The following is a 72,089-nucleotide window of genomic DNA, read 5'->3' as shown; positions in this document are numbered from 1 at the left end:
TAAAAAGATAACCTTTTTCTTTAATGCTGTATTTTTGGACACCATTCTTAAGAAATGGTGGTCATCTATAAAGGTTGTAGAAATAAAATAAGCTTTTGGGAATAATAAACCCAAGTGTATTAAATTGAGACAATGATTCAGTCTGAATGAACATATTCAAGAGATGAACTATAAGCTACAGATTTTCATTTTACTTAATTCCTATAGCTATGTAATAAAAGTGTAGCAGCAAGTATAAATCTGTTATTATTAGGCATTGTTAATATATTTCATGATCTCAATACACAATAAATTCAGAAAAATATGTTATACTCTGTCATGAGTTTGAGGGACAGAATTAGTCTTATGCTTTAATTATTTTAAGCAATAACATTTCACTCCAATGGTCTTTAACGTCCTTTGTGGCAGGTTAAGTATGCTTTCTACATTATTTTTAAAGTTGGTCAAGTAATATGTTATAAGGATTATTTAATATAAATATTGAGTAAACATATTAATAGCATAGTCCATGAGTAGACTGGCCCATCCCTATTTAAACCCATCGGAAAGATACAAAGAGTAATTTCTTCTAAGCATTTGGAAATTTCCTATAACTCATTAAAGGATTCTTGTTTTATATCTAAATCCCTCAAACAGTAAGTTCTTGCATAATTTAAAAATAGAATGCCAACCTTGATGCAACTAGCTAGCACTCATTAGTAGTAGAAAATGGGATACGTAGTTACTTTTCATATGTATTTTTCAAATGTTTTTCACAAGATATTTGTTCAATTGAGCTACATTCACCTATATTAGCCCTTTTAGTAACAATACTCAAAATTTAAAAGCCTTCTTTACATTATGGCCTATATTAGTTTATTTAGAAACTTGCAACTGCCACTTGTTAACCATAGCATTTTAGGGGAATTTCCTCATACTTTTGAACTTCAATTTCCTTGTTTCTAAAATGGAGGTCATAAATTGTAACACATATGGTTTTATTTTTTTAATGATCATGCAAGGTAATAAAAATGGGATTTATCAACTCAAATCTTAATTTTAAAAGTGTGAATGTATTAGTGCTATATTACAAAGTGATATACTACAATGGAGCAGCAAATATATGAATATTTGCTCTCTCTTGAATTTATATATTCTTCATTCGAGGAAAGAAGGGAGATTATTATAATCAGTCTGTATTAGAGATAGCAGCAGAATGATTATTGTAAAATGTGTTTTCTAATATATTATTAGAATACATCACAGAAATTCAACTCATTCTAGTAAAACTAGTAACATCAGGAATGTAAGTCAATATCCCTTGTGTATAAAGAGTTAACAGTCAGTTGTCCAAGTGTGCTGAATTAAAATAGCAGCCTGTGTTTCTCAAATTCATATCTTTAAGTTCAATCTCAAAAGAAATTACTTGAAATAGAAAAATCTGCAGTTTTCTCATGGAGGTCACTAAACTCTTAGCCCTGGTTTAGCTCACCGTATACCCAAGAGAGATGTTTTCTGTGCATTTTATCATCTTTTTACTACAGATAAAAAGACCAAGTAAGCATATTCAAAACATGATTTTTCTTGAATGGATAGGGAGAGCGATCTCTGAGACCCTGGTATTCTGCTTCTTAGATCACTGAGAATAGTTATATATGGTCAAAAATTGAATTTCTCTAAGTGTAGTGGCCAAGGAAAAATGACTTCAGTGTGAATGAATCAGAGGTCAATCACTTCCAGCACTGGCATATTAAATCTCTCACTTTCTGCAGATAGTTTGGGATAACCAGGGGCCTTCCAGACTGCCTGCTAGTTTTTAAATAATATTTTCTAAACAGTAGTGCCCTTTATGGGATCAATAGGAGTGACATGAAAATAAAAAGACATTTTAGATAAGATCTTTTTCTTCCAAAATATAATTTTTATTTTTTATATATATACAAGATTCTTACAGCTAAAATTGCGAGAGTAAAAGTTTTCTATTACATCATTCTCTTCCCTGAACACCTACTGATACTAAAAAATGCACGAAGCTTATATCAGGATTCTCAAGACAAACAGAACCAACAAGATGGATAATTAATAGATAGATAGATAGATGGATGGATGGATGGAGATATAGATATTTTTAGGAATTTGCTCACATGACTGTCAGGGCTGTCAAATCCAAAATGTGTAAGGTGGGCTGATAGACTGAAAACTCAAGCAGGAAATTTTTGTTTTAAGACCTTCAACTGACTGGGTCAGGCCTATATACATTAACAAGGGCAATCTTCTAAAATCCTAAAGTCAACTGACTGTTGATGTAAATCACATCTACAAAACACAATCTGAGAAATATTTAAACTAGTACTTGATCAAATAACTGGGCACCACTGCCTACCCAAGTTGACTCACAAAATCACAAATCTCAAATAAAGATTTTCTATTTTCAAAGATGGGCATGAAAAAGCAGGACTTAAACCTACACCTCGTTCATGGGAAGTCAGCGCCCAATCACTGAGCCACATTGGCTTCCCTGAGTTGTTTTTTTCATTTGTTTTGCTTGTTTGTTTTTGTTTTTTCCAGAGGTACAAGGAACTGAGGGACCTCCCATGTGGGAGGTAGGACAACCACTTGAACCACATCTGCTCCCTGATCATGGCTTTTAATTAGTGAATTTAGATCACTGAAGGCCAGACTCTGATGGCTGCGCACTCTGGAGTTCTTCAAACTGTGCCTCTCCCCTGGAGTAAGCAGCCCTTGGAGATAAGGGGAACTGCTGCCATCATATTCACCTCCTAAAACATACCCCAAGTATATTGGACCCCACTTCCAGGTCATGCATGAGACTCTTCTCTAGGTTCCTCTTTTTGAGGGCAGTGCATGCCACTTGTGTATACATGTGGGGCAAAAAGACTTGAAAGTGGCCTCCATGATCCCTGCCTCCTGTCTTTCACATCCTTTTATAATCCTGTCTCCTTACGTGTGTAGAAATTGTGACTGCATCTTGCCAATAGATTATACAAAGACAATGGCTGTCACTTTTGTGATTACATTACGTTACATGGCAAAGGTGATGGTATGTCATTCCCACGATTATGTTAAGTTATATAAGACTTGGGCTTGCTAGTAGACTTCTGCTACAGTCTTGCTCTCCTTGTTGCCTTTGAAGAAGCAAGATGCCACGAATCCTACAGTCTCAAGGAAATGAATTCTGCCAACATCCTTTGGAAGCTTGGAAGTATATTCTTTCACAGTCAAGTCTCCTCCAGATGAGAAGATGCTAGACTGACACTGTATAAGGCAATAAGTAGGGACCTGGCTAACCATACCTGGACTCCTGACCCAAAAAACCTGTGAGATGATGAATGTGGGTGTTTGAAGCTACTAAATTTGTGGTATTTTTTGTGTAACATGGAAAGCTAATACAGCAACGTTAGGTCTGAGGGGTGTATTTAGGTCTGAGGCGAGGGTATTTAGGGAGACTGAATAGAGTTTGTGTATGTGACTAAGGGTGACCTCAAGCACTGTGCGAGGCACCTTATAGAATTTGAAGGAGCCAGAATGTTTGGCAGAAGAGAAAGGGGTTAGATGCAGGTTGGCACTCACTCCTCCTACATTACCTTGGTCTGATACACAACTCTAAGGAGTCCTACAACTAGAAATTTAAACATGTTCTTACCAGTAGTAGTGAAGGTAGGAAATAGGACATATTTCATTTAATGATTTGTTAGTATTATTTACATATAATTTATATGTTATTATATGCAGTAATAGTCATTTATATTTCTGTCCTTCAAAAAGGTGCTATTACCATGTGTCAACTAGTGATGCATTTGGAAAAAGACCTTGACCAAAAGGGAAATATTAAATACGAATGAGTTTTTTCTGGCTAAGAGATTTCAGAGTGAGTCATCCAGAGTTTATGCTTATGCATATCTCAGGAGGATCTCACTAACTGCTGCCATGAATGGTGCCTCAAGCAAGGGGCTCTTGAGGGCTCTAGAGACATCTGGACACTGTGGGCAGGGCAGACTACCACAGGGACTTGATATCCTGTCAGTGGGCCTTGCCTTCAAAAACGTGTAGGTCTGTCACCCCAATTTATTGGAGTTGGACTCATTTGTAGTTTTTCTACCCATGGTTCTTATGCCCCTTTTATTTAAACCTATAATTAGCATTATACCCATTAAGTGTGTGACTCAGAGACTTGAATCTTCTGGCTGGTCATATGCTGGTTGAGTCCTGAATCTCAACAGAGTTGCAACACCTACTCTCCAGGTCATTGGACTCATCCAGGACGACTAACAGAACGATGATGATGGACAAAACTCAGCCCAAAAAACAGAGAGTTTCTACAACTACAAGCAAGACAGCTCCATCCATCCACCCTATGGGAGCTAAGCCTCCTCTAAATCAGAAGCAGAGTGGGCATTAACACCCCCAAATCCTCAAGGTTGAAGAATGAACAAACATAAAGGGGCAATGCAACTGTGGACTAAAGTAGACATTATTATTCTAGTAATGGAAGAACTTGTAACACTGATATAAGACAGTGGTCACCAGAGGTTCTGAGGGGGGTGAGAGAGGGAAGAATAGATGTAACATGGGGCATTTTTGGGACCTTGGAATTGTTCTGCATGGTATTGCAATGATGGACACAGGACACTATACCTTTTGTCAAAATGTATAAAATTGTGCAGTATAAAGTATCAACCTTAATGTAAACTATAGACTGTGATTAGTAACAGTACTTCAATATGTGTTCATCAATCATAACAAAAGAGGGAAATGGACTTGGCCCAGTGGTTAGGGCGTCCATCTACCACATGGGAGGTCTGCGGTTCAAACCTCGGACCTCCTTGACCTGTGTGCAGCTGGCCCATGCGCAGTGCTGATGCGTGCAAGGAATGCAGTGCCACGCAGGGGTGTCCCCCGCGTAGGAGAGCCCCGCGCAAGGAGTGTGCCCCGTAAGGAGAGCTGCCCAGCGCGAAGGAAAGTGCAGTCTGCCCAGGAATGGCACCGCCCACACTTCCCGTGCTGCTGACGACAACAGAAGTGGACAAAGAAACAAGACGCAGCAAATAGACACAGAGAACAGACAACCGGGGAGGGGGGGGGGGGGAATTAAATAAATAAAATAAAATCTTAAAAAAAAAAAATCATAACAAAACTACCACACTAATGAAAGATGTTGTTAATGGGTCAAGTGTGGGAGGGGAGAGAATGGGGTAAATGGGAATTCCCTATACTTTTGATGTAACATTTACATAATCTAAAGCTTCTTTAAAAAAGAATAAAAATAAATAAAAAGTATTTTTCAAAATACAAAAAAAGTCTAGGTAACAATTCCTCCATTACTTAAATTTTCTTATCAACCTAGCAAACTTAGCTTCTTCCTCTATTATATTACTCAAGGAAAGAGAAATCACAACTCATGTGACCTCTCTACATTCCAGTATTGTTTATACATTCTCTCAAGAAAGAAGGGCTGGGTTTTCTATTATCTCCACCTGATGTTATGAGTGATTCAGGCTGACAGTAACAGTCTGTGACCATGACTAATAGGACTGATCTTTATAGGGTATGGAGACCACTGTTTTTCTATGACTCAAAAAAGTCAGCTGTAAAACATAGCTGAAAAATTACCTCATTGTTCTAGGTGGGACTTTCCATTCCCAGGGCTATGAAACTTAAAACTAAATTTTGGGGGTGGAAGTCCAGAAGCACACATGAAAGGGAAGAAAACAAACTTAGCAAATACCTCCAAAATGAAATACAAATAGATTAATATCAATAAAATGTGTTCCAAGCTTAATAGAAAATTTTAAAAGTAGAAGTTTGCTGAATTTAGTATTGTTAGTTGTACTCATCATAACTCACAATCTAGTTAGCTTCCCAACAAAACGCTATGATTTTGAAAGTGTTATATAGATAAATAATAGAAATGTCACAATGGATTATAATGAGAGTATATCGTATTTATTTCAAGTTTCAAAGAAGACTAGACATGTCTAATAGCTTGGTGAGGCAGAATTATAAGGAGCTTGTTTGAGAGGACCCTGTAGATATGATATAAATAAATGGATTGGAAAAGCCAGATACTAGTTCTTTTAGATAATAGTAAAGGTAGGGGTACATGGATAAGCACATTGTTTTAAAGTAGACAACAATGTGATTGTAAAGATTCTAAAAGTCTGACAAGCTCAAGTTCATTTCTCCTATTAGCCTCCAGGAATCACCACAAGAATAAATCATGATTTGTTCTGATTATGAGATAGCTTGATAATGCCTCATTTTTCTTTTAAGTTTCCCTACCTGCCAGGAAAATCATGTGGGCAATGCTAAATTGTAGTTCCTGGCACACAGTTATCTCCCTGTTTCCTCAATGCAAATTCTTATCTGTTTTTTTAATCTTCATTTTTATGCAGCTATTTTATGTGGTGTTTTTTATTTTTAACCATAACAAATATTTTTTGGCAGTAGGGGCTGCTTACATTTAAATAATCAAAACCAAATAAAATACTGGATTGGGAATCAATATTGAGGCAACACAAAAAAGAAACTCAGTTAAAATTTTAAGTGTTAAACTTTCTGGAATCTAATATGGCAATGTGTACCAATTCCCTTTAAAAAATGTATGTACTCCTTAGTAATTCCACATCAGTTACTAGGAAAAAAACAAAACTGTTCTGTAAGGCATTGTAGGTCTATCCTAAGAAAAAGTTAAGGCTTTTCTGGTCAGGATACAGAACAGGTGCATGTTGAACAAAGGGCTGATCTCATTAGAAGTTTGCTATACTTGGGAAGATCAAAACCTAAATTAGTCTCAAATAATTCTTAAAAGAAAATGAACTGGAGTCAAAAGCCCAGCAGTATGGGTGTAGGAAACTGTCCCTTGTCCTGTCATATGCCCAGATCTGGGATTCTTAGCTGGGGGTTATTTTGCTGCTTCCCTCTGAATATATTTTGATTGTCACAATTAGTGGTGGGTGGTGATGCACTGACACATAGTGGGAATCCTGCTAAACAGCCTACAATACACAGGACACCCTCTGCCCAACAAAGAATTGTCTATCCTAGAATGTCAAGATCTCTATTCTTCTCTTGAGATTGCCAGCTTTCTAGGGCAGTGCCAGACAAAAGCATATCCCTTCCTCTCTGCTCAGCATGAGAGTAAGGAGAAAGTGGCAGGGCAAGAGGGGAATGATTCTCTTGTTCTTCATGCTTTTAGCCATACTCTACTATGTCTATGCTAAGGAATATTTTCACAATCTGAGGCTGAGGTGTTGGAACAAAAGGAAAGGTTTTCTACATTTCATCCTGACAGATTCTTCCTCTGAGGCAAGAAGCTCACATCAAACTATATGTCTGAATAGAGGAAAGCAGTAGGGCAAAAGAACTGCAGAAGAATAAATAAATAGATTAATAAATATTATCAAAATATTATTTCACCCCCTCTATTTTACAGAGGTTTGAAGATGATTCAGTGAGAGAACACATGGAGCATCTGGTTTCCCCTGGCATATAATAGAGATTACACAAAATGTTAGAAAAATAAATGTTGGGCATTACTTTGCATGGTAGTTTGAGGTATTCATGAAAACATTGGATGAGATTTGGAAAACCAGAATCTAAGTGATTAAATCATTGTATTGTTACCAAATCAGAGTTTGGCTTTTAGCTTTATCTCCTTATTAAGATTTTTAAAATAAAGGATGGAAATTTTTTTCCCTCCCTTGTACCTTCCTAGAGATGCTAATGATACTAAAATATTTGTGGGCCTATACAGAAAAGAAGTAGATATACAGGCCTGGCTAATTTCCTTATTTGTTAAATTGTGCTTTAAATAATTTCACATTAGAAACATACATCATCTGTTCCCAAAGACCAAGTAAAAATAGAACTGAAACAGAACATGAACAGATGTTGAAATTCTAAAATATTGGCAGTATACTTTCACTAATCTTCAGATATCGCATTTTATTTTTATTTTATTTAACTTGCAATGAGAGGCAAATATTTAAGAACACTTTGGCATTTGCCTTTTCCCACAATACACATCTTACTACATGTAATGTACACAATTAATTTTTAAGTGCTCTGTGTTGGAAAACAGAAGTCATTGATGTGATAAATGGTAATAATTATAACAAAGAAAACCATGGTATAAAGTTTATTTGATTTTAATGTTTTCTCTTTCTAAGGTAGACATTTTTGTAATATAAAATATATTCTAGAAACTGATATGAACACAGATCATCACTAACACTAAAGATTATGGTACTTAAGAAAAGTCTCATTGTGACTTTCCTTAATTCAGTTACACAGACACAAAGGTTTTAAAAATGTACTAAACTGTTGGACCTAGTATAATTGGCTTCCCAGAAAACCATGGCTAGCTCAAACCATGTATTCAAGTTCTTCTCTCATATCCCAGCTGGGAGGGGTGGTGAAAGGGAGGATTTGCTTTTCAGAGGATTCTTGTAGAGGATTCTTTGGCAGGTTCAAATATTTAGAATACATTCTGGAATTTTGAAGATAAGAAAAAAAAACTAGTAAAACGTAAGGGCAAAATTGTCATTCAGTAACAGTTTTCTTGGATCATGGTATGAAAAGGATTTAAATGTGGGCATGCTCTTGATTATTTGAAACAAGGGCATTGCAGGAAACTAACTCTTGAGAGGCAAGGTAGGAATAAGGTTCATTTGCCTATTTATTTTTTTTTTATTTATTACATAGTGCAGGAACATAATATAAGCCTAAATCTGCCCAGTTTTCATTAACTTTTGGAGCAATATTTCCTCCTACTTTCTAAAATGGATCATTTCAAGAGCCTTATTAAATCTTTTTAACTAGTTCTTAAATGTTGGTGTTTGTCAGAGATGTCCTAGGTTCTCATCTCTTTAAACAATACATTTTATCTAGAAGATCTTAATAACCATAGTGATTTTTATTAGCATGCAAATTTTCACAAGTCCCAGATTTAGATCTCAAGTTAAGATCTTAAGATTCTTTAGAATTTGTGAATCTAACTACCAAGTTTCTAATATTTGTGCTGACAATTCATCAAGCTACCACCACATGGTGGTGGTGCTGTGTGTTGGTTTGCATAGATGGTAGGTAAAGTATATTATTCCCTATCCATAAGGAAATGTCTCAGCAATTGAAACAGGATACCAGATACTTAAATTTAGAAATCTAAAATAAAATCATATGTGGTTTCTATAAGAGATAACAAAAGGAATCCTGATAGGAGAAAGACTGTAGAAATCAGCCACCTAGAAACTTACAATGCTTAGCTTTAATTAACTTAATGCCTTAAAATGTATATAATAACTGTTTCTCTCTACTGTCAGTGGACTTGTCACTGACTAAGTCATTGGTATTAGAACTCATCAAAAAACTGGAAATGTCAGGTTCTTCTAGCTCCCATACTTGCACTTTAATCTCCCTTTTAGACCTGTTGTTTTCATTTTTATAATCACAAAGAGAAAAGTTGCCTTTCTGTTATTGCTTCATGTCTTTTCTATATGGTACAAAATAACTCTAATATTATTACACTGGGTTTGCCTCATAGGGGTCTTGTTCTAAAATCTTACTTTCTTACTAAATGAATTAGTATTTGTAGTATTTAAGAGGACACATGGCATAATGGAAAAAAAGGATCTAAAATCAAAAGAACACTTTTTTTTTGTCTAAGAGTCAGAAAAACTTTGCCCCAATTCTCCATTAACACCAGGAAATCTGCTACTAGACTTAACTAATTTATTGTCGACCTTCTCAGAACCATGATACCATTAACGAAGAGTTAGCAGGTGATTAAAAATACTTTCATTTAGTTAATAAAATGATTAAACTTTGGAACATTTATTGTCATCACCATAACACAGCTTCTTCATCTATAAAAGTGAAAAAAAATATCTAACTCAAAAACCTAGTATGAAGATCAAAGGAGATGGTATATTTTTGTGTGTTTTTTAAACGTTCAAGTGCCTTGTCAAATTAGCTGATATTATTATGACTGTTATTAGTTTAAACTGCTGGATTCAAAAACAACAACAACAAAATGCTAGAGCTAAAAGTTTTGCAATTAACTATACTTTGTTTTCTGTCCTTCCAAAGCCTCCACCATGCATCTATCTACCCTGAATAGATCCAGCTATCCACATTTTTTATCATGTTGCCTCTACTCCTGAACATGGACAAAGAAAATCACACAACTCAGTTGATGGGAATCAATGTAAACTCCTTCTCTCTAACCATCCCTGATACATCAAGCAGTTTAGAATCAACCTCAGAATCTCAATTATTTAAAGCAAAGATGTTCTTCTTTCTCACACTACATGTTCATTGCAGGGGAGTGGGGTTACTCCTCCATGTCAAACTTGAGGCTCAGAAGTACAGAGCAGCCACTGTGTGGAACATTTATTTGTTGTTGTGACAACTAATGATACCATTGGCCATGAAATCTTCCTTCCAAAAGTGACACTCAACTTCTCTATAAAAAATTCATGTGCTAGATGAGTTACATGGGGGACAGGAAGTGGAAGTTGATCATGGGCTCAGAAAAGCAAAGCTGGAAATATGTGATGAATAATAATGACTACTATACCTGGGCCCTCGAGTATTCCCAGAAGTACTATTTATCCCCCTACTCTTTTCTCTTATGTTTTTATTTCCCATAAATGCCATTTCAAAACTTCTCTTCAAACTTCCACCCTACTACCCATTGGCTAGTCTCTAAAGATGCCATGTCCACCTTCTTCATGGAGAAATGATACTAGGTAGTAATCTCTTTGAGGGAAAGACAGATCCCATCTGTCTTGTTCACAGTTACATCCCTTTTGCCTAGAATGGTACTGGCATATAGTAACTGTGAAATAAACATTTATTAAAGGTTTTTCTGTTATTAAGCGTATCTCTCCCTTTTAACATTAGGTGTCTCTTTTTGACATCTGAGGTAGACTGAAAAATGGCTCCCCAAAGGACAGCCACATTCTAATCCCTAAAGAATACTACCTTTTATGGACCAAAAAAAAAAAGGAGAGAGAGGTGGGGGGGGGGGCAATTATCCAGGATTATTCACATTCACCCTTAATGCAGTCATATGTCCTTATAAGAGGGAGGTAAAGGGAGATTTGATACATATATAGTTGAAGGTGATGTGAAAATAAAGCAAGGAGACATTTGAAGATATTGGCTCTGAAGATTGGAGTGATTGGTTCACAGGCTAACCTAAATTCACAAGTAAAGCTAGGAGCCATGAGAAGTTAGAAGAGCTACGGAATATATCTCCCCAAGGGCCTCTAGAGGGAGTGTGGTCCTGCTGACCAATGATATTGTTCCAAAATTCTGGGCTACACAACTGTGAGAGAATAAATGTATATTGCTTTAAGTCACTACATGTGTGGAAATTTGTTAGAACAGCTGTCAGAAACTAATACACATCAGACTGAGTGATGGTTTATATTTTCCAGAAAGTATATATTAGGTAAAACATATTCTTTTATTGGAAAATGTACTATCTTAACATAGAATTTTAATATTTAGTTGTGATTTCTATCAACACACATTCATACATTTTGAGAAGTTACAACACTTGCAGAACTGTATTATTTCCTTGAAATGAGACAATTTATAAGCTTTATGGCAGAGTTTCAAAATATCAAAAATAAACTCTGTATTTAGTTCACCATCTTCCAAATTTAGATGGTTTAAAATATATGCATTATAATTGCGGTGGTTTGTGGAGGTAAAATTGTAGATGGTTAAATTTCAGTATTTGTGGTAGCTTTGAGGTTTACCAAAGTCATGTGTTTTTGGGTTTGCTCCCATCTCTCCATTCTTTTCTTCCCTTTTTACAAATTAATAATTTTCTCTACTTATTTGTTTTGCTTCTGCATCAGTTCCTAATTTACTTTTCTTCAAAATACCAAAAATTTAATATCACTAACTCACATATGTTGGCATTGCTACAATATAAAGCAGAAACCCAATCCTTTGCAAAATATAAGGAGTGAATATAATACTACAGAAGTCTTTTCGTTCTCTTTAGAACCCAGGTTATAAATGTAGAAAATGTCTTTTTCAGATATGAAAATAAATGAGATTTTCACATTAAAATTAAAGAGCACACAGTCTCCAGAAAGCTAAAATACCTGAGTATAATTTAGGTAGCTATATAAAATGAACTAAGAGATGAAATTAAAACTTCCTCTTACAGTTTTCCTATCAGTATGCTTGCTTAGACACTTGAACACTGATCTCAGAGCATATATATACCTAAAATGTCCTATTAGCAAACAGTGATATTTATCTTTTAAGCAAATTACTTTTTTAATAATTGCAGTGTATACCCAGTTATGCTTTGTTTGTTTCTTTAGAACAGTACTTTATTTTTTACAACATAAAATTCTACTACAACAGCTTTCTGGACATCTATCACGTTTTTGAACTAATGCAATACCCCTTTCTAATAATTGGGTACAGTTGAAAGCTTTATCATAAACCATGATACTTTTTTGGTTTATAAGAGTTAGAATGCAGCTTTTGGAATAGTTTTCTTCATATTCACAGAGACATTAATGCAATGAGAGGTTCCAGCTCTCTTGCCTCTTTCTGGTTAGTCCCCAGACTAGCTGCACAGAGGTAATTCTTTTGTTTCTATTTAGACTGTGAATCCCTTATGCCTTTCAAATACTAATCAGTGTTTATTTCACTTTTGGAACTTCTCTTTTCTTCCCCATCCTGCCCTCTTCAGTCTTCACTGACTATATAATGAGGCACAGCTGATGCCATTTGTTTATTCCTGTTGGGATATTTTTAACATCAGACTTTTTTATTTTTTTGTGTTACATTCAGCTTCACCCATTCTCATTCGAATCTAAGTCCTACTTCTCTTTGGCCCCTCAGGGAGTCTCATCGATGCACAAAACACCCTTTGAAGTAAAAGGGAGATTTCCTCTTCAGTGGTCTTCATTATTCAGGATGCCAAAAAAGAATAGGTTCCTCCCAAAAAGCTGAATATAGGGCTGTGTCTTCTCTGGGTTTGACAGGACCCCCATCTCGCCATTTCTTCTCAGAACCTAGAGTGATGCCAGGCCCCCGTGGGTGTTCCTTAAATGTTAAATGAATGGGTGAATGAAACCCAATATGAGACTAAAAGAACAAAAAACACAAACTAAAAGCTAAGCACAAGCACTCACATTTTCCTCTTGTATCAAAAGCAGGCTGTTTCTGATCAAATCAGGAGGCAGTTAGGAAAAGAAGCAGTTGCAGATGGAACCAGTAAATGATCCCAGAAGTGCAACTGACTTCAAACAAAAGGGAGCCGTCTTATTCTTACTGTTTCTGTATGTCACAAGAGAGTGAGCGCCGTGTTTTATTTGGTAATATATCTTATTTAATTCTCTGGAAATCTTTTACATGGTATAAATCAACAAAAAGTTGTATCTTGGAAAAGCTAGAATGAAGTCGGTGGCTGGTAAGTAAAATGCCAAAAGATGGCACAGCTCAAATTGGTAACCGGTACTTGGCAGGCCCCCACATTTTTGTGACCACAACATTGCAACACTTTTTGAATGTCCACGAAACAAGTATTACTAAGAAATAAATTCCAGATGTCATAAATATTTCAAAAACTATTGAGAAAGTGAAAGACTAAAAATATGAGATGATGTAGAAATAAAGTGAGAAATAAAAGAAGAAACAAAGATACAAATAATATATCCGAAGATATCACTTGAGGAATGGGCTCTTTAGTACTGCAAATTGAAAAGCGTTTGAAAAGGGGAAAGAGCCTCATTTACGACATTCGTCTGTATCACTCAGTGCATGCATGGCAAAACCTGGATAATGGAGACAACCAAATACTGGTCATTGTCATAGGAAAGAATGTAATAACCAAATTGGAAATGCTCAGCTTTTATTAATATAGCCTGTGCATGTATTGGCCTGTGTGTGTATTCAAGAATGACCTGGGCTGTGTGTGTAAGCCCACAAAACTTAACATTCCAGCATAAGCCATGTGTGCATGCAGACAATAAGAACTGCAGCCCTGTCTCTCATAACCACGCCACCCAGTTCAGCCTGCCTAGTTCCCAGAAAGTCCTAACCCTTCACTCCAAACGCTTCCTAATTCCCCCCCTCCCCCCCACTCTCTTTATAAAAGCAACCTACAAGACAAACTCAGGGCTCAGTTTTTTGGACAGAAGTCCACCGGGCCAGCCGGTCATTATAAATCTTCTGTCTCAGAGAATTCCAGCATCCTAGCCTGCAATACACAAACACCAACTTCTTTCTGCTGCCACTACTTTACCACAATAACATCAAAAGTAAAATAAAAAGATATTACCCAAGCATTTCTATCATTCCAAATAGGAACCCTGTAGCTGTCAATTAAAACAAATATTCCACACAAATGCAATGTATTAATAATAGGATGGTATATGGGAATACTATATTTTATGTATGATTGTACCGTAAATGCACAACTTCTCTAATGAAGAAAAAAAAATATTTCCCAAACCACAGGCAGCAAACCAATCTGAAAAGTGGTGGTGAAATCTGGAGGTGGTGGTTAACACATGAAAAAAGAAAAAGTATCATTCAGGTCCTAGAAATCATCTTCTTTCTGCCAGTCTTTGTCACAGTAACTGAATGATGCTATCTTGAGAGCCAAAAAGGCCTCAAAGAGCAGTTGATCTGATGGTTCATGATAGGCAATCACAGGCACTTCTCTCCCAGGGTGAATAATGTGATAGAGTGGGAGATGCATTAACAGAAAAGAACTGTGAAACTTCCAACTCTTTCCCAGTGCATTTGCATTCTTCACTTCTTAGAACTTCCAAGGATCAAGAGAAGTAGTGAGATACTTTCCTACCCCAGTAGCTGGTCATGGGAATGATAATACCCATAATTGATCTTTTTGGTTATAACAATTCTACTTTCTATTTCCAGATGAGAATTTCATTCAACTCAATCTCATTCAAACACTCTCACATGCACACATGCACACATACTCACATGCTCATATACGCTTGCCAAAATCTATATGCTAGGGGTGATCCCTATCTTTTGTGTGTAAATCCCTCCTTTTGCCGTTTTTTCAAAGTATACCCTAATCTGGTACCACTTTATCTTCATGCATTTAACAATGCTGCCCTTTAAATAGCTCCCTCTCTCACCTCTCCCACGAGACCCATATTCACTGAATATGCCAAACTGAAAAGCCATTCGTAGCTCAACTATCACTTCCTCCAGGGATCCTTCACTACTCCTCCCTCCTGTGTGCATCCTTAGGATTTAGCAACTTTTCTGTAACTCTCTCTATGGTGTTTATGACTTTTTAATTTAGACCAGAGATATTTACAAGAGTGTTATCTTCTCAATCAAAACCTTCTTGAAAGAGGAGCTATGAGTGATTCATCTCTATATGTAATTTCTCAAAAATATAAATGAATGAAGAAATGCTTACCATTATCTCCACTGAATGTTCATTCAGTTCTTGAGAGTAGGTACATTGCAGATAAAACTCACTTAGACTTGGCCTAGATTTCAATACTTAATAAATGATACAGATAAGACCACTGTTATAAATGTTTCATTAGTGGAAGAGCTGATCCTCTTCACATGGAAATACCTAAATCTTTTGCATGGTCTATGAGGTCCAGCAAGTTTAGAACCATGTTTCTCTCCCTCCTTGTCTTTTAACATTCTCCCAATTACTCCCTGAATTCTGCTTTTATTTTATCCCCAAATATGCCACAGAAACCTAGAGAATGATATTCCCTCTCCCTGAAAAACATCACCTCTCTTCCATTTCTTGTGTGTTTTGTTTTGTTTGTTTTTGCCTTTTTAACTCTTACTCATCCTTCAGTCTGATATCAATTGTTAACTACCTCAGGACAGCTTTCCCTGACCCCTCAGACTCAGTTCCTTTTATAATATACTTTTATAGAGTTGTCTTCTTTTCCTTTCTATTGCTTTTTACATTCAATAATTATGTAGTCATTAGCATGATTATTAGCTAAATATCTGATACCTCACTATAACACAGGCTCCCAGAGGGCAAGGACCATGGATAGATTTGTTGACTACTCAATCACTAGCTTTCCACAAAATACTCATCACACAATTAAAACTCAATAAATAATTGCTGAAAGAATGAATGAACAACTTTGTTTCATAATTGCTGACTATTTCTCAAAGAGTGAAACATTTCAAAGTCATGAGTTTTGGCTCTTCAGATCTATCTAGGGTCAAATTCAGGTTTTCCCACATACCAAATATGCTAACTTGTGGAATCACCAAGTTAATCTGCCTCGCAACTGGACCAACTGAAAAATGTGAATGATAATGTCTACCTCACAGGGTTGATATATACACATAGGTCCCGTATTTATTAAACATGGTAGGTGCTCAATAATGTCAATTTCCTTTTCCTTTGCCAGTGAATTCCTTTCTGTGTTCTTTGTGGATAGGGTCTATTTTACTCTGTATATTCAATTACAAGCATAGGAAAAGAAGACCTTTAAGTATACAGACTTCATAGTCAAAATACTTTGTATTTGTGTGCTTTCATTTATTCAACAGAGAAAGAAATGGACTGGACCATACAGGGCTCTGCAGGTGAAGATAATTGTTTTAATTTTATTTCTGAGGACAATGGGAAAATACTGAATAACTTTCTTAAGAGAGGTAAGGAAACTCTCTACCGCTAGGTAGAAAGAGCTGAAAACCAGTTATTTCAACAGTCTTCTAGCATGATATAGAAATAAACAGGTATCTTTCTTTGCATTGTTATCCTTCTAAAGAAAACTTATTTTCTTAGAAGTAGACTCTTCTATCTTTCACTTCTTGTGTAAATAGTGTAAGGTTTTGTTTGCTATTTATTCCTGGTATCTGGTTCTGTACAGCAGATAGGTATAATTTCATTTTTAGTTTAGTACTTTGATTGGAATGCTTGATAGATTTACACAAAATAATGTTAGAAAATGGAAGAAAACATTATAACTGCTCTTGTATAGAAAGGAGCTATTTGAATGTTTTCAGAATAAAGACCAAGGACGTAATGTAATTAGCAGTAGTTCAAGGAATACATTATTTTCCCTCAAATAGCTACTTTAAAACAACCTACTAAATTTCTCAGGTGTAAAAACATTCTTATTTAATATGCTTTTCTCATAAGAGGTTAACCCATATTAGAATGTATTCCAGTAGTCCTCTAAAGATAGAGAGGTAGCAATGTTTCTTTTAACAGTCATTTTACAAGGAACATAGAGTTTCCTTTGGGGTTTAAGATAAGGAAAATATTTCAAACAATTATAACTAACCCTTTTAATAATATATTACTTTTTTTATTACTTCCTGTACCTGACAGTCTTGTCCTGTTCCATTTCTTGTGATAAATTAGTCTCACCTTTTGATTGAAAGAAAGGTTGAGAATGAAGCTTCAAAATCCTTTATTCTTTATAGAAAAGGAAAGCTTTGATTCTTAAAGTTCTATGGGCTTTTTGACCCAAGTCTTCTTTCTTTGTGAGAGTTACACAAAATGTAGTAATATTCCAGACTCTTTTCTAAGAATAGAGGACATTTGTGTGTTGCATATAAGTTCTTCTAAAGCTTTTGAGTATTCAAGTAATCCCCCTTCCTATTAGAGAGAGGATAGACTAAATGTAACACAGTGTACTTTCAGAACATTGGAATTGTCCTGCATGACATTGCAATGATGGATACAGGCCATTATACATTTTGTCAAAACTTATAAAATTATGCATGCAAAGTGTAATCTATAATGTAAACTATAGTCCATGATTAGTAGCAATGCTTCAATATGTGTTCATCAATTGTAACAAATGGACATTGATGAAAGATGTGAATGGGGGAGAGTGTGGGAAGGGGAAGGGGTGGGGTTTATGGGAATCCCTTATATTTTTTATGTAACATTTATGTAATCTAAAGCTTCTTTAAAAGTAAAAAATTAACTAAAAAAAAAACAAGACTTAATTGAATTGACTTAAGCCACGACAATCATGTGTATTCCCCACCAATAACTATTTGAGAAATGAATAGATTGGTTGTTGAAGGTAAATGTGAACAAGGTATATATCTATTACATATTTTTAACCACCCCTGAAGTCATGAGAATGCAAAGTGTAACTTACTTCCCTGGCTCCCATTGGACTATGAACTGGAACTGATATTCAAGCACTTTACTCACTGAAATAAAAATTAAAAATGATTAATTTGTAAGGGAAGACTGAAGATATTAAATATATAAAATAGAGCTAAGCATCAAACAGGAGGTAAGATGTTTTACATGCTATATACAAGCATTTGAAGGTGGAAACAACAAAGAATTACTTATCACAGAACAGGATTTCAATAAAATTAAGAGACAAACATAATATTGACAGAATCTGGGCCATGAATAAAATTTCATAGAGCAAAGCTACATTTGAAAATAATATTGTAAAATTCCCTCCCCTAGCAAAGGGACAAGATATGGTAGAAAAATTATTTTTTGCAGGCAGAAGGTCCTGCAAGAACTAGACTCAGTAATTACTCATTAATAGTTGTCCATGATTTAACAACAAGCCATTCCTTTTCCTTATGGTCAGAGATTGTACTCAATATTGTTATTCACAATAGCTCACGAATTCTCTTGATAACACCCTGTGAGGTAGAATAAGATATTAAATAAAACAACGTCCCCTGTATTTTGCTCATGATTTTTCCATAAATGCAACAACTTCTCTAATTTAAAAAAATTTAAAAATGACCATGTATTATATATTTCTTTCAATGGGAAGGTACTTGGATACCAAGTTCCCATCACGGAGGAGGCTAATTCATACCAAAAAAAATGTTTGGTCCTTGCCCAACACTATAATTCTGTAAAAGTATAGTTAGACATGACTTTGGAACTCTTCCATGTTTGACTATCTAATGTACAAAGAAGCAATTCCATTTCACATAATGCTACAAAGTCAACATGTTTAGTAACGTTTTTCTTTTTTTAAACTTTATTTTTGACAGAAGTTGTACCTTAATTATAAAAAAAATTCCTCCTAGTGATAACAAATGATTGATAAAATTTGAACAATCTCATTGTTTTCAGTAATACATGGGTTTATATAATAGTGCATCTTATCATTCATCTTAGAGACTTCAAGTCCACAAAGTCACTCTCTACAATGTAATATTGGCCACAAATCTAGTAATCTTGTGAAAAAAAAAATACCCGAGTGTTCAGGCATGACATACTTTAAGTCCCTTCTGGAGTTCTCTGCTTCTTCTTTCAGTGGCTGACAAATTATCTGCTATAAAATTCACTCATCTTTCCCTGTAAACAAAGATCAAAGAGACAGGTGAATAAAATTGAAGGATGAAGACATTGTGTATTTCCTGCTTACTCTTCAATAAATATGAGGAAAAAAATATTGCTTTAATGAGGTTTTCACAAGCCCAACATAAATACCCATGTTCCTTAAAGACCAATAGGACAAAATTAAATGTGATATGAATCCTGTGCAAAAATTAATGTAAAATGAAAAATGGAAGCAATTCTAATGGTAAGAAAAAACTTTCCTCAATTCAATGCAATAGCCAAATTCCCAACAGAAATTTTTCTGCAGCCCTTTAATTGTTTCATTGTAGTCAAAGAAGAATACAAGTAGAAGGCCCTGGAAAAATTTTGAATGCATTATGCTACAAAAACTTTTTTTTCAAAGTTGAAGCAAGTGTTTCTTTTAAACATAATACATATATCTGTCTCATTTATCCATTTCACTTTATATATGCAGACATGCCTTCCAAAAACTTTTGCAACAGAGAAAAATCTCAGTTCCATTATTAGCGTTTTATATTAAGTTGTAAATGGCTAGAGGTTTACAACAGTTTTCTTAAACAAAAATGAAAATCTAAAATATGTTTTTATTTTTACTTCTTGCTGCCTTAGGAAATAAATATGATGTCCATTCCATTGAGAATTTAGTGGGTTTGCTAAGAGGGCCACCTAAAAATAAAGCCAAGATTCTATTGTAATGGTTTTGGAGCCTTTGTAAATGTCAGGCCAGACAAAATTATGTGATTATTTTTTTCTGGATAACTATAGTTTATTACAGGAGCAGTCTCAAGTCCAATTTGATATCTACACTGAAATGTAAAGTCACATTGGTAGTTCATTAATCATATTTATGAAGCAGCCATTGTTTATGACAGTAAATACTATTAAATTCATCCTTTAGGCTTAGTGGAAAACTCTTTTGAAGAACTCTGAGATAATCCTTTCTAAAGTTTTTCAGCATTTCAATCGATGATAATTCCTTTTCCAAGAGTTCTTACAAGTTCACATGAATCTAAGGATATGTCACAGTTTCAGGTGAAAAGGTGTTTCTGCCTATTTTGGGGTCAACTTGTTCCTCGGGACTTCACAGTTTTGTTGAAAAAACAGGCTATACGCTATGCCCTTCCATTGAGCATATGCTCCCTTTCAGCTCCTAGAGTTCAACCACATGACCTGTAGACTGCAGCATGCAGAAAACCTTTTCTTTATGTCTTATTTGACTTGTCTTTTCTATTATTATATTCAGAAGTGAGCCCACAGAATTTCTGAGCCACAGTTGTTATTTGATGCATTTGGACAATTTTTAAAAATCTTTTGTTTTTCTGGCTAAATATATGGGTCCACTTCAGTCTGCTCTGCTTATAAAGATCCTCTTATAAAAGACCACAGAGAGTCCAATAGAACGCAATGGCTCATAATTCTCATAAGGTAGGGGCTTATACACTGCTTCTGTTCAAGAAATTCTCCCAGCTCACATAAGTCTGCTGGATCAAACACTACTCACTCTTTCTCTCCCCTTCACCCACATGCCATACTTCAGAGTGGTACACTGTATGTTTTCTCAAGTCTGTGGATACCTGTAAATACTTCTCACTTAAGCACTGAGAGTTTGAATTGAGATGATTTCCTCATGGATTTTTATGAGTTGTTCTTTTATTCACGAAGTTGCAAATACTAATTTTAGAGAATCTGTTTCTATGTGAAGGGCCCCTCACTAGAAACATCTTGGCCTTGGGTCTTAGACTTTGCACTATAGAAATTATTTTAAGCAAGCCAAATGGAGCAAAATTAAAGATCAAAAGTAGCCTTAAGCAGGAAAAGAAGTGCAGGAGACTGAATGTGCCACAAATAGATTAAAGAAGAAGGAGCAGAATGAGTTCTAGACTTGATAGGCATATGTCCAAGAAATTTAAATCTTGTGCTGTCCATGTGCCAGTTAGGCCTTGAATCTGAGCAGAATTATCAAAGCTACTCTCCAGTTCATTGGACTCACCCAGGACAACTAACAAAGAGATGATGATGGACAATACCCATCCCAAGGAACAAAGAGAGTCTGCAACTGCAAACAAGATAGTCCCATCCATCAGCCCCATCAGATTTAAGCTCCCTCTCAATCAGAGCCAGAGTGGGCATCACCATCCCAGAATCCTCAGGACTGGGGAATGGATAGTGAGCTAGAGTAGACTTGCTGTTATTCTACTATAGATTTATTGTTATTCTAGCAATGAAAGAACTTTTTTGATTGATGTGGAGTCAGTGGCCACTGGAGGTTCTGAGGAAAGGGAGAGGAAAAAATAGGTGTAATACGGGGGCATTTTTGGGACATTGGAATTGTCCTGAATGACATTGCAATAATGGATACAAGCTATTACATACTTTTTCATAACTTACAAAATTGTGCGGGATAGATTGTAAACTGTAATATAAACTATAATCCACACCGAGTGGCAATGCTCCAGTATGTGTTCAGCAATTGTAACAAATGTGCCATACTAATGAAGGATGTTGTTAATGCGGACAAGTGTGGGAGGGGTAGGGAGTGTGGCATATGGGAATCCCTTATATTTTTATGTAACATTTATGTAATCTAAAGTATTAAAAAGTAAAAAGCAATCATCATGAATATTTTTTTTTTAAAAAAGAGTAGGTGGACTATGGGTACAAAAAGAAAAGAACAGACTCACTCCAAGTGGGGAGGGAGATGCTGTTGCAGTTCAAATATATGGAAATCTCAGGTATTGTTTTAAATTCAAAAGTAAACACTTTATGCCACAAAGGGAAGATGGTGATTTTTGTCACCTAGCAAATTAGCAAGGAATGATCCACTGAGAGGTTGGTTATGATTAAAATAAAACATGCAGGTCACTGCCTAATTCAATGTTTCAATGCATTTCCAGGAAGGGGAGCCAGATTTGAAGTATATGAAAAACAAAGTTTAAAGTTGGGACAACATGGGTAAAATATCTCATTTTAAGGACTTTCATTGTGAGAATTTCAAAGCAGTATAACAATAGTCAGAGGTGGGTATGGGTAGGAAAATTTTTTAAGATATTAAAGCATAGCAGTAGGAATCTAATGAAAATGTGAAGAAATGCTAGCCTGATATCTTTGAGTTTCTTTATGAAATAAAAAGAACTGTAGCTGTTTGAAGAAAAAATGGACACCTCTTCCAAAGTTGGCCTATCAGATTGTCACTTCAACACTAGAAGAGGGATATTGAAATGCCTATATATGAATTACTCAGAAGACTTATTATACTTCTTACACTAACGTTATAACGCTTACAGTTTTCTTCCAAAGATTGCTTCTTGTTTAAGAGAATTTGAGTGGAAATCTGTGTAAAATTCCCAGATCATGAAGAACACACTAAAACAAAGTTAAAATTTCTTGAGTTTCTCAAAATCTGTAATATTCTATTTAGCACTGTGAATCTGCAATGAAGACAAAAACCGAGTGTTTCTTTATATGGTTAGCATAAAATAGTTTTTACAGAGTATATTAGGAAACAAGTGATCATATTAAAACAATCTTCAATATTATCTAGCTTTTCTTTTTGTCTCAGATAACTTGGGTGTTTGACGTCATATTTTCTATCTGTGTTTGCTTCATTCTGATTATTTAGCAAGTCTACCTCTGCACTTATCTCTATACTGCCCACCTATTTCACCCAAATACCATCTAAGAGACCTGTATTTTTTCATTAACTTTACCCCTGACCATCCCCTCTGAAACTCTAGGAGACATCTCTGAAATCATTCAGAGATTTGCTTTTTGAAATGAGAATTTCTTTGTGTATCCCATAAGTCCTCTCATTATGTTGTGGAAAGTCTCTCCTTAAATTACTTATACCATATTGAGTGAAATAAGGCAGACACAAAAGGACAAGTATTGTATGATCTTAGAATATGCAAATTCATAGAATCAGAAACTAGAATACAGATTACTAGGGACCATGATGGGGAAGGGAATGGGGAGTTAATGCTTAATTGTTACAGACTTTCTGTTTGAGGTTGTTTTCGTTTCCCATCTGCTAAAACAAATACCATACAATGGATTGTTTCAAGATTTTGAGGTTAAGAGAAGTCCAAAAGAGGCATTAGCAAGCTGATACTTTCTCCCTGAAGACTCTCAATTTCTGGGGCTGGTTGCCAGTGATCCTTGGCCCTTTTTTTTTTTTTTTTTTTTGTCACATATCCATTGACTTCTAGCTTCTAACTAATCCTGTGGCCTTTGTCTCTGTGGCCTTTTTATAAGACTTCCAGTAATTAAGATTAAGATCCAATCCTGGGGAAGCAGATGTGGCTCAAGCAATCGGGCTCCTGTCTACCATATGGGAGGTCCAGGGTTTGATTCCTAGGGCCTCCTGGTGAAGGCAAGCTGGCCCTCACAGTGAGCTGGCATGAGCAGAGAGGTGGCCCATGCTGAGTGCTGGCCTGCATGGTGAGCTGGCCCTCCCTGGAGTGTTGGCCCACCCAGGAGTGCTGGGCCACACGGCAAGCTCGCCTAAGTGGAGAGCTGGAGCAGAAAGATGATGCAACAAAAAAAGACACAGAGGAAAGACAATAGGAGATGCAGCAGACCAGGGAGTTTAGGTGGCACTAGAGATTGGGCACCTCTCTCCCACTCCAGAAGTTCCCAGGATTGGTTCCCCATGCCATCTAAAAGAGACGACAAGTAGACACTGAAAAATGCACAACAAATGGACACAGAAAGCAGACAATGGGGGTGGGGTGGGGATAAATAAATCTTAAAAAAAAAAAGACCTAATCCTGGCTCAGTTGGGCCACAGCTTGACTGAAGTAACCTCATCAAAAGGTCCTGTTTAAAACGTGTTCACACCTACAGGAATGGATTGAAATTAAGAACATGTTTTTCTGAGGTACATAACTTCAGGCCACCACAGGAGTGATGGATATGTTTTGGTAATGAATGGTGATGATAATAATGCAACATTGTGAATGTAGCTAATACCACTGAATTGTAGGTTTGAAAGTGGTAAAAATGCGGAAATTTAGGTTGTATATATGTTATCAGAATAAAAATTTTTAAAAACCATAGAACTGTATAACATAAACAGTTAACCCTAATGTAAACTATGGACCAAAATTAACAGTTTAATTAAAAAAACATGATTCATCAATTTTAGCCAAATTATCACAATAATGCAAAGTGTTAATAATGGTAAAAATTGTATGCAGGGGGAATTATATGGGAACTCTGCACTTTCTGCATGATTGTTCTGTAAACAGCCACTTCTCTAATAAAATATATATACCAATTTTTGAAAATCTAAATAATAACAATATTTTATATTTCCTTTTGATATATAACAGAAGAAATGATAACAGAAAATACAGTCTTAAACTTCTATATAAATATTACCTTTCTCAACCTTCTAGAAGCAGAGTCTATACATACCTTATTATAAAATACCAAAATGCTCTATTTTTATAGCTTCCAAAAATTTGAAATATTCATAAATGTAGTGCATGCCAAACACTGATTTCTTTAAACCATGAGGTGATGTTTGCCTTTGTACTGCATAGTGACATGTTTCCATTTTAATGATGATTGAATTTAGCATAGGAATTTGATTCACTTTCAAAGCCACACATTGAAATTCCACCTGCTTATCCACATCTCTTACTAAAGATTAAACTCTAATGCTCATATTGAGTGAAAAACAATTAAGAATTTCCTAATGTACTTTTTGGTACTTATATTTATATCAAACATGTGTTGCAATGACACATGTTTTGCATTTCAAACCAGAAACTCTGGCATATATATACTTCCATGAATTTATAGCCTTAATCAAGGCAGAAACCATTTTCTTTTAACACAGCAATTAAAGCACAGAAACAATTGAGGATTTTGCTAAATAGCCCTCTTATACTTTATCACAATTTACCTTGTGCTTTTGAATGTTAAGCTGGCAATCTATTTATTTTAGGAATAATAGGAAATATTTCTACTTGCTTTATAGAATTATAATTAGGTGTACTAGGGTGAATGAATAAATAAATTATATATTTTATAATTATGTATATGTGTGTACACACACATACACACACACACGTTTCTCCCAAAGATATTAACATATGCATTTAAGATTCTTTCCCTTTCATAAAATGGCAAGCTACATTTTTTGAAAAAGTTATTGACAAATATTGACACTTGAATTTTCATTCATGTAATGCTTATATGGAGACTTTGAAGTTAATATTTGCTCTCCTCTTATCTAAAACAGACTGTTTTTACAATAACTATTTCAGGCCTCCCACATTTATATCCAATTCAGTAAGAAAAGAGTTTGCTTTGATTTATGTGAAACAATTTTGAAAGTATTTTAAAAGTTTCAAAATTAAAGTGATTTCTTAATTTTAAAATTATGCTTTATGGGGAAAATAAAGGATTAGAATCAAAAGATAAGACTGACTTTGATCTTCAAAGTCAACCTGCATGCTTGCTGTATGAGGCAGCGGGAAAATATGAGCATCTTCTCAGATCTTCACAGTACGTAATTATAGCCCTTCATATTCTTGCAGGCTGCTGTTTATAAGAGAAATCAGATTTTTTGATAAATTGGTTGATAAGAATTAAAAAGGATGGCACACATGTTGCGGTTTCAACTAGTTTAATAACTAGATATTGGAAAATATGGTAAAATCTAAAGATTAAAATTGAAAAAGTAAACATTGATTTATTATTATAATTACTTATTATAATTATTTAAGACCTTTATTAACAGGTGATTGCAGTTTGCTGTCTTTTTTGAAAAAACTCAAATTGCAAACTCTTTATTACAAAGTAAAATAATGAGGTTCTTAAAAATCTCAACTTGACCACACATAAAACAATTTAAAAACCTTTAAAGATGTATTGAGAAAAAGTAGGCTTTTGAAAAAAAAACAAGTTTGTCATTACCAAAAAAAGACATCTTTAGGTAAAAATAATAAAAATCCCATGCTGCAGAGATAATGCTGATAGTTCTAGTTATCTGGTCAACTGGCAAAGTGCAAGCACTTAAGGTCTTCAGCTCTAATCTTTCCTTCATTTCTTACTGCTGGAATTTCATATTCATTTCTTCGTAGATGACTAAACCAGATGATGACGGAGATGGTAGGTCAGCATTTAACTCAGCCCCACCCTGCTCAGGCTTGGGGAGCCGATGAATTCCAAGCTGGTGAATCAACTGCTTTTGTCTCCTCACCATCTTGTTTAGAATTTTCTGGGCATCTGCTTAGGAAGTGAAGTTACTATGGTACTGACTTGAGGTGGCTGCTAACCTTAGGTCTCATCTCCTTGATTCTCCTTATAATCTTCACTGCCATCTTCTCCAGGTTGTCTTTGGCGAATCGTATTCTATAGACTGGATACATATTGTATCTCACTGGTTTACCTTGCTCCCCAGTACCCTGGAGGTCTGCACTCTCCATCACTCTTGCACAGAGGGTTGGAATACTGTGGCCAAAGCTCACAGGGTCTCCACCTATAGTAAGGTGGGAATTGTCTTCTGCAGTAGGGTGGGTATTGTTGGACCTGACCTCTGAGAGCACTCTGTGAACCCTCGTTCTTTACCCCATTCTCACTATTCTGGTAACAGCAGGGTGGACCCCTGCAATGTGGATAACACCTATAATGGTTATGGTCTGCTGCATATTTGCTGTCTTGCAATGGAACTCCACCATGGCCGGTGACGTTTGCTGTCTCGGTCCCCTCTTCTCCTTCAACAACATCAAACCACGGTCTCTCCATCTCCTATACTGTAAAGGTACTTCCTAGGGTTATTCTTTTTTTATGGCACTCTGGTGGACAAACAAATTTTCCTTGGTGTTACTACTTTTGATGAAACCATATCCGTTTCTTACATTAAAGGTTCCCCAAACCTTCCTTGCCATGACCGTATTGTCCCTGCCAGCAGATGCCGCTGATGTGAAGCCAGCATGGTGCCAGGTTCGGTGCCTGCGGTGCTGAGTGCAGGGGTGGCTGGCAGCTGCAGGGTCTCTGCCTCACTGCTCACGGCTATGGTGAGGGTGACCGGGGCCTGCTGCAGCAGCTGCGGTGTCTCCCGGAGTGTGAGGGTCACTAGTCCAGCATCAGCAGTGAGGCTGCTCAGGGCTCTCTGGGGTCTGCTTTCCCAACGCAGATTTTTTTTTTTTTAAGATTTATTTATTTACTTTATTTCTTTCTTTATCTCCCCCTTCCTTAGAGGGTTCTCTCATCTGTCTGTTCATTGTTTGTTCACCTTCTCCAGGAGGCACCAGAAACTGAACCCAGGGCTTCCCACGTGGGAGGTGAGTGACCAAAGGCCTGAGCCACATCTGCTTCATGTGGTCTGCAGCATCGGCTGGCTTGTGGCATCTACTCATGTAGGCATCCCTTGTTCCAGTAGATGTGGGCATCTAGCTTTGTGTGGTAGGTGCAGTTATCTGCTCAGCTTCTTTAGGAGGCACCAGGACGCTAACCGGGACCTCCCATGTGGTAGGTGTGGTAGGTGGCTCAGCTGGTTGAGCCACATCTGCTTCCCTGGATTATTTTTAACAAGTGTGTCTCTGCTGCTTATATGACCTACCCTTATACACAGACATGTACAGTACAGTCACAATATTTCTGACCCATTTTGTTTTTCAAATATGAGACTCACCCATCTCCCAGTAGGTCTGTTCATCTGACCTAATTCCTCATTCGCAAGGTAGTCAGGAGTTGCTTAATTGCAAGAGCTAGAAACCCAATGCAAGCAATTTGAGAAAAAAAAAAAAAAAAAAAGAAAAAGGAATTTTTTGTTGACTCACTTAGGATCAGAAGTGAAGATGTTAGAAAGATGTTCAGAACCACTGACTTGATATCAGAAGTCCCCCCCTCTCCCATACATTCATATACCTTTGTTTCTCTATACACAGCTTCATTTTCTTTTGCTGCTGGTGGACGCTTTCTACATAGGGTAGGTAGTAGCTTCTGTATGATTATTTGTTCATCTTAACTTACATCAATTTACCCCCGACCCTCTGAGCAATACCTGATTAGAATTTCAATTGGCCCACCTTTGGTTCATACGCATGTGCCCATTTCTGGACCACTTACCGTAGCCTTGAGTGCATGGTCCTCTGAACTGTAGAGTGAGCCACCCTGAGTTTGGTGTCTGCCTCTGAAACCAGAGCATGATCTTGCCTGAAAAAGGATGAGAAGTGGAGGCGGATAGAGACAAAGGACATAGATTCATGCCATCATGTCTTCTTTTATGAGGCTATATTTTGTCAATGTGTGTAACAGCCGCATGATCAATTCAGGAAAAAAAATGTTGCTATTGAATAAGAGCTATGACTAATACTGCCACTGCTATCACCACCACCACAAAAACAGAAAAGAGCTATTTCTTATTTGAAGGCCATTGTGCAAGGTGTTTTTTCACATTTTTTTATGTAATCCTCTCCCTTACCTTAAAAAGTAGATATGATTTCTGTTTACATATGAGAAAACTGAAATTGCCTATGAGTAGCTTAGATAATCTAAACAAAAAATATAAAATATATTGAATTTTGAGGTATATGTAGACCAATCAGAAGACCTCAAACATAAGGGTAGGAGACAGTGATTGGATAATAGCACAGATTTTAGGCTTCTGTGGAAATTTATAAATATTAGCAACACTGATAGACTGTAAGACAACACCAAAAAATCAGTAATGATTAAAATGCAGTCATTACAACACAACAGTGTTGCCACTGGCAGCAGCTGTAACTCAGTGGTTGAGTGCCTGCTTCCCATATACAACTTCCTGGGTTCAATCCCCAGTACCTCTTAAAAAAAAAGGTTGCCACTCTTCTGTTTCAGTTAAGATTAGGTTCAATCGAATGTGATAGAACTTGAAATATTAGTGATTTAATAAGACATAAGCTTACATTTTTCTCACAAAAATGAATATGGGGGTGAATGGCACATTCGTTGCTGGCATCGCAACATTACAATCATCAGCGATTCATTTGCAGCATTTTGCTTCATGTTCCAAAAGACTCTTCAGGAAGCAGTTCTAATGGTCACATTCCAACCATCAGAAAGGCAGACAAACATAAAGGGCCTAAGAGGGCTGTGCCTCCCTCTCTTTAAAGACACTTCCCAGATGTTGCCTATAGCACTCTGAGCCAGGACTTTGTCACACGGCCACACCAAGCTAGAAGGCAGGCTTGTAAATGTCATCTTTATTCCACCCAGCCAAGTGTGCAGCTAAAAGCCTGAAATTCTCTTATAAAGGAAAGGAAAATGAATATTGAAGCATGCAACTACAAGTATCTGCCAAGAACTTTCTTGCATTTCCTTCTGCACTATATACACGATAATGTTGTTGGAGCATAACTACTATTGCCCTGGCCATGTTCCTTCATATAGTCAGGCAGGCAAAATTTTCACCTATTATACTAAATATAAATTTTTTCTTTGCTCTTTAACCAGAATTACACTACACATATTGTTTCTGATTTTCAACATATGATGCCCTCTTACTACTTTGTGAAACCTGCTCATTTACACATTCTGTCTCTCAAACCTTACTGTAACAATGCTCAGTTACAATAAAACTAAATTTACAGTGTAATGATTATGTTTAAAAAATGGTTATATGAATATTTATTGTCCTAAATATAGTCTCCCAGAAATTGATGCTCCCTTATTAAGAGGTGATGTCTATTTTCCCTTGAAAGTGGAAGGGGTCTGTGAATGTCTATGATGAGTGGAATGCAGTGAAAGAGATGGTGTTTGTCTACTGAAATTAGGTCACAAATGGCAAAAGAGCTTCCACCTGATACCTCTCTTTTGGGATGCTTGATATTGGAGTCCAGCCACCATGCTTTAAGCAAGTCAAGCAGCCCCGTGGAAATTCATTTATAAGTTTTCTGTCCTATAAATAGTCTCAGCCCTTTGAATCTTCCCATATGACTGTACATCTACCATTAGACCTGTGAATGAGTGAGGGAGCTTTCTGATAATTACCAAAGTTAGCCACTGAACTCTCCCTGTTGACACTTAATGGAGACGAGCAAAGCTGCCCCCACTAAGCTCTGCCCAAATGCACAGAAGTGAGTAAAGTAGAAGTTATCATTGTTTTAACATGAGATAATTGAAAATCACATACTGATAAAAATTTGGCAACACACCTGTAAAGGTACCTCAATTGAGAACCAATATAATAAAGGTATAAAGGTTTATATTATCCAATCATCTCATTTTCAAGAAGAAAAACCCAAGGAGAGTTCATTCAAGTAAGTTACTTAAGGCCACGCAATCATTTAGCATAGTGTAACCAAGAGTTACTTCCAGGTATTCCTATGCATAGTTATTTTCATTGCCAGACAACGTGTGAAATATTTTTTATGAGGTACTGGGGATTGAACCCAGGACCTCATACATAGGAAACAGGAGCTCCCCTGAAATATGATTTTAAATGATTCCATATCTTATTTATACTGATAGACATGAAGCATAGCTCAGTGATGATCAACCCTGACTGTGTGGTAAAATCAATTATGGATTCTCTGGAATCATAGAATCTTCTGCACTCTTGCAGGCCTTGAATGAGAATCTCTGCTAGGGCTTCTGTATGTGTGCACACATATACCAATTCTATAGGTAATTCTAATGTGCAGACACTGTTGAAGCTTATTGGTATGGATTATGTCCCCTAGAGGGATGTTCCTTCCCAAAAGAAAAATACAGGTAAGAAAAATTCCATACATTCAATTCCATATCTACCCCTCCAAAGTTCTCAGGTATTGCTTTTATTTACATAAAACAAATATTCAACAATAAATAAATTAATAAAAGAGGAGAGTTACTCTATTGCATAATCCCTTTCCTAAGAATGTTCTGGTATTAGTCCTTAACTGGTTAAATTCAGTGCATCGCACTACCAGGCACTCTGTTTGGGAATGGGATTTCAAAAATGAAAAGACCTGTCATTTTTATGAAGAAGATTTCCACAAAGTTGACAATTCTACTTTCATGTGATAATGTTCTAATAATGGTTCAGAAGAAGCAATAAAAAAAAGGCCTTTTCCAACCAAGAAGCAGTTATAAAAATTCATTGAGGAGATAACACCTGAGATGAGTCTTAAAAAAATCAATCAATAAAAGTCATTCAGAGAAAGAAAGTTGGGCATGTTATCAAGAGACGATAATATAGAGCAGAGGACAGCAAGCTACAGGTCATAGGCCAAACCTGCCCATTGCTTATTTGTGAAAATAAACTTTTAATTGAGCAAAATCATGCCCAATTATTCATGACAGATTTGATTAGTAGTGGCTGAGACTGTATGGCCCACAGGAGGAAAATAATTATTATTATCTGACCTTTAATGAAAAGTTTTCCACTCCCTGGTATAGAAAATAAAAGACTATCAGCAGCACCAACAAACACTCAAGGAATTTCAACAAGTTCAGTTAAACAAAATCTAAAATTAAGTCACAGAAAAGAAGGGTGTGGTGGCTACAGTCATAGGTAGGACATATGATGGACTTTGTTAATTTAAGTTTATCTTTTGTGTAATAGAGAACAAACTATGAATTTTAAGGGGCAGAGTGACGTGTTCAGATTTTAGCAAGTTTGCTCTGGCTACATTGTGGAAACACTTAAGAGATGCATGATAGGATGGTGGAGAACTGCTAAGAGGTTAGCTATCTTGAGGATCTGAAGTAGGACAGAGAGAAAAGGGGCGAGTAGGAAGGGATCAAGGAAAGAAAACTCTTTCGTAAGTAAAATTGCTGAATCTCATCTGTTGTTTGAAAATTTTTCTGCAAAGTCCTTGATACTCTTCCCTTCAAAACCTGGAGCCTAATTACCCTCCCCTTGACTAAAGGCTGGACCTGGTGACTGCCTTGTTATGAATTGAATGTGATGGATGTGATGCTGTGTGGCTTCCAGTACTGGGTTATAAAGAGCGTAACTTTTACCTCATTCTCTTTCTTTTGAGTCTTTTGCTCTGGACAAAGTCATCCACCATGTTATAAGAATACTCAAGCAGCCTTCACAAACAGCAATAAAAGTGAGTCACCTTGAAAGCAGATCCCCCTGAGGCAGGTTAATATAGTGAAAAGGGGAAGGCAGCTGGGCCAGCAGACAACATGGCTGACCGACAATGTGGCCAACAGATGACATGGTCCTGAGAGCCCCCCCCACCCCCCAGAAATCCCCTGAGAAGAAGGCTGCCAGAAAGACTTTGCTAGATCCTGGCCATGAGAATCTCATTTGAAACAGGGGGGAAAGCCCTGGATATTCTCAAAAGGCCTCATCATTGGATGCCTGAGAAACGAAAGGTGGGGCAACCAATCTTAAACAGCTAACAGACTTTAAATAGCCCTGGCCTAGGGTCCTGCAGTTGCAATTCATCCAGCAGTAGGCCCTCAGTTCATGCCTTGGACCATGTTCTTTTCTCATTTCCTTATTTCTTAATCAACTCTTTACTCCCTTGCTTACCTTATGGCATGTCCTTAAATTCTCTTATGTGACATAAGCCAAGAACCTAAAAGCCCAGAAACCAGAGCAATCTGATAACATTAAAGCTAAGCATTCAGATGGTTGCATTCTTGGTCAACACCTTGACTGTTACTTCAGAAGAGAAACTACTTCCAAATTTCTGAATTAAAGAAACCGTAAGAAACCCCAGATGGCTCCTTCATTTGTTTGTTCATTGTTTGCACTTGATGTCTGCTTGTTGGTTTTTGCTCGTTGTCTGTTCATTTTTTCTTTAGGAGGCACTGGGAACTGAACCTGGAAGGTTCAGTGGGAAGCAGGTGCTCAATTGCTTGAGCCACGTCCACTCCCTGCTCATTTGTTTTTGCTCATTGTCTTGCTTGTTGTTTTTGCCCATTGTTTGCGTACTGTTTTTGCTCATTGTCTGCTTGATGTCTGCTGGTCGTTTGTCTTCTTTAGTAGGCACTGGGAATCAAATCCAGGACCTCCCATGTGGAAGGTGGGTGCTCAACTGCTTGAGCCACATCTGCTCCCTCGCCATGCTGATTTTGAGAGGTCTTCGGGAGAGCCAAATGAACATGTCTAGCAGCAGTTAGATATTATATTCTAACATTAGGGGAGATGCTAGAGATTAAACCAATATCCCTTGAGATATATATACCTAATATATTCATTTTAGTGAATATACCTCCATCACAGCAAGCTGTTTAATTCTTCCTTTTGCTTCATGGTCACTGGTGTGTAACTTCTCCTGGTTCAGCAAATACCTATTACAAAAATGTAACATTTCTACATGAAGAGAATTTACAAAGATTAGACTTTTGGCTCTTTGGCTTACATTCAAATACCCTGATCAAGAAACGAGACACTTAACCAACAACTAAAGTACCTGGAAACTAGAAAAGGCTTCTACTGAAAGCTAAATTATAGACATTATCAGTGAGTCATAGGAATTCAAACCCCAGGGTTTGAATATTTTCCTTAGATACTGTAAGGAATATTAATATTTTCCTTAGATACTCTGAACATATTCAAATGCAATGACCTGGAGCTGGACATTGCTTGGATACATGCAATAGATAAGGCCAGTGAGGTTGTAGTATCCAAATGTATGCATACCAAAGATAGGAAATGACTCTCTGCTGTTGCATTCCTAGGCTCTGCTTCTAGATTCTAGCAAAAATATACCCCTAGCACCATAGTTTGAAAGTCAACAGAATTGCTCTCTGCAAGGTTGAAGCACTAAAATAAAATATATATAAATATTTATATATCAAGGAGTAACTACAGAAAATATATTCATCCCAGATAATAGAAGACTAAATAAGCAAGTAAAATATACGTGCCTCAAAAACCATCACAGGGAAGTAGAGGTCTTTAAGGATCAAGAGGTTTGAGTGAGACTATACAGGGCCCTATCGCCCCACAGAATCTTTGAATAACCCACAAGAATTGGCAAAAACATCTTCCCTCAAAGTTCCAGGAAAGAGTTCCAGGACTATAGTTACAAGGTGAGTGTCAAAAAAACAAAAACAAAACTACTAAAAAAGTGGTAGGATACTGTGACACTCATGCACCCTCCTCTAACCCCTCCCTGCCATAGCATGGAGGTGGCCTATGCTCCTAGCACACAAATCTGGAGGGACAGAGTAACCCTGCTACATATACTGGGAGCATGTATGTCTGGCCCAATCTTTCTGGTGGTGGCCTGAGGGATTTGTTGCTCTAGAACTTGACTTCTTATAGAAGGCAGCTCACTGAGCTCTCCTACAGAATGTTTTGGGAGATCAGTGAGGTGGCTGCCTGAGGAAAGAGACTGATGGTTGTAGGACATACAGTGTTGTGCTTGGGACCGTGAGAAATCTGCTTCCTGGGACATTTTTATCATGTAAATGGAGGAATTCCTAGGGCTACCCGTGCATGCCCAAACAAGATTCCAGAGCACGAGGCATGAGATTAGCCCCCTTCACTTTGAATTCACTATATGGATAAAACCTGAAGGAAGACACTCATACAGGTCAGTCTGCAAAGACTGGGAAAGATATCTTCTTTTTTTCCCTTCTTCTGTTTTTTGCTTTGTTAGTTCTTGGCATTGAAGGAAATCTCTGCCATAAACCTAGATGGATACATGCTTAAGGAACATATACCTCAGAGTATAAGTTCCAGTGAGAATACATTAAAATATCAAAATGTCCAAGAAAAGATTTCAAAACATACATAGAAACAGGAAGAGATAGTACAGGCAAAGGAGAAAATTAAAGCATTAGGAGCCATCAATGAGACGGACCAGACCTGGGACATACCTGGGACAGACCACGCAAAGTCTTTTTATTAAAATGTCCTAAAAATGTTCAAAGAGGTAAAGGAAAACATGGCCAAAGATTATTGACTAGAGAGATGGAAATTATGAAAAGGAATTGTAAAAAGTTAACAACCACATTAACAGAAATTAAAAATTCCTTGGGGGGGATTGTGGTAGTTTGAAATTACTTTATGAAACCCAAAAAGAGAAAGATTGTTTGTGAACTAATCTATTCCTATGGGTGTGAAACCCTTTCAATTGATCTATATCAGTGAAACATGACTCAGGTTTGTCTCTGCCATCTTGCTGGGTCTGATAAAAATGGACACACAAGAAAAGATAGCTGCCATATTGATCCTACAATGTGAGAGATAAGATTCCAGTTATGCCCACAGTTGAGCAGCAAGAAGAAAGGCAGAAATGGGCAGAGAGAATATTCAAAGAAATAGTGGTTGGAAATTTCCCAAAGTTATGAAAGATATGAATATAAACATCTGGATGCTTTGCAAACTCCTAACAGAATAAACCCAAACAGACCCATACTGTGGCAAAGTATAATCAAATACCATTACAGATTTAAGAAAACATAGATGTCAAATAATACAAATAATAAATTAGGATTTACTATTTTAAGTGTTAAAAATATTGGACATTTGTATCTGTTGAAATGTTCAACAAATATTTAATAAGTTACTGATATTCACCAAGTCTCATGCTAAGTTCTAAGGACCTGGGGTTAATAATACAAGACACTTCCTTTTAGAAGCTGAAGGTCTCAATAGACTGAAATATCCCTTTTGTTTATATTAATGGCATTGAAATTTTCTAGTCCAAAAATCAAACATGCACACACACACACACAATTGCAAAGAGAATCCCAGTCACTCTGGCCATGTCAGACCTAATGAGTTGTTGGTGCCCCTTAGCACCCACATACTCTGCTCTCTCTAGTTACAAACAATAACCATATTCAGCATCACATGTCTTTTAACCTTAATTTCCATTCCCTCCCTGTAGCAGTACAATTCCTCCTTTTCTTTCAATTTGGTTTTCTCTTCTAAAAATCCAAGAAAATCATTAATGAATTCTTGAAAGGCCCTTTAATCCATGATAAAAGGGTAAGCTTACATGGTGGCTTTTGTGGGGAAGAGATGACAGGCAGGATTTCTCTTAGTAGACCCAAAATTGGTATACCCTTTCAATATTGAAAACAGTATGGAAATTAATTTCTCACCATAGTGGGGGATAAATTAAATACCCACATGTGGTCAGCTGGGGAAATATTAGTCTGACTTCAATTAGTTATGGTCAAAAAAAGAACATGGAGACCTTACCATTCAAAATTAGATGATGTCAATAGACAGAGCCTATTTTATGCTGCAAGCTGCCATTGTATTAGAACAAGATCATCCCAAGTGACTTTAATTTGCCTGTTAAAACAGCAGCAAGATGTTCCTGAAGTCCTTATGAAGCTCTGAGGTACTGAATCCCAAGCAGCTAAGTGGGGTTCTTTCAGAGTACTCCAAAGGTTGGAACTGACAGTTCCCTAATCTCTTCAGACAGAACTTCTATAAAAGTGAACTAGAGAAAGGAAACAATATCCACAGTTCACACTCACTCAGGCATTTCTGCCTTAAAACCTACCCTCCCTTCCCCAATACCTAACAACACACAATGAATACTACATAGAATTCTGGTTGTGTTGCAAAAATGGTTTAAAGTCCAAATCCATAGATAGCAAATAGCAAAGGCAATCATCTCTAATAGCCCTCCAACATTCTGAATTAGGAGCTCTTTCAGAAAGACCTACGGGAGAATGATTTTTTTAAGCATTTGTGTTCTGACAGAATTGTTTTTATGATTGTATACCCAATTTCCTCTAAAAGATTCTCTTGAGATACTTTTTGAAGACTAGAGGAAAATGAACAAAGGGTTCTTGTGGTTTTATTAGGAAAAATCATGCTATTTGAAGGATCTCAAAGGGAAGAGGGAGTTTTCACATTTGAAGGATAATAAAGACTTAAAAACAATATTCATGGATTGTACAAAGATTTTCATTTGTTTTATTCCCAAGAAAAGGCAAATGTTAAGCCTATGTAATCAAGATGTTCTTGGGATTATAAATAATAAGGTCTATTATAATTCCTATTTTGTCTCTTCTTTCCATATCTGCATTATAAATATGCCCCTTGCAAATATAACTATTTTAGAAAACAGAAGCCATGCCCATGGAGCTAGTTATTTTTAAAAGTACTTCATGTTCTCAAGAGGTGCTATGACTTGTTCTCATTCTGTGTGAAGGAAGAATAAGTGTAGAAAAAGTGTTTGCTCTCTGTCCTCAAATAAGTTGTTAAGTACTGTATGTTGAAACTCCTGTCAGGGACAAAGGGCTGAAGGAGATTTGTAAGGACATAGACCATAATTTAAGTAGGTGCCATTGCATAATACTATGAGACTTTAGTACCAGAGGAGAAATCACATAAGCAGTCATATTTATGTTATAAATCAATGAATACTGCTTTTATTAATTTTTTGTTGAGTCTTACCTTTGGTTTTGCACAGGAATTAACTGTGGAATGATTTTGATATAGAAAACAAAACTATACCCTCATTAGGTCAAAACTGTTTTCTAACTAGATATTTGGAACATTACTTATTTAAGTAGACTGTACTTATTACGTATTAGCCTCATTAGGAATGAAGTAGTCTTATTTATTATCCAAAGATAAACGTGATGTACTTTTGGCTTTTTGTCGATTTTAGATGAAATGAAAATTCTTGGCATGTGCCTAAAATGCTTTCTGTGACTCTCAATTATTCCTGCATACACAAACAAATAAACGGACTGTGCTGAAACAGAGCATATGAAAGGAGAGGTATAGTATGGGATTATCAGAGAGGATATGGGTTTGGTAGATTGATGCCCCACTTGAATATTTTAATTTTGTTTCAAGAAGTTTTAGACAGGATAAGAATTAATCAGCATGTTTAATAAAGTCATAAATGGAAAAGTCAACCATGGCAGGACCAGATAAGTGAAAGACTCAGAGCTGGCTTTTAAGGAGGTAAAGAGGAAAGAAATAGTAAGACTGGATGGGAGAATTAATATTAGCTACAGTGTACTAGCGGGAGTTAAAATGCTCCAATTACTTAACAGATATTTGTTGAGTAGCAACCATTTATGAAGGACTGTGCTAGGTCCTTATGCCTTAAAATTTTGGAATATAGGAGGAATGAAAAATGAAGTTATTGAGCACTTGAACTTACATATATTATTTAATTTAACAGCAACCTTATAAGATGAATATTGATATTCCTATTTTCCATTGGTGCAGAGAAATTAGGAAATCTGTCCTGGGCTATGCTGCTACCTAAAACAATAAATTTTGGACCTGTGATTTGAACAAGTTTTTGTCTAAAACTTTACACACTGCTTATGAGCAACAAGGCATGTCCACATATAATATGTAAAATAATAACCAACCTTTGCATACAAAAATTTTAATAGTACCAAGATTTTTTTTAACTACAGATAGATTTGGGAATCTAATTATTTAAAGATAAAATTTCTATTAAATATTGACTAGGTTTACTGTTTAATTTTTATTTCTTTTATGACAGAAATGAAGCACATTGTTAGAATAACAGATTTGTAAATTTGTAAATATTTTCATTTGTTGGATAAAGGAATTTAACATCTAATGTGGGTCTCCATCCTGTCAGAATTTCTAGGAAAATTCCGATGATTTCAGAGATTTCTAAGTTTTTTTTGTTATAAAACAGTCTTTCTCAAGATATTGAGGGAAATATTCTCAAGATATTTCCCTGGGATTGATGCAAAACTGTTAAATTTTGGCTAGGGGAGGGAGATGGTTTATGCAAATACTACTGAGGAATAGGTAGGGGAGGGATTCCTAATTCTAAATCTTCATATGCCTCCTTTTAATGAGTCTAATGCTGGTCCCTGCTTTAGATGTAATTCATCCCATCTGTTATTTGGTCATGTTCTAATGCATGAAGGCAATTGACTGAGACTGAGCCATGTCCTCATCTTATCCCTGGTGGGACTGTTGTATCTGGGGACATTGGAATACCTTCCCAGACCACTTCTTCACCGTGGAAACTCAGAGGGACTCTTTTTGACCCTCCCATGCCTAGAAAGGCATGACACCTTCCTATTATGTAGCTAATACACCATGACAACTATCGTAGTTGCTAGGCTGCTATGTCATATTCCACACAATGGGTGGTTTAGATAACATGCATTTATTGGCTCACGGTTTCAGGGACTAGAAGTTCATATTTGAGGGGGGAGCAAGGCAGTGCTTTCTCCACAAGTCTATAGAATTCTGATGCTGGCTTCCTGCAATCCTTGGAATTCTTGTCCTGTATCTCTTTCTCTCATCATACGGGGCTGTCCTTTCCTCTGTCTTCTATGACGACTGAGTACTCTTTACGACTCCAGTAATACAGATTTAGTGGGCCTAACCTAAAACTAGCATCCATCTTTCAAAGGTCCTATTCACCCCCACAGGAATGTGGGTTAAGATTAAGAACATGTTTTTGCTGGGGTATATAATTCAATCTATCGCAACGACATAAGGGACTTCCCTATGAAGTTTGTCATATCCTTAGCCTCCATCTAGGAAATGAGACGCAGATTTTCTTAACTTTCTTATGACCCAATTTAAAGAAGGTAACATTTCTTTCTGCCCTTCAGATTTGATCTGTTGGAGAGAGAAAGCAGGATGTCTGCATCTCACTCTGTGTAGAACATTACTGCTCCTACTTCTCTCCAATACAGGAAATATTTTATATCATAAAAAGAGGGATTGTCATATGCTGGTCCTTGCTACGCAGGTCATTTGAGTTGAAAAGATAAGTATTGTCATTTTTGTTCTCTTATTCATTCTGACAACTCCATCACACCACCCCTGGAGCAATGGTGGTTATAAAGATCCAAACAGGAAAACATTATAGAGTGATTTGTAGAGTATGCAGGAACAAAGAAGTACCTGGCATCAAATTCTTATGCTGACCACACTTTGTCTTCGGAAGTTCAATGCTTATACTCAATCAACAATACAAATATTAGTGGATTTTAAGCAAAATCCATTTTAAACTTGAGTTACAGTATATATATACTGTATATACTATACAGACATCTGAATGAAAAGAGAAATATTTGGCCTGGTATCCAGATGTTTCCAGATATTTAGCATTGTGTACAAAATTAAAATGACTGAATCTACTTTCATTTCAGTGACTGTTGAGAGCCATGTATTCCAATTATATAGAACAGGTTGTTTTTAATGTTTGAAACTAGTGTAGAAAGAAACCAACATGCTTGTAGGAATTAGAACAGTAGAGAAAAATAACTTGATTTTTGAGAAAAATTTTTTTTTAAGTATTGACTTTTATTTTCCTCTTCCAATATTCATACTACTTGATTGGATAGCTAGTTTGCTTTTTTAATTGAACAGTGATCTTTTACTTAATATAGTAAGCTTATAAATAAAAAAAGATGATGTGGGGCTTTTCCTATGAATCAGAACTATTTCTAGATGCTTAAGTTCTTGTGATTATTTCTGATATAAAATCAGAAAACTAATTTCCAAAAATACACAAAATTTTTAACCACTTGCATCATTTTTGTTGGATTGGATTATTTTAAATGGTGATGCTATACCTCCTTCAAACAGGTCATATTTCAGAAAAAGTCAATATTACTTCAATGATCTAATAATTTCCATTCTAAACTTTTGCAGAAATACTTGAGTAATAAATATTTTGAAAAATACACATTTTTTGTTTTATGATTGCAATCTTTATAGAAGACAGAGTATTTTACAGGCAAAAAGTAGTTTATGTCACAATCAGTTACTCAGCAGCTGCTTTACAATGGTTATTTATAAATTACTTAATGTGGTTGCCTTGTTTAATAACTGGTTATTTTCATTATTTACTAGATTAATATTGTAAACACAGTATTGATTTAATGGGTAATTTTTTTCATAAAATGTCTCTGACCATAAAATTGAGCAGTAAAAGAAGAAATATAAAAGCTACTAGCTTGGTTTTATCGTCCTTTTAGAAATATGTATAAACATATCTGTTTCTGAGTTATAGACACAGAGGACAATTTAAATATTAGATCTCTATATTGTCATATATGGTCTTCATTAAGGGCAATTTTCCTATTAAATATATTTTAATTCTGCATTATTTAGGAAAATATTTTATTTTAGCATATTCTCTGTGCATGCTTAATATAAAAATCAATTTCTATATTTAAAGAGTATACATATTGATTAACAACTTGTGAAATTATTTAGCCCAATATTCTCATTTAAATTAGTGAAACCTGAAACCCAAAGACACTGAAAAGCTTGACCAAAGCATCATACTATGTATTAACTAATTTAATGTTTTTTCCACATTATACACATCCTATTATTCCCCCCCACACACACACAGACATATCTGATGCAAAGTATTATTTAATTGCTGATTTAATGATTGAGTATCATCATCCTGCTTCCTTTATTTTGAATCAAATTTTACTCCAACACAATATATGTATATATTCAAATCACTATAAAAATACTCTAATGAACAGACCTGTATTTGTCTGGCCTAAGAGGGATTTCAGGTACTTATAATTTTGAATCAGCTCCAAAATGTCTCTTGTATAAATGCTTTTCTCTCCATTTCCTCCTCTACCATAGGCCTGACCTTCTTAAATTCTCTTCCAAATACTGCAGTGCTTACCTAACTGGTCTCCCTCTCTGATCGATACTACACAGTATCATTAGACTTACTGCCTTTCCCTGTTGTAAAACATTCACTTCCTATGGCTTAGAATAAACAACCAATTACTTAGCCCAGCATTTAAAGCTGCCCATTATCTGACCCCAGCATCTAGCGATACCTTTACATGCCCGAACTCTGGAGTCACATCCAGCTATCCGTTTACCATTCCTCACGTTTTCCTGATAGGCTCTTCGTATTGGTCTTGGCTCAAGTTTTCTCCTTCATCTGAAATGATCTAATAGACCTCATGATTCAGACTAAATCTCACTTCCTTACAATCCAATCACAGATGTCACTATTCAGAATTAATCTTCTTCACTCCTATACTGTCCTAAGAGTTGTTTAAATGTTAATCCTGGCATTTGTTACCAAGACTTCTACAAAATGTACTCATGTAAATTCCTGGAATAACAGAACATGGAAGCAGCAGAAAACTTAGTCTCTGTTAGTCTGCAGTGTCTTGAGCAAACAATGTGTGTAGATTGAATTGATTTGACTGAAAATTGGGGCGCTTTGTAAATAGAATACCTTACACTTGCTTGCCTACTTACAATATGATTTTTCTTTTCTTGACAATATGGAAAAAAATGATTAACATCATTGTTTTATAAAGCCCTCAGGAGCCAGTAAGGAATGTCAAATTCTTTGTCCCTAGAGAATGATTCAGGAAGTTCTGTACCCTCTGGATACCTTATGCCAGCAGCTTTATTTTAATCAATTGCCTGGGGAATAAGGCTGAAAGTGGCACTTTCTCCCACGTCCCTCTCCTTCTCCTACAGAATAAACATCAAGTGCTTTGTAGCAGCATTTTGTTTCTGAGGCTTACTATTACTTCCTGTTTGCGGGATGTTGCCAAAATGTTGTAGCATTGACTCCAAAGAATTAGACCTTTCCTCTGTGAAAAATAAGAAACCACTTCCTTAAAATTGGGCAAGAACAAGTTAGAATTTAGCTTTTCACTGCTCCATTTCCCTTTGGGGTTGATGATCTCATTTTCAGAGAGCAAAGGAGCCTGTACTTAAGGCCAGTGTTCTCTGGAGTGAGGGGCAATCGTGCCAACGTGGGGCCCATTTCTTCATATTTCTTTAATGTGTACGGAAACAAAGTAGCACTTCCTTCTATAGGCACCCTCAGAAAAGCAGGCTAGCTTTTATTGCTCCCTTCTCAATAGAAGCAGAAATTGTTTCACCACTATTTTGTTGGCTGGAAGTTCATAGGGCATTAGGTCACTGGAGGCCTCAAGGGAGGCAAAATATAGCAAGGGCAAAAAACTAATGCCAGCTGAGGGAACAGAGATGTGATTTCCTAGGGGACTTTGCAATTTTGTTCCACTTCTCCCCCTCCCTGCCCTCCTCAAAGTTATCATTTCTCTTGGATTCAATAATAGCTACTGTTCATTTCATTTTTCTTTTCCTGTACCTTCCCAAGCAGCCTTGGTTTTTCCAAGTTGATGTCTCTTTCTTCCTTGAAAGTTAATAGATGTATTGATTTCATCTAAGCTATCACAGTGCTACAACAATGGCATTTTTAAGTTAGGCTTTAAACAAAATTTCATTTCAGATTTCTCTTTTCAGAATTTTTCTCATGAACAAAAATCATTCCACATGGCATTTGGGAGCACATGAAGCATATGCACAGAGGAAAAGAGAGGAGCTTGCTCGCCCGCTAACTACAACTCCCCCTGGAGTCAGCTCATGCTCAGCTGCCAAAAGGAAATGTTTTTACAGAGGAGTTTTTATGTGGAGAGTTGAGGTCAGAACTGCCTCTCTGTTCCTACAAAAAAATAAAATAAAACGCTTTCTTTACAAATGATTACAATCCCAGAAATCTAGAAATCTATTCTTTATCTGCTTTTGTTGCCAACTCTCAGTGACCTTGAATGTGACTAATATCTGAGCCTCGGTTTCCTCATTTGTCATATTGACGTAACTATCTCTGACCACCTGCCTCATGGGATTAATGTAAGGATCAAATGAGATTATAAAAGGAAAACATGGAAATCTATAAAACTTTAAATACAATAATGAGATAATGTGATTGTACTCTGTAAACTGTAAGAGATAACATAAGAGCAATTCTGATTCTGATTATAATTATTCCCTAAGAGCACAAAGAACATTGGTTGACCTGCCAGGGCCAGAATAGCAATACTGTACATTTAGCTGCCACGTTTCTCTCTTTTCCATGTCACACTCGCCTCCAGCATGACCTTCCTAAAAGCGTTCTCCTCATGATGGCACAGCCCATTTCTTGTCTGCAGCCATAAATTCCAGCCTTTACGTCTTAAATGCAAAGGCTTAGGTCCAGTAAACATATGAACACTCCTGGCAATGCATCCAAAATACCTTCCCAGCATCTTTTCTCTGTGACCCAAACACTCTCATATTATTTTGAAATATACATACTAAAAAGTTAGTTATTTAAAGTTTGTGTGGCATAGAAGTAGAGAAGGGGGGTCACCCTCTCACACCTCCCTATTTAGATCTCCAGCTATTCTTTTGGAAAATTATAGTCTGAGAACATCTGTGAAAGTTTGAAGATCACCCTGCGCTTTATACCTAAAGAGGCTTCACATGGAAGGACAGCCCATATTTTCTTGGCTTATTTTGGTCAGAAGAAATATGGTTGGCTCCCTACCATATGGTAGTGACAATGCAAATAAACATGTTGAGGTAAACATGATCTTGTCTCTTTCCTAACCCCACATCAAAACTACCGTTTATACAAGATAAGTCCCAAGTGCATGCATCTGATTTGAATTGTTCTGGAGAGTGGATCCTTCCAGAATCCATCAACACTAGCATTACTATTTCCTCCAGTCAGAGAATTCCAAATGTGTGTCATACTATTTCAGATATATTTTTCATAATAAAATAGATATCTCTAGGGCATGGGATATTTACACTATCTCTATGACTAGTGCTCTGTACGTTTTCATTTAAATACCAAAAATCCCCACAAAACTATGACTTGATTGTGTTCTCACTTTTCACACTAAATAATGTTAAGTAAGCCTTTAACTTAACAAATGTGCTCAACAATCAAAACTAATAAATGTTAAAGGCAGAATTTAAAGTCCATACTCCTTCTGTTAAGTTCCTGATTTTTCTCTTAACTAGTGAGTGACATTCATAAAAAGGATATATCCACACAAATTGGTCCCATGACATAGGTAAATTATAACAGCAGTGACACACTCAGTGTTATTCAGGAATCCAAACTTGCCTTCCAAGCTCGCTTTGTATTTTGTCATGGGCATGGCCCTTCTGAAATGATTCATTCTTCCTAGAACCCAATCTCACCTCTATCTCCACATATAGCTTGACGTGTGAGGCATGTACAGTAACACTGTGATTAGTGATTTGTGTGTTTTCATTAAATAAATAAATACATGCCACTGTGTTTTTGAATTTTTATTTCTTCATCCCCTTCACCTCCTAGGCACCAGGTCCATTCTGCAAAGGCCCTTTCTGACCTTTCAGTTCTGTCCCCACAGTGACTGACTACCCCATTTAGAAGATTCCTCCCTGGATTCTCTTTGCCTCCAAAACCTTCTCTAATCTGCCCTTCACATTGATAGCAGGGTGATTGTCCCAAAACGCAGGTCAGAGTTTTCCCTTTCCTTCCTCAGTTTTTCTTCAGTGGTTCTCTGTTTCATTAAAAACCAGTTCTCTGTTTGTTAGGTTGGCTTTTGTTTGTTGGTTTATTTTGAGCATTTATTTATTTTTTATTGTATTTTTTGAATATACATAGATCACAAAAAGTGTTACATTAAAAAATATAAGAAGTTCCCACATACCCCATCCCCCACCCTGTCCAGTCCTCTCACATCAACAATCTCTTTCATCATTGTGGCACATTCATTGCATTTGGTGAATACATTTTGGAGCACTGCTGCACTGCATGGATTATAGTTTACATTGTACTTTACACTCTCCCCCAGTACATTCAGTGGGTTATGGCAGGATATATAATGTGCAGCATCTATCCCTGCAATATCATTTAGGACAACTCCAAGTCCTGAAAATGCCCCTACATCACATCTCTTCTTCCTTCTCCCTGCCCTCAGCAACTACCATGAAATTGCAATACAGCATTCACTAGTCTACTAGTCGACAGACTTTGGAGACATTCTTCAGTTTTTGCTTTTTGTTTTAATTTGGAAGGAGATACTTAAAGCTTGTTAGTTCCTTGAAAAAAATCTATTATTAAACATTAAATAAAAGTTATTTTATTAAAAAAAACAAAACAAAACAATTCTCTGCCATGGTTTCTAAGTTTCTCATATGGTTTGCCTCTCAACATCACTCTAAACTTCATTTTTTTCTACAGTGCTCTATACATCGTATCCTACAGCTTTCCCACCTCTACATCTCTGATCACTTTGGTGCCTGAGCCTGAAAACCTTCACCAACTCTTCTTACTCTTTTGAAAGCCTTCAAAACCCACCTTAAATATTGCAGCATCTGTGGAGTCTTATTTTATTTCTGCTTGTTAGAAATAGCTGTTCTTATCCTAAATTATCAATAGCTTGTTGCTAGTAGCTGGTGTTTGTTATTTACAACTTGTGTTAAAATTAATTGTGGTAAATAACATGAACACAAAATGTTCCCTATTATAAGGTGTTAAGAATAGAGGTGGTATATCAGAAAAATATAACTAATGTAACTTATAGGCTATAGTTAACAGTAATATTGTAATATTTTGTAGCCAAGACAAAGATGGTACTGTATCAATTCTAAAGGTCAAAAAAGAATATGCAATTAAGTTTTATGAGATATTAATATGATCATGCAGTTTTTTCTTCATTTTCTTCATTAATAAGGAGATCTTGGTCATGTCATTGAACCAATCTATTCTCTTTTATTTATATTTCTGAGCACTGAGTGACAACTGAGTTTGTTTTTAGGATCAAATAATATAAATATACCTCGACAGAATTTTTTAAAGTAATGCTTCCATAATTTTTCATACTGCCTTTTGTCTGTTACAATATTTTTTTGAAGTTGAAATAAAGTTTACTTTAAAAAATTAGTTGTTTACATGTCTGTCTCTCCTACTGTACAGAACGTTCATTAAGGGGATTGAAGAGTTAGCATAATCTATTGTCGAAACTTCAGACCCAACCCAAACTGGCCTGATTTGAATCCTTGCTCTGCTACTTAATATTTGTTTACTATTTGTTTCTCTGTAGGGAAATTGATGAACCTTACTAGGATCCTTTTTTGTTTTTTTTTTTTTTGGAAAATCAGAATGAAATTACCTACCTTTCAGTGTTGTAGTTAGGTCCCTAATCAAAATGTGTTGAATTGCGAGTAATTGATGAAATACAATGAGATAGAAGGGCATACTACAATAAAAGAAGAAGACAAGAGCAGATACCTAAGCAGGTATGCTGCTAAGTGGACTTTCATGAGCAAAACAGAAGTTACGGTAAACAGTGGACAATGAGCTTCCATAGTTTGGATGAGGTCATATTGTGGAGAGCTTTGAAAGCCAGGTCAAGTTTAGACTTAACATCATAGGATATTTTTTAACAGAAGAGGGTAATGAGTTGGGATTTGAGAATGATCAGTCCAATTGTACAGAGAATGAAATGGGAGGGGAATATTCTGAATCAGAGAAACCAACTAATCGATGTTCAAAGTAAATCAGGCATAAAGTTAAGAAGTCCTGAAAGAGGTAAATAGTGTTTGGAGCTCTATATGTGTAATACCCATTGTGTCAATAATTACTTGCTCTATTTGCTCTAAATTTATTCTCTCCTAGGTAAGAATCAAGGGTGTGTGTACAGGTTGTATTTGCTAACCTAGACATGGGTTAAAGCTGTGCTCAATCTAGTATGACTTCAACTGGGAAAAGGAAAGCTCAAGTCTATGGGTTGAAGGGTCATGTATATACTAAACTCCTTCAAATGGTTCCTGCTCCCTTCTACAAACTTAGTTGCCCTTCTCCAAGCAGCTTCCAGGTTTACATATTGTACATAATACACAAAAGGGAAATTAATCATTGTTTCCAATAATAGTAGTTTAATTATTGTTTGCTTTCGAATTTTTCCTAATTTAGTCATCAATTGATACATTTTTATTCAATGATTACCATATGCCAAACATTACTCTGATCACTAAAAAATAGTAGTTAATGAGACAGACCTAATCTTTACTCTAATGAAGTTTGATTCATATAGAAATTCATAAATTCATCATGTTTCCTTACCTAAATCATTTACAAAAATGTTACATTTGCTCAAATAATAATCCCAAATTATTTAATCTCAATTTCAGTCACCCAATTTTCCATTTCTTTTTTCCTATATATTAAAAAAAAGTTGATGAGAAAGTATTCCCTTGCTACCATTCTCTGGACATGGGATACTCAGAATTTTTAAAATGCAGTAGTATATCAAAGGGTAGACCAAAGTCCAAATGAATTATAATTTTTGGTTTTACCTTTTCCACATGTGGATAGGTGATGGCAAATAGTCCACATTCTGAGTGGGATAAAATGATTTAAATATAAGTGACAGTAGACAGAGAAAACATAAAATAGTTTCTTTTTTATTTTTATTTTGTTTATAGCAGGTTTATTTACAATTGTCAAAAATTGGCAGCAGCCAAAACATCCTTTAATAGATGAGTGGGTAAACAAATTGTGATCATACAATGGAGTATTCTTCAGCGATTATAAAAAATGAATTATCAGGTTATAAAAATATATGGAGAAACCTTACATGCTTATTGCTATATGCAAGAATCTCTCTGAAAAAATAAAGCTATATAGTGTATGCTTCAACTATATAATATTCTGGAAAAGACAAAACAACAGAGACAGTGATTGACAGGGATTCATTGTGAGAGCAGAAGATGAATAAGTGGAGCACAGGCCATTTTTAAGGGCAGGGAAACTTTCTCATTGATGCTGTAATGGTAGATATATAACATTATGCTTTGTCAAAACTCACAGAACTATACAACACAAAGAGTGAATCCTAACATAAACTACTATAGTTAACAATAATAATGTGTCAATATTGGCTCATTAATGACAATACATGTACCACAAATAATGTACTGTGTATTGATGGTAGAGGGGTTAAATTGGAATTTTCTATACTTTCTGCACAACTTTTCTGTAAACCTTAAACTACTCTAAGCTATAAATCTTCTGGGAAAAAGTGACAAAATACAAGTCCAATTTTTATTATTAGATTCAACAGAAATAACACCTCATTTCAATAAATATAATCAGAAAAAAACATTGCATGGGAAAAGAAAAAATTAAAAATTGTAAATATCGTTCATTGAAAGTTTACATCACTGTAATTCATATAGAAAACCACTAATTCTTTTGAAAAATGGAAATAAAAAGTTTTTGAGTAAAACAGTGTGGCAGAGCGGGGGGATTCCAACCTCGCTCAGGCCCAGGAGTCGGGGGGCTGCTCCAGTCGAACCGCCGGTGGGGGGTGCTCCGGGCGGAGCACCGGCTCTCCAGGTGTGGGGGACACGCGGTTAGGAAAGAACCACGGAGACCGCCTGAGCGCAGGAACAGGTCTGCTTTATTGCGGAAGTACACTTGGTTATATAGGCAGGGAAGGGGGTGGAGCATGAGGGGGAGAGCAGGGCGGAGGGGTGGCTGCGGATTGGCTAAAACTGGGGGGGCAGATCTCTGGTAATACGCCGTAAGCAGTTACTGGGGAAGAGGGCAGATTGTAGGTTGGCAATATGGGCGGGACTGGCGGGAAGGACGGCAGGGCTGGAAGGGGAGGAGGGGTGGAGAAAGGCGGCAACAATTGCTCCTTTTGTTTTTAAAAGGAAATAGAGGCAACAAGTTTTGGTGCGCACTGTGGGTGTGAATAACTTGGTGTGCGCAGCAACAAAAGACAAGGATTATGAGGAGGAGGAGGAAAAGGAGGTTATAAGGACGGGTACTGGAATAGGACGAGGGGTGGGGGGAGACCACGAGGACCGGCTGGCCGTGAGCGGACGACATAGCATCTGGCCAGGACGCATGTGCCCGCCATTAGGGTCGGCGCACGCCGGCGCCTGGCGCGTGCCGAGCCTTGCCAGCGAAACGGGCCTGTGATGTCCCCGGACCCCCCGCCCGAGGGGGAGGAACAGTTGGGGAGAAGTGAGGGGAGGAAGACAAGAAGCTATAGGCATGTGGTCTGGAGTAGGTGGTGCGGGCGGAAGGGGCGAGGTGGACGGCTGGGGGGGGACTCAGCGGTGGCGAGGCGTTGGTAGTGGACTTGTACAAAGGAGCTGAACACTGCATTGGCTTGATCTTTGGCAAGGTGGACTATCCTTCTGATGGCCCAGGGGTGCACAGTGAGGGCTAAGAGGATAATGATAAGGGGGCCTAGGAATGGGAGCAGGTACGGGAGGAGAGAGCTAGGTAATATCTTGATCGACCGCCTGCCGGAGGGCAAGGGCGGCGATCCCCGTGCCTGCTCCAGCGAGACCTAAAAGGGTGGCGACGAGAGGGGGCTGGGGTACAGAGTAGGGGGTAAGCGAGGCTTGGGGTTGTGGGAGCTGAGGGAGGCAGTGGCGAGGGGGGTGCCGGGCGAAGGAGCGGGCAAGGTGGAGCGGGGCAGAGAAGGGGGCTGTGCCTTTGGAGGATTGAAAATCTGATTTGGGCCCACTGGGGTGGAACGTGTGGGAATTGGCTCCTTTTTTATAGTGATAATGGCACCGTAATCGTAGCCTACTGCATACAGGCAGGCTCCCCACATGCGGTCTCGTAACCAGAGGTCGGAGTTGGGGTCTTTGACTGTGAGTGTGATGGTGTTCCATCGAGTAGCATTACGCTGGAGAGTGAGGTATGGGTCTTTGTTAGGGGCGCTGGACCATCCGTGGGCGATGGTTTCGCACCCCCAGGAAGGACAGTAATAGTGCGTTGGGTCATGGAATCCTCTGGCGGAGGATGGGCACATGTAGAAACCTGTGGCAGCGGGGTTGTGTCCCCCCCACTCATTAGACGGAAGGTTCGTGTGTCCAGTGAGGTTGGCGACATCAGTAGTGAAAGAGGGGGCGGAGACGGTTACGTTTGAGGCAAGGAGCCTTTTTTGTTGCCAGAGGGAGAGGGTCCAATTGAAGGGCTGGTGACTCGGGTTGGCAGCGGCTGGGAGAGCCTGGGGAGCCAGGACGAAGAGAACGGCTGCAAGGCTGTGTAGAGGCATCATCTGACGGTGCGGCATCTTGATGATGGCTGGTGCTGGATCCGGGTGAACGGGGCGACCTCTGGGCCGTATCCACTGTCAATGTTATCTCTCACCGAAGGCATAGGGTGCTGATCGTTCGGTGGAACTAGTGGGTCAGTGGCGGGCCGAATGCAACGCCCAGGAACCCAGAGCGGCTGCGGCTCAGACTCTGGAAAGACGCAAGCAAAGCCCCTCCCCTGTGCTAGGAGGGGAGCTGGATCTTGCCAACGATTTGTGGCAGGGTCTTTCCAATGGACGAGGGGAACTTGCGAGGGCTGCCACATGGGTCCCCAGTGTTTATGGGTGGGGGAGAGTCCATGGTCATCGAAGGTTAGGAGATTGTGATGAATGAGGCAGGCAGTCACGACGTCGGCGGGGGCCTTGTGGGGGAGAGGAGGCCCTTTCTTTTTGAATGAGTAGCTTGAGCTGTTGGTGAGTGCGCGCGACGATTCCTTGCCCCTGTGGATTGTATGGAATGCCAAAATGATGCGTGATGTGATACATCTGCACAAAGCTGGCGAAGGCGGCACTGTGATATGCTGGTTCGTTGTCTGTCTTGAGATCCCATGGAATTCCCATGAACAAAATAGCTTGGCGAAGCGCCTGGACGCAGTGTTTAGCACTTTCTCCCGTAAGAGGGACTGCATAGCACAGATGTGAAAAGGTGTCAATTGCCACATGAAGATATTTGAGGCGGCCAAATGCACTGACATGAGTGACATCTAATTGCCACCTTGAGTTTGGGCGGAGGCCGCGGGGGTTAACACCCTGAGGCTGCAAAGGCCCAAGAGGCAACAATGGCGTGCAAGTCCGGCACGCGCGCACAAGGTGTTTGCAAGTTTCAATGGGAAGGTCTGGGAAGAGCTTCCAGATGGACCACGCGGAGAAGTGGAATTGGGAATGCAGGAGCTTGGCTTGATTAACAAAGTCTCCAAGCCGCGGCCCGTCGGCAGGGTTTTCATGTAGGAGGACCGGGTTTACCTGGCGGCTTGACACAGAAGCATCAGCGAGGTCATTCCCTTGAGCCAGCGGTCCTGGTAGGCCAGAGTGGCTTCTGATATGAGTAATGAACCAAGGCTGCTGCCTCGCCTCAAGCAGTCACTGTACGAAAACGAGCGCTCCATCAATGTTTGAGTCACTCGGTAAGAAAGTGGCAAGTGGGAGGCTGCGGCACACTTGAAGAGTGTATAGGCTGTCAGTGAAGATGTTGAGAGACTGGTTTGGGTGGAGGTTAAGGACTGCAGCGACGGCTAGAAGCTCACCTACTTGAACAGAGAAGTCATTTGCGAACAGCAGTTGCCGTGGCTCAGGATTCTCAGGAGTGTATATGATGGCAGCAAACGCTGTTTTTGAGGCATCTGTGAAGGCAGTGATAGCTGAAGGGATCGGGTTCCGTGCGGGCAATGGACGGAACGGGTTGGAAAACGCCAATTGAGACATTCCCTGCAGCAATCGGTGATGAGGATAGTGGTTGTCAAAGGAGCCGCGAAAGAGCTCTACCAGGCTCTGCATTTGGGCATTGTTCATGATGAGGGAGGTAACTTCCTTGGCATCTAAAGGCCAAACAATGGTGTGTGGCGGGATGCCATACGTTTGTATGGAGAGAAGTACTAAGTCAGTGGCCAGCGCGATCCAGGCCCTTGTAAAAGGGCAGATTTTCGGGAGTTTGCTCTTTGACGTATGCAGAAAAAGGAGAGGGCCATCTTGCCACAAGAGACCTGTGGGAGTGATTGTCGTTGGCAGAACTAAAGCCAAAATTGGAAGGTTAGGGGAGAACCGCTCCAGGCGGCACTGCTGCAGAGCGGCGCTAACTTGCTGGACGACTTCTCGAGCAGCAGGAGTGATGGTGATGCTGCGGGTGGCTGCAGTTGGTGGGCTCTTTGGTCTGTAAGAGCTCGAAGAGGGGTTGCATCTGCGCTGTTGTGATGGGCAGCGCCGAGCGAAGCCAATTGATTTGTCCGCAAAGTTGTTGGAGTTCAGTCAGCGTCATCTTGTGAGAGACATGAATTTGTGGGCTTGTGGGCTGAATGAAGTGATGAAAATGAAAGCCCAAAAATTGAAAAGGAGGTTGGAGGTTTATTTTGTCTGATTGCACGGTAAGTCCGAGGCTTGAAAGGTTTGTCATCACTGCAGAGAGCAGGTCATTGAGGAGCGCGCTGGAGCTCGCTGCTAAGAGAAGGTCATCCATATAGTGGAGAATGTATGTTTGCTCTGGATGAAACTTTGAGCGCAGCGGCTCAATGGCATGGTTGACATAGAGCTGACATATGGTTGGGCTGTTCCGCATACCTTGCGGTAGCACTCGCCATTAGAATCGAAGCGCTGTGCCCTGGTTGTTGGTGCATGGGACTGTAAACGCAAATCGCGGACAGTCTCGCGGGTGAAGAGGAATAGAGAAAAAGCAGTCCTTGATGTCAATGGTTGCTGCATGAAAATGTTGGGGGACTGCAGTGGGGTGCGGGCATCCTGGCTGAGGTGACCCCATTGGTTTGATATGCTTGTTGATCTCGCGGAGATCATGGAGAAGGCGGTATTTGCCAGTGCTCTTTTTGCTGATGACAAAGACTGGTGAATTGTAGGGACTAGTGGATGACTCTATATGCCCTGCTTGTAGCTGCTCTTCGACGAGGGCAGAGAGAGCTTGCAGCTTGTGAGCTGGCAAGGGCCACTGCTCGACCCAGATGGGCTCCTCTGTGTCCCATTCCAGAGGGATAGGGTCAGGTTTTGAGATGGGAGCAGTGGCCCCTAGGAGGGGGGGGCAGCGCAGCTGAGAAGGCTTCTGTCGTGATTCGGGCCTTTAACTGGCTGAGGACATCTCTCCCCCATAAGATGGTCTGGACTGACGAGAGGACGAGTGGGCGAATTTGGCCTTCATGGCCTTCTCGGTCGCTCCAATGCAGAGGCTGGGATGTTTTCCAGGAGGTAGCGGCTCCTGTGGCGCCGATGACTTGAGGGCCGGTTTCGAGGGGCCAGTGATTGAACGCGGTGATTTCGAAGGGAACACAGGAGACTTCAGCGCCAGAATCCAGGAGCCCATCGATCCATTGCCCATCGATCTTGAGCTCTAATGAGGGTCTCTGGCGGTGCGTGATGGGCATTGTCCACATTATGGCTTGGGAATTTTTCGGAGGGCCTCTTGAGGGTGGGGCTGAGGCCTGCCCCGCTGGGAGTTTAAAGGCTGCTGGGAACCTTGGGCAGAATGGCAGTCGCGGGCCCAGTGATATCCTTTTCCACAATGCGGACACGGCGTAGAAGGGCCCCTTGACCGCCGCAACGGCGGGTCTGAGTGAGGCGTTGGGCCTGGCTGGGAGCACTCGCGGATGAAGTGGCCGGGCTGGCCGCACCGAAAGCAGACAGGAGTGGGGGCGGATGAAACAGCCATGGCAGAGGCAAAGGCAGCGGTGAGTGTCTTGACTTTTGGGTCGACGTCACGGCAAGCAAGGACCCACTCGTGCAGAGCTTTGTCGCGTATGGGAAGGACCACGGCCCGGAACGGCGCAAGGCACCCGTCTATGATAAGTTCTTTGGCCAGCGCAAACTGGGCATCCTCGCTAGAAATTTTTCGCTGACAAGCTTCAAGGACGCGGGTGACAAATGCTGGGAAAGTCTCATTAGAGTCTTGAAGCAGTTGCACGAGTTTGGTGGGCTGCTTGGTGGAGACTAGAGAGAAAGACCGCTGGACGAGGACTTTTACCCGGTGCCAAAACCCTGGGTCAATTTGGAGATAAGAACGAGGGTCTGCATAATTGTTGGTCCCCGTATATGCATTGGAGGGATCAAGGACGCCAGCTTGGGCATTTTCCACAATTTGCCGGTCAACAGCCGCTTGGTAATGGGCGCGCCATTCAATAAATTGACCCGGCGTCAGGATGGCACGGGCTAGCGCAATCCAGTCATATGGGAGAACGAGTTGGGTCCCCAACTCCTCAAGTAGTTGCTGCGCATAAGGGCTGCCAATTCCGTCTTCCTTCACAGCTTTGCGGAGGGTCCTGACCTCTTCCGCTGTAAAGGGTAGCCAAGTTTGGGGTCACTGCGGCGTGGGCTGCGGATTTAGTGGATACAGCTGGGGGGTTTGAGAAGACGTGGCACCGGGGACTGATGGAGCAGCCAAGGCAGGTGAAGGGCTATTGCCGTACGGCGGCGGCAAGGGATAAGCGGAACACGGGTAAGAAAATGGCGGTTTAGCGGCTTCCGGGCGACAACAAAATGGCGGCGGGACCCTTCCAGGCGCTGGCAAAGATGGCAGAGCAGCGACATCTGGCAGCGGACAAGATGGCACGAGGGGCGTTTCCGGTTTAGCTGAAGATGGCGACCATGCAGTTTCCGGGCCCCGAACCGGATGCTGACTGGGCAGGAAGAGGCGGGTAGAGGCAGGAGGAGGACACCGGCGAAGAAGAAGCCGGATGCGCGCCATCTTGGGCAGAAGTGGGGGAAGAAGGCGGAAGTCCGCCATATTGGGGAGCAGCAGGAGTGGTTTCTGTCTGCTGCGGGGAGCTCGGGCGGGGAGGTTCACGCTCGAGTGCGGCAGCAAGTTGGTTAGACAGAGAGTCAGTGTCGGTGGGCTCATCGGGATCACAGTCTAGAGGCCGTTTAGGAGAAGCTTCATAAATGGCCTCGGTCGGAGCGCCAAGGAGACAGGCGCGAATGGCAACGAGAACGGGTAAGAGGCCTGCTGGGAAGGTGCATTTCTCGTGCTCCTTGGCGGAGGTGACTCGATCTATGAGTCGCGAGTATGTGTCCGGGCTCCAGAGTTGGCAGGTGGCGAGCCACGGATTAAAAGGGAGCAAGAGATCCCAGTACTTTTGGAGCTGCCGCAAGGAGACGCGGACTCCATTGGCATCGAGCAGGGCAGCGAGGGCCCTGACTTGAGGCGCCTGACGCAATGACAAAGAGGCGCCCATGACGAGATAGGAGCGGGACGACGGCGAGGGGTCCCGGAGCGGGACGACGGCGAGGGGTCCCTACCTGGAGAGGAGGGTGGCGGGGGCTGGAAGGGGAGGAGGGGTGGAGAAAGGCGGCAACAAAACAGCAATTCCCCATATTTACTATCTAAATTTATACTTTGAAAAGATATTATACACATCAAAATATAAATTATTTAATATAACAAATTTACTTCTTGCTTGCTTATTTATTTATTTATTTTATTCATTTTTTTAAAAATATTACATTCAAAAAATATGAAGTCCCATTCAACCCCACCACCCCCCACAGCAACACTCTCTCCCATCATCATGACACATCCATTGCACCTGGTAAGTACATCTCTGGGCATCGCTGCACCTCATGGTCAATGGTCCACATCATAGCCCATACTCTCCCACGTTCCATCCAGTGGGCCCTGGGGGGATCTACAATGTCCCGTAATTGTCCGTGAAGCACCACCCAGGACAACTCCAAGTCCCGAAAACGCCTCCACATCTCATCTCTTCCTCCCATTCCCCGCACCCAGCAGCCACCATTGGCCACTTTTCCCACACCAGTGCCACCTTTTCTTTGTGGACATTGGATTGGTTGTGTCCATTGCACTTCTATGTCAAGAGGGGGCTTAGATTCCACATGGATACTGGATGCAATCCTCCTGCTTTCAGTTGTAGGCACTCTAGGCTCCATGGTGTGGTGGTTGACATTCTTCAACTCCATGTTAGCTGAGTGGGGTAAGTCCAATAAATCAGAGTGTAGGAGTTGAAGTCTGCAATAGTTTCTAAGATACAGTAATGGAAATGTCTGAGCTTGAATTCATGCTGCTATTTCCAGAATTTGTTACCTTTGGCAAGTTACTAAACATTTCTGATTCTCATAATTCCCATCTGCAAAACTTGAAAATAATACCTAGCCCAGAGGGTACAATGTGGTTAAATGATATGATTTATGTAAAGTGCCTTATAGAGGTTCTGGCACATAAAGAACAACCAAATATACCTATTTTTATTTTTCATGTTTCCATTTCTAAGACCAATTTAATTGAATTATAAAGAGAACATTATTAATATGTCTTAAGCCTCATGGTGAAGTGGGAAGCAAAAATGAATTGAGGCATAATCCAACTCTTGTGACCTTCCAACGTCTAATGGAAAAGACATTTTCATAGACAAATTTCAAGCTCTTCAACATCAGGGACTGGGTTTGATTTTGGCCAAGTTCTTTTCATTACTGAGCACAAGTCTGTGAATTTTTAGAAGGGAAGGGAGGGAAAGAATGAGGGATGATGGTTAGGGAGGGGAGGGAGGAAGGAACTCTGATTCTCATACATGTTGCAAAGTACAGATAAGTATAAAGTACTACAGGATTACAGAGAAAAACTGATTGCCTATGGATTAACCACTGCAAGAGATTTGAATTGATCTGATCAATTTCTAGATAAAAACTTAATGGGGAATGGGAAACTGAGCAGCATACTGTCAAGAACTCTGAAGAATCTGAGATTTCATCCCACTTGCAAGTTAGTCTGCATACTACAAAAAATGCCAGCCTTCTGAGTCAAAGAAGTACAGTTTTTTTTTTGTTTTATTTTGTTTTTATACTCACAGCAAAGGCAGTAGCCAGAATATGAGCCCTTGCTTCAGTTCCCTGAGCCATAATTCCCACAGGGAAACACAAAGAAGGCCAGGTGACACCTGAACAGAAAACAGGGTGGATTACAGGAGACAAACCCTTGGCTTAGAGAAGCCAAATCTTAAAATAGGTAGCAAGCATGTCTGTCCTTTCCTTTTGCTCTGGAGAGTGACACCATCTCTAAACTTCCTCTAGGTAACCTGTGATATGCTCCAGAGGAAACACCATTTCTGTCTTCAAAAGTTATCTTTGAAAAAATAGTCAGGGACAAAGGATTACCTTTTAGCAGCAAGACTTGCAGAAATGTGAGACCCTTGGAGAATTATCTACCAAAACTTCCTATTTGGGTTATTGTAATACTATTAGTCTGCCAAAGGATTGCCAATACAAAGTAACAGAAATCTGTTGACTTTTATGTTGGGTATATATTTGGGGTAATAGCTTACACACCCAAGGCCATGGCAAGTCTAACTCAAGGTTGCTTTCTCTCACCAAAGTCAGTTGCCGCATATTCAAGCAAGATGGTAGGTGATCTCTGCCTGGTCTTTCCTTTCCCTCTGGGCTTCCTCTTCCTCTTGAGCTCTGTAGGTCCACCTTTTTGAAGTTCTGTGCTTAAGTGGTCTTGTAGTCCTCTCTCCTGGCATAGGGCTTATTTCTTACCAGACCTTCTATATCAGTCTCAGTTGCTCTGTACTCTTCCCAATTTCAGCTGTAAACTGTTAAGCAAAATGGTTCATCTCTCACCAGAACCTCAGCTGTATGAGCCTTTTCCTATCTTTCACATGGCAGGATCAAAAATGACAAAGCTCTCTCTTTCTGGTTCTGTCTGTTGCGGTCACCCCTCGGGCTGAAGTGTGGTTTGCTGGCCTGGCAGGGGAGCGGCCGCGGTAGGCCTAATTCCGCTGCCCCCATAATAGGGTGGCTGGTCGGACTCACCGCCACCCCTGAAGGAAGCTCGGCATGGGCGCAGAGTGCCCTCGGGTCTCCCCTTCTCGGCAGCCATGCTTCCGCGGCTGCCCCTCCTCCCAGATGGCGCCACCCGATGCCTTGTGGGGCGGCACCCTTCTTCTTCCTTCTCCCTAGGGCAGAAAATTCCAGTCTGCCCTTTTCCCCTCCCCCGACAGCAGCAACAGCCAGGTGTGGGCGGAAAAATCCAGCCCGCCCTTTTCCCTTCCCCCACAGCAGCAACAGCCAGGCGTGGGCGGGAAACTCAAGTCTGCCCTCCACCCCAGCAACAGCAGCCACCAATCCCTAAACCCTGCCCCTTCCCCCAGCAACAGCGACAGCCAATCCCTAACCACCACCCCTCCCCCGTCCAGTACCGCCCACTGACCTTTCGCCGGCAACCAATCAGAACAGGGCATGGCTTCGACCAATCAGCCTTCCCCAGCCCCTATAAAACTGTTGCCTCTCCCTCAGTAAAGTGGACTTGCGTGTTTACCTTGTCTCCGCGGTAGTTCTTCTGCCGTGCGCCCTCCAGTCCTGAGAGCCCCCGACAAGGGCCTGGCCTCCCTTGTCCCCAGTTCGTCGCCGGCTTCTCCGGGCGACCCCTTCGTCGCCGGCTTCGCCGGGCGACCCCTTCGTCGCCGGCTTCGCCGGGCGACCCCGTCAGCCGAACCGCGCAACCCCTTGTGAGACCGATCCCTCGTCTGCTGCCGGACCGACCCCTCGTCCCAAGTGGGACCGACCCCTCGTCCAGAGCTGGACCGACCCCTCGTCCAGAGCTGGACCGACCCCTCGTCCGCAGCCAGACCCCACCTCTACCGACCGAGCAAGCCGCCGCAGTCTGTGTGAACGTCCATTTATATCAGAACCAGGAAGGGGGCAGGGACTCAACCTCAGCCATGTCCAGTAACATAGTCAAATCAAAAGCCCAAAGTAATTTTATCATATAACCTAATCAAAGGCCCCTAAGCTGAATTTAATGTAATCAAAGGGTATCACACCCAGAGGAATAGATTAGTTTACAAACGTAGTGTTTCCCTTTTAGGGATTCATAAAATAATCTCAAACTGCCACAGTTACGTATCATAACTCATATACAACATGAACTGGTTCCAATCTCCATCCTTTAAGACAGTCTTTGTATGGTCAAACAGATAAGAGTGGGAAATAAAACAATCCATTATCTCCATCACCAGAGAAGAGAGATGGCTGTATCATGAAACCAATAAAGTTTAAAGTTCATAAGTCCCTACCTGGATGAGGTCCCTACCTTTTCCAAGGTCCTGTATTTCGTTTTGTATTCTTTTCCTTGCAAATGGTCTCCCAAATTATACAAATGTCAAACTTCTGGAACTACCACTCTTGCCAGAGTGTATATAGTTCTCACTTAAAATGGGAGGCAAGGGGCTTGTGGTAGAATTGGCAACTGATATTACTTCTGTAGATTAAGAATGTGGTATAAGAAGGAGGGGTCCAAACTCTAAGATATGATTTTGGGCTAAAATATGAAACCTCTTAAAATGTAATTCAGAAAAAAAATGAGTAAATTTGAATTAAGGAAACAAGAAAAGGAGATGTTTCTAAAAATATTCTAAATGCAATTGTCCTGGATGAAGTCTTTTGTGACCATCAGAAAAACCTGTTCTTAAAGCCAACCCACTCCTGTGCCTGTAAAACCATTGTAGATTTGGCCTTTTGATTAGATTGATTTAAGGGAACTTTGATTAGATCACTTTTTATTAGATTGCTTCAGTTAAGTGCCATTGATTAGATTGCAGAATCTAGGATGGGTCTTAATCATTTACTGGAGCCCTATATAAACAGAGGTAAGTAGAGAGGAAGAGCTGCCATTTTAACCTGCCATGTGTGAGAGGAATCCAGGAATTATCTGCAGCAGTAGAAAGACAGAGAAATCATAAGAAGCTGAGAGAGGTGCTAGAGGCTGGAATCAATGGACCAGTCAAAGTTGAATCAACAGGTCACAGAGGGGAAGGGAGATGCAAGCCATACATGACTGATTGCCCACACCTGAGCTCAGGGAGAAAGTGAGCCTGAGGAGATTTTGCCTTCCCATGTGACAGGAGTCCAGGGTCACCAGAAGCCAATCTTTGATGAGACAGCCTCTCTGATGGTGCCTGGATTTGGACATTTTCTAAGAACTGTAAGATTTTAACCCAATAAACTCCCATTATAAAAAGCCAACCCATTTCTACAACCAAAAAGAACTTAAAGAGACAATGACTAAGTATAATGGGATATGCTAGGTGAGGTTTGTGACAGTTTGAAGCCTTTTGTGGATCCCCAAAAAGATTATATTCTTGAAGTTAACCCATTCCTCTGTGAGTGGGACTCTTTGATTGTGCTGGATTCAGTGTGGGCCCTTTGATTTAATTACTGCAGTGAAGTGTGACCCAGCATGGGTCTTGGTTCTTTTGCTAGAGTCCTCTATAAATGTGACAAACAAGCAGAGATGCACAGAAAAGTCCGTAGAAGGAACCCAGGAGAAGAACTCAGAGAGGAACTTAAGAGAGAAGAAGCCATAGAGGAAGCGGCCAGAAGCTTAAGCAATAAGACCAATAAGAGAAGCAGTTGCTTCCATGTGTCTTGTCACATAGGAGTCCAGGATCTCAGCAGCTGACTTTGGTGAGAGTATCTCTGATGATGTCTTGATTTGGACATTTTCACAGCCTCAGAAACATAAGCTTTTAACCTAATAAATTCCCATTATAAAAGCTAGCACATTTCTGGCACATTTCTCCCAGCAGCCTTTGGCAAACTAAAACACGATTCTAGATCAGAAAAAGCACATTTGGTAAAAACTAAGGATATTTTTAAAAATGGACTTTACTTAATAATAATAATAGTAATGAAAAATAAGCTTTTGATGTTGGTTCATTAATTATAACAAATGTACCATACTAATAATATAAGATGTGAATAATAGGGGAAATTGGGTATGGAGCATATGGAGACCCTCTGAACTATCTTTGCAATCTTTGTAAATCTAGAATTATTTTAAAGAAAAACATCTATTAAAAAATAGTGGATTTAAATATTTATTCTTGTTTTCTAGGAAATGAAATTCTCTCACCAACTATAGAATCTGGACATGGAAAACTCATTCTCCATTTACTCTCAAGGTATCTCTTTAATAATTACTTCATGAAAATCTAAACTCTGTTTTAAATAGAACTGACATGGAGCAACTAAAACTCTCATACACTGCTGTATGTTTTCCACTTTGGAAAACTGTTAGCCAATTTCTACTAAGGGTGAGGATATGTGTGGCAGTTTGAGATTATTTATGAATTCCAAAAAGAGAGATTATGTTTGTAAACTAGTCTGTTCCTCTGCACATGATACCCTTGATTTTATTAGATTCAGCAGAGACGTCTTTGATTAAATTATGTTAAGATTGGGCTTTGATTCAACCATGTCAATAGGGAATAACTCAGGTTAAGTCCATGCACTCTTGGTGGGCTATATAAATGGACACTTGCTCAAGAAGCCACACAGAAGAAGATACATGAGAAAAGAAAAAGAGCCCCATAGATGCCAGAGGAGAGAACTTTATCATGACATGGAAAAAGACATGGAAGAGGAGAGAAATTGGTCATTTTGGTCCTGCCATGTGACAGAAAGGAGAAGATTCAAACAGCTAAAACCCTGGAAGAGAGACGAGCCCTATACCAGACTGTACCTGAAGCAGAGGAAGGCTGAACCCTTGCAGAGATCGGCAACCATTTTGCTTGAATACATGGCAACTGACTTTGGTGAGAAAAGAACCTTAAGTTGAACTCTTTAGGGCCCTGAACTGTAAGTTTTTATTCCAAATAAATAGCCTTTATAAAAGTACAGACTCTGGTACTTTGCATCAGCATCCCTTTGGCTGATTAATACAATGTGTATAACCCATAACCCAGTAATTCCAAACCTAAGCATATACCCATGAGAAAACATGTATTCACTAAAGACATGTACTAAAATGTTCATGATAGAATTATTTGTAGTAGCCAAAACCTGGAAATTACCCAAAAGCCAGTAAACAGAAGAATGAGTAAATAAACCATGGTATATTCACACAATGAAATACTATACGCCAATGCTTAATGAACTATCTATCATAGTACATTATAGAGGGGAACAGAGGTGGCTAAAGCAATTGAGCCCCTTCTTCCCACATACAAGGTCTTGGGTTCAGTTCCTGGTGCCTCCTAATAACAACAATAACAACAACAGAAAAAGTTGACATCAAGCGAGCAAATGAGAAATTAACTCAGAGAGTCTGATGTGATTCAGTGGTTTAGCACCATCTTCCCTCTTATAAGGTCCTAGTTTCAACTCCCAGCCCTAGTACCTTGAAAACAAACAAACAAAAAAACATAAAAGATTATACAGTGTTTGAGTCCATTAATTTAAAAAAAAAAAATGAAAAAGGCAAAAGCAAATCTATGTTGTTGAAATCAGAGTAGTTTTGGGACCAGGGGGTAGATGAGAGGTGGCTTCTGTGAACTGGTTGATAAATGTTCAAAGTGTAAACATTTATGGGGTTGTATGCTTACGTTGTATGTACCTTTCTTTCTATATTCCTGTAATGGAAAAAAAAAAGGGTTTTCAAGCCACCTGATTTGAAAGATATTCCTCTTGTCTCACAATAGCATTACATCTATACTCAGATTGCATTTTCCTATGTTTCATTTACTTCTACATCTCTGCTAATTCATAAATTTGTTAGGTGATTTAACAAAAATATATATGAGAAGAGAACTACTTTTTATTAATATAGCTTAATACTGATAATAATGAAAATAAATGTTTATATTTAATCTTTGCCAAAGCTCTTACTTGTAACTTGTTCCACATCTACACCACTCACCTATTTAGAAGCAGATGTGGCTCAAGTGACTGGGCTCCTGCCTACGACATAGGAGGTAATTGGTTTAGATCCTGGTGTTTCCTAAAGAAGACTGCTATGTATCTCTCATTATGTTTTTCCTCCCAACATCTTTTGTTGCATCAGCACACCATGCCTGCCCTTTGTGCCAGTTCTCCATCTTCTTTAGGTGGTTCCAGGATCCTAACCAGCAACCTCCCATATTGTAGGTGGGATCCCAGTCACCTGAGCCACATCTGCTTCCCTTGTACCGTACTTATAATGGCTGCCCAATAGTACAATATACTGACACCTCAAAATGTTTTTAACTAACTTACTCTACTGATGGACCTTAAGTCAGCTTTGGTGTTTTTTTTGCTACTACAAACAATGTTGCAATGTAAATATCTATGAGTTTTTTTATCAATCATCCTCTTTAGTGCCACATTCCATTATCCCCTGACCCAGTAGAAAGAAGCAGAATGATCTGTAGCTCTAAGTAAAATACAGTTACAACTTCTCATCTCTCCAAGCTGACTAGAAACCATTTAGTTGGGTCCCAGCAGAACTGGCCCTGACCACTTTGGACAAGAATTCCTTCGACAGATCTCAGCAAGTACTACCACATTCAATGGCCTGGGTTTCTCTTCTATTACCCCAGGTTGTCCCTAAGAGAAAGCCAAGGCTCTTTTAGAGAGTCTCAAGGGCTATCTTTTAAAATTACATACGAAAATAAAATAATCACACTTTCACATTCCAAACATGGTCTTTGTGCCTAAAGTCAACTGCTGCTTTATAGTCAAGTTGCATTGGCCTTCTTTTAATGTATGACTAGACTTCACCTAATTTAAGAGATAGTCTAGTGACATAGGCAAAAGGTCTTATTACCAAATTTTTGGTGAACGGAGATCACAGGACTCCGATAGTATATTCTCCCAGAATCCCTACTAAAATATTCACTATGTAAGTTGTTTTGATGTTTAAATGGCATTATAAAATTCTTAGCACCATGTCTGATATACTAAGAACTCATAAATATTAGCTACTATTATTAATTTTTCTCAATTTCTTCTCCATCCATTGTCTTTACCCATTCCCTCTAACTAAAACCAGTTTTCTCAGGAACTTCCTTTGCAGTCTTCTCAAAGCTTTTTAAAAATCTCGTAAAGTCCTGTCAATCCTGTGCCAAAAGTACTATGGGCTTATAAATTTCTCAACACATTTTTCCTCCCATTTTAATTCAAATATCCAACATTCTGCAGCACATGAACTACCATAACAACTGCTAATTGATTGTCCTTCATCTACTCAAACTCCCTTCTCATTCCTTCTCTAAAGAGAAGGCACTATGATGTTTTCAAATGTAAATATGATCCTGTATTTTCTTTGCTTAAACTTGCTCAATGGCATCCCATTATGCAATGAAGTGCTCATCTTTGCTGTGACCTGTCTCCCTTTATCATTTCTACTCATCACACTGGCTTCCAGTTGGTTCCTCCAATGCACAAGGGCCTATAAAATGCTGGTAACTCTTTCCAGGAGCGCCATCTCCCAACCTAATATCTGGTGACATAATGCCTCTCACCATCAAATTTAAATTTAAAATTTACTTCCCCAGGGAATGTATCTTTGCAGCCTTCCCCCCCTTCCCTACCTTCGAGATAGACCAAGATTCCTTGTTTAAATCCCAAGATACCCTTCACAGTTGTCATCAATTTATTATTCCTGGATTTGTTTTATTTTTATGTCAGTCTTTCATGCAAGTGTCAGAGTTCCATCAATCTAAGATACTTTTTTTGGTGGGGAGGCGGGCGTTGCTGTGCTTTATCCCTCACTTGATACATGGCATGGCAAATGTTCAAAACTACTTGGCAATGGAGAAAAAGTTTAAAAGTTAGATATTCAGACGTCAAAAGTAGCTTATTCAAAGTGAAAGTTTGGAAAAATGTATTCCATACAAATAGCAACAAAAAAGAAAGAGCTGGAGTAGACCAGATGAATGTAGAATAACAACATTATAGTAGATGAACAAGAATTACTCAATGTAACTAGCAAACCATTCTGTGGTCTGTATTTTGTAGTATTTATTATGCAAAATAAATACTTGCTTTTAATTGAGGAGGGTTGGAGAAGAGATATATTTTTGGTATTTCATTTTTCTTTAACCCTTTCTTATTCATACTCTTTAATTAAAATAATCTATCTGGACCAATAATTGAACATGACTACTGTTGAAGAAGATTTTGAGTTTTTCTGCCTAATAAAATTATGAGTTAGCAAATTGTTATCTACTGTAATTCATTCCAATAAGATGTGAAGAATTCCAAAATAGGAATTTGATTATCTAGAAAGAATTATGGACTAAATGGAAATTAAATAACTAAATCAATAATTTATTTCATCTTTGAGATTATTATGTCCAATAGTTAGAGCTGTAATATAAAAATTAGAATTATGTTATAATTAATTTCTATTATATTCATATTATTATTTCCATTTATAAATGTTTTGCTATGCAATCTATTTTTTATAACTGAATATATTAAATCAAACCTGACCTTGCACTCTCTTTGTAATTTCTTTCAATCTATTTTTCATTTATTTTACAATTTTACAATAAAGGACTTTTTAATAACTAAAAAAAATGTAGCATATTTATGTATTGGTATTATTTCAGCTCTTCAGAATTCTCTCTCTATTGTGAAAATAATGGTGACTTATTTACCAAAAGTGAATCAGTGTAATACTAAAACAACCAATTATACCAACACACATAAAACACCACTATTAGTATAAGGTAGAAAGTAATTTTTTTTAAAAAAATTGAGTTTTGTCTAATCCCAAACATTTATATAATCATTTCACCATAAGTAAAATGTGATATTTATTAAAATTATCCATAATGCACAACAGAATACCTTCTGTAACACCTGGAAATGGAAGCAAATTTAATTGAGTACATATTTTTTATATGTTAAGAAGTCCAAATTCTTCTCTTATCTCAGAGAATGTTATTCTAAGTAGTAAATACATACCTAAGGAGCAAAAGTGCTATCAGTTACAATGAGTACATGGTATTGAGTCCTGAAGTGTTTATAAGGTTCAGTAGAATTCATTTTCTGTGGCTATGTATTGATAATGACAAACTTCCCTCCTTATTATTATACCTGAGTTTCACCTATCATAAGTTTTTTTTTTTCCCCTTTTAAAAAAACCCAGCAGATCAATGTTGTAAATAATTATTACTGTTCCTGTTTGCAGACTAACCCCTAGGGCCATACAAAACAGCATGTGTGTAATTTTTTTCCCTCCTCTCACCTTCTTTTGACCCTCAGAGCTCTGATATCCTCTTGGGTATATGGTCTGAAAACTGACAAAGAAACAAATGTTAAGGTTCAGTTTACCATTGTGGTTGCCATTCATCTCCTGTAAACAGTCTTTGATTCTAGTTAAAATTAAAGGCATATTTTAATCAAAAATTTTCCTAGAGATTTCTTATTTTATTTATTTATTAACTGCTACTTTCAAGTCTCCTGATAATGAGACTATACAGCTCATCAAAATTTAATGGTTATTTATTTACTTAATGGAATACTACTGTTTAGAATAACAGATTTGAATCCTCACACCCATATTTTATATTCCTTTAGTGTTTTCCTGGTTGAATTTCCAATCCTTATTCCTAGACATCTTAACCTTAATCATGCTCATTTTAGTTCTGTGCTCCGAATACAAATAGCTCATTTTGTATTTTATAACAAGATTATAGTTTTTTCTTTTTTCTTTTTTCCAAGCAAGTTTCTAATTTTGCAAATCCACCATCCCCATACAATGCTAGTTCAGATTCCTTTTCTAAGTGGTTATTAAGTAACAATACTACCTCCTTTTTTCATGCAAAAGATTAGATCTTACAAAGACTGTGAAAAAGAATATAAAAGGCAATTGAGGGAAGTGGACTTGGCCCAATGGATAGGGTGTCCACCTATCACACGGGAGGTCCACAGTTCAAATCCCGGGCTTCCTTGACCTGTGTGGAACTAGCCCATGCGCAGTGCTGATGTGCACAAGGAGTGCCGTGCCATGCAGGGGTACACGCAAGGATTGCACCCCGTAAGGAGAGCCACCCAGCACGAAAGAAAGTGCAGCCTGCCCAAGAATGGCACTGCACACACGGAGAGCTGACACAGCAAGATGACATTACAAGAAAAAGAAACACAGATTCCCGGTGCTGCTGATAGAAGCAGTCACAGAAGAACACAGTAAATGGACACAGAGAGCAGGCAAGTGGGGGTGGCGGGGGGGCAGGCGGAAAGGGAAAGAAATAAAAAATAAAGGCAATTGAGTTACTTCACATACACTTTCAAATGCCCAACACATGCTAATATACACATGACAGAAATAAATTAATGTAAATACCAGTAAGTAATATTAGCAATGGGAATTATGTTGAAAAACAAACTTTTTTCACCTGACAACTTTTGGACTAAGGTATTTACAAAAATATAGCAGTAATGTTATCTCATATGAGGTAGCCTAGATGAAAGAATCCCCTATAATGGGAAGGATTATTTTACCATTCTAATTTGACAATTATCCTACCTATTCATTTATGTTTTTAAAATGCCTTTAAAAAAATCTATACCTTTATAGAATAAAGTCCATTAATCCACTCCTCCAAATGAAAAGCCTCCTATTGAAAAACCAATAAGATTGTTTATATCAGTTGCTCCTGCTCCTTGGGTACTATTATTCTACTGCATTCAGAAAGGAGAATATTTCTCATTCCTTCTCTCTGTCACTGTTCCCATGAAAGACTTTGTGAGAGTTTAGGATGTTCCATCAACTCAGTGGCTTGCTGCTTCCTATTATCTGGCTTATAGAGATTATGAGGGGAATAAAGTGGCAGATCCAAATATTAGACAGGATATGGATACTTTTTTTGTCTTTTTTTTCACCTTTTTTAATTTTTAAAAAATACTTTAATTACATAAATGTTACAGAGAATATATAGGGGATTCCCATGGTCCAGCTCTCCATACCTTCCACATTTTCCCACATTAGTAACATCTTTCATCAATGTGGTACATTCATTGCAATTGATAAACTATTTGGAGCATTGCCACTAAGCATGATTATAGCTTACATTGTAGTTTACACTCCTTCCATTTCTATTCTGTAGGTTATAGCTGATACATATGGCCTGTATCTGTCATTGTAATGTCATTCAGGATGATTCCCAAGTCCTGAAAATGTCCCCCTATTACACCTTTTTTCCCTCTCTCTAACCCCAGAACATCCATGGGCCACTGCTTCCACAATAATGGTATTTCTTCCATTGCTAGAATCACAGTAAGTCTATAGTTTGATACTAGTAAGTTTATTTTAGTCAATAATTCATTTAGGATATGGTTTCCTTAAAACAGGAAAGGAAAAACTGAGTTCCCCATGTAACACCTGTACATTTAAAACACAGTTCTCTCTCTTTTTTTAAAAAAGCAGGTTTTTTTCATATACCATACAAACCATTCAAAGTGTACAATCAATGACTGTCAGTATAAGCACAGAGTTGTGCATTCATTACCACAATCAATTTTAGAACATTTTCATTGCTCCAAAAAATCTCACTCATACACTTTATACCCACCTATTATTGGCACTTAACATTGATGTGATATCTGTGTTGCAATTGATGAAAGAATATTAAAATGTTATTGACTATAGTCCATAGTTTTCATTAGGTGTATTTTCCCATATACTATCCCCTTTTGGCACCTTGTAATAGTGATGTATATTTGTTCTAGTTCATAGAAGAAATTCTTCCACTTGTATTATTAACCACGTTCACCATCCACAACATGGCACTATGTTATACAGTCCCGTCAGCCTCTACCTTTCCTGCTAGTGACATACATGACACTAGAATTCCCTTTTCAATCACAATCACATGCATAATTCAGTGCCATTAGTTACACTCACATTAATGTACTACCATCACCTCTATAAATTTCCAAACATTTACAATCAACCTTATTGAAAATTCTACACTAATTATGCATCAACTTCCCATTATCTATACTCATTCTTCTCATGGTAATCTATATTCTAGATATTGACTCTATATATTTGTGCATAATAATTAGTTCGTATTAATGAAATCATATAATATTCACCCTTTTGGGTCTGGTAAATTTCACTCAATGTCTTCAAGGTTCATCAATATGTCGCATGCATACTATCATTTTTATTATACCATATACCTCAGTCCATAGAAGTCAGGAGAGTGGGAAAAGGAGCTATTGCTTGTGCCAGGTAGAGTCCAAGATGCTAATCATGACTTTCCTTGGTTAATCTTCCTACCCATGTAAAACCTATGACTCTTTCCATTTTATAGCCAAGGACACTGCGATTCAGAGAGAACAACTACCTTCCTGTGATCATGCAGCTAGTAAGGACCAAGCCAAGTCACCAGCCCAAGATATCACCTTCCCAAGATAGGCATACACTCACACACATACACCCACACAGTGACTAATGGGTACCTGGCATACAGCAGGTGCTCAAAAATTATTCACTGAATGAAGGAATATTATCTCAGTGTGCTAGTGTGGGGACTGAATGAAACAAAGAAAGGCAACCTTGCCTGGTAGAAGAGCACTAAATTAGATGTGTTTCTTAAGAACCACATAATAATTTTTTAAATTACATTCAATTGAAATTAAATTGTATTCCATCAGACAATAACATCTACACACTTTTGACAATTGTATGTACATGGAAAGGGTATATTATGGATTCAGTCAACAGATTATACATTCTATGTATCTAAAGTTTTATAATTCCTGCAATAGTGATTCGAATCCTCTCCTCACCCTCACCCAAGATTTGAGGGTCACAACTTGAAAAACAGTGGGAGTGGAAAAGAAAACTGGACTGCATGTTTTCTCATTGGTTGTGCAATTTGTGGCAAATCACCTAACCTCTTAGGTTCTTTTGAGACTTCAAATTAAATAAGATAATGTTAAAAAAGCCCTCTATGTACAAACAGGATATAAACGCCAAGTATAATTATCTCAAAGAAAAGAGGGAAAGGTCCATACGAGAATTGCATGTGCTGTAATAAGAAGGCTGCAGGGCCCTGGCAGTCCCTTTGGAGACACACCATTAGGGAAGCATTTATGAATGGTATAACATACTTTTCTGGTGTCTTTCCTGGCTTAAGCTCGCTTCCTGCTGGTATAGTGAAAGCAAAGTGGAGTATCCCCTATCATCTTAGTCCTTCTAGGTCCACCGTCCATCATACTATAAAAGTTCAGTAGTATGCCTTCCAAGAATCACTGTTCTGGAGAAACTCATTTTAGCCACTTAAAAGCATAGCACAGATCTTAACACTCTAAGAATTTCTTCTGAAATATCTTTGGAAAAATGAATGAAAGGTTTAGAACAACTTCATTTTCTTCTTGTTGTAGTTGGTAAAATGAAATAAAAAGGGCACTTTGCTCATATATAGGATCATGTCATATATGGAATAAATATATGAATGAAAATAAATACTCTGTTTAAAACGTACGTCTGAAATAGACTGAGGCCTTTCTTGAGCATACCGTTTAGAATATACAATTTAATTTGTGCAGTTTAGTATCACAGTTCTAAGTGTATTCACCCAAATATAAACTGTGTACACTGTTAGTTTAAACAAAATCAGATTATACTTAATGGATATGATGTTTTTAAGGGACCATGGCTATAAATTTTTCACTTCAGTGACTATTGAGCCAATTTAAAGAAAAAGCAAACAAAGGTGTCATTTAGTGCCATTGTGCTCAAGGATGTGTCATGTATGGTATGATATGATTTGTCATTTGGGCACCTGTCTACTACCAAACAGAGTGCAACCAAGTCCACTGACTTGAAAACATTGCAAAACCATCCATTGGTAACGATTTTCAGTCATCACTGATCTAGGCCAGATTTGAACTACTGACCTAGAGGTGCAATATCCCATATCCGGCTTCTCATTGCTTGTGGTAAGGTTTTTCAGTTGCAAATTCTCCTGCTAAAGAAACTATTTAGGAAGGGAAATATATTGCTCTGCAATCTTCAAAGGACTTTTTAATACACTGCTTCAAAATGTGTCTTTGTTTCATTAATTTGCTTCAGTAATTTGCTTCCATCATTAATATTCAGAATTCTGAAAGAAGGTAAGGTAGGTTTTATGCAAAGAAGGGATTAGGGAATTGCATCAACCAATCCTGCTGTGAAATATAATCAGTATTTCTTTATGATTTAAATTTTCCTAAAGAATGATGGAAGGAAGCAATTTAAGAAAATATGCATTTCTAGTAGTCAGTTTTACTATTTATTTAGAGGCTTCCAGATCTCTCCCAAATTCAGCAAACTAAAAACCAACTAACAAAAGGAACACTAGTTCACAAGTCTTGTAATGACATTGACAAATTAACAATGAAATACTTTACAAAAAGATCTGAAACAAAGAGGGTAGGAGGATAGATTTGAAAAATACATTTATAGCTTATGTCCCCCCCCCAGTCTGTGCCTCCTTCACAGCAGATTCTCCTATCTGGGAAAGGGAATATCCATTGTCCTGGAGCTGTGATTAATTATATGTAACTT

The 72,089-nt window shown here is 38.5% G+C and overlaps 1 pseudogene; it reads right to left on the bottom strand.

Annotated features, from left to right (window-relative positions):
• Nucleotides 1-26,372: 26,372 nt before the first annotated feature.
• On the bottom strand, nt 26,373-55,652 carry LOC101445453 (Y-box-binding protein 3-like; annotated as a pseudogene).
• Nucleotides 55,653-72,089: the final 16,437 nt, after the last annotated feature.

The sequence above is a fragment of the Dasypus novemcinctus genome, chromosome 4 (genome assembly GCF_030445035.2).
Source record: "Dasypus novemcinctus isolate mDasNov1 chromosome 4, mDasNov1.1.hap2, whole genome shotgun sequence".
NCBI classification, from domain to species: Eukaryota; Metazoa; Chordata; class Mammalia; order Cingulata; family Dasypodidae; genus Dasypus; species Dasypus novemcinctus.
Note: the sequence above shows the minus strand (reverse complement) of the source record. Positions and strands in the feature narration are given on the sequence as shown.